The following is a 61,896-nucleotide window of genomic DNA, read 5'->3' as shown; positions in this document are numbered from 1 at the left end:
TGGCTGTCCCACGACGTGGAAGGGCCAACGTTCCGGCGTGTCAAATCCTTTTCATCGATTCAGATCCCCTCCGAGGGCAGTGAAGAGCAATTATTGACTTTTGTATACTTATGGCGGTGCCATTTCCTTGGCCGTTATTAATGCCGTGCTTCTTGGCTCACATCTGAAAGCTCGTATTCGGGTTTAATCTATCAACTGTATCGGTCGGTTATTGGGCTTTGGAAGCACGAGCGGCGATCATCATCCTGCGCTTGCTTTCTTTCCGGCTCGAGCTTATGTCCTGGGCTGGGGATTGATGATGCTACCTTTACGTCTATTCTGTGGCAAATACTCTGTCTCTGTACTATTGGGATGTCCAAGGCCCCTTCTTGCTCCGACCCACCTCCACAACCATGAACACTGTACTTGACGTCACCAGACAGATCCTTGCTTTTCCCTGCCGATCGCTGTAGGGCAACACGATTGGTTGTTATCAATGTTTGTAACCTCAACCAACTGTCGACTAGTATGCAGAACGCACTCGATTTCAATTCCGCGTAAGAGTCGCTTCAGCAAACGAAGACAATGACATGTCTGATCGTGGTCTTGCGATTCCTGGTTGGTTGACCTCGTGCACCCATTACGGGTGCTTTTCCGGATTCATTCCAGTACTTGCTTTCTTCGGCGGTGATCAGTGGCAGCTCACTCGCCCCGTGTAGCAAGAGTCAACCCGAATGCCGCACTCTCCGCAATCTGACCTTGATCCCTCGAAGATGGGCGCTTATTCGATGAAGGGCTGAAAAACGAGAGCAGGTAGGCGATCACCATCTCCAGCTTAGCAGTGGAGACGAGACAAAGGGTCTGTAACACCCCTGCTGCACCTAAGACAGACCAGTCCTGTTCATCTTTCCCGAGAACCCCGTGAATACTCGGAGGTCATCGACGTCCTCATGACTTCGACATCGAGACGGCACCCACGGTCCGCCAGAAGCTGTTGGGGAGAATGACCGCACCGGCAAGATACTTTCCCGATAATAATGGGTGCCCAAGCCTCTTCACCCTCAAGGCAAAATATGTTCCAGATGGAGGTTCATTCCCCAGATTTTCTGACAGAAGCCGCCTTGCTGGCAAGTAGGGGGCGGACGGCGCGGTCGCTAGCGTTGGAGAGAGAGACATCGGTCCCCCTTCAACGTGCAACACCTCTGCCGACGTCGCCTCCAACGTGTACAACTGGTACAGACAGCTTCTTGACTTCGGACCGACATTGTCCAGCTGATTTCCTCAAAATTTCCCGCTCCACCCACTGGCTGAAGGGAGAGTTGGCCTCAAGAGGTGATCGACGGGGGATACGGATCCGGTCGATCATTCACTCGATCATATTCGATCATAACCGATCATATTGCGATCACACCTCGCCCGAATGTACCGAGCCGCATGTCCGACCGCAGGTCAAATGAATGAGGTCGGTTGCTTCCGTGCGGACCGGCGCTGGTTCCCAATCGGACCGCGGGGTCAGCACAAGGCACCGACGGCAACATCAGGGTCCACCAATGTCCGGTATTAATACCTCCAGTTCAGCGATCGACCAGGCGGCACCCAGCAGCATTCTCTCAGTCTAGCACACACCCCAAACCCTCTTTCTCACTCCCAAAAACAACAATGGCCAGCACCAAGAAGATCGTACTTCTCCCCGGTGACGGTATCGGCATTGAGGTCGTCGCCGAGGCGAAGCGCGTGCTCGACGTCATCATTCAGTACCTCCCTCAGTACAAGTTTGAGGTCTCCGAGCACCCGCTGGGCGGCGCTGGGATCGAGTTCAATGGCCAGCCCCTTCCTGACTCCACAGTCGCAGCCTGCAAGCAGGCCCACTGCGTGCTGATGGGCGCCGTCGGCCACCCCAAGTATGGTCTCGCTGCCATCCGCCCCGACGTCGCCATGCTGGCGATCCGCAAGGCCGTCGATGCGTACGCCAACATCCGCCCCGTCCTCTTCCCCTCCCCTTCCCTTATCGCCAAGTCCCCCCTCAAGACCGAGATTGCTGAAGGCACCGAGATAATCCTGCTCCGTGAGCTCGTAGGCGGTATCTACTTCGGCGACCACGTGGAGGCCAACATGTCCGATGCCGACCCCGCCGCATGGGACGTGAACAAGTACACCAAGTCCCAGGTTGAGCGTATTGCCCGCTTCGCCGGCGAGCTCGCCATCAAGACCAACCCCCCTACCCCCGTCCACTCCCTTGACAAGGCCAACGTGCTGGCCTCCTCCCGCCTCTGGCGCACCGTTGTCACCGATGTGTTCGCGAAGGAATACCCGCAGGTGCCTCTAGACCACACCTACGTCGATGCCGCCGCGATGATCCTCGCCGCTCGTCCGAAGAAGCTCAACGGTATCGTTGTCTGCGACAACCAGATCGGTGACATCCTCTCCGATGAGCTTGCCGTCGTCCCTGGCTCCATCGGTGTCCTTCCCTCCGCTGCCCTGTCCGGCCTGCCCGATGCCAAGGGCGAGACCTTCGGTCTTTACGAGCCCATCCACGGCTCTGCTCCCGATATCATGGGCCAGGGCATTGCCAACCCCATTGGCACCATCCTCTCCCTCGCGATGATGTTCCGTTACTCGCTCGCGCTCGAGCCAGTCGCCGTGGTCATCGAGAAGGCCGTTAGCAAGGCGCTCGACCTCAAGTCCGCCGGCGGTCTGGAGGCATTCACTGCTGATCTCGGTGGGTCGTTCAAGACCAAGGATGTCGGTGATGCCGTTATCGAGTGCATCACTCCCCTGCTCAAGGAGCTCAAGCTGTAATTTAGTAGATAGACTGGGACCAGTGCTTCCTGAGTGGGGCTGGACGTGACGCGTTTGTAGTTTGTACCGTGGAACACAATGATATCAAATATCGAACACATCAAACAGGCGATTGATCTCATTTTGATTGTCTGGGCACGCATATCGACCCGAATGGGTGACGCTGAGGGGTGTCATTACTATAGGGAACATGTTGGGGTATACTACGAATTTTAACGAGCGCGATCTACTGATGACAAGACATACGATATTATGAAGTCCCTGTGTCTGGGCGCTGTACCAGCCCAGCCAATTGTTCTTTTGCCGTTGTGATCCACCAGTGTGCGTGGCGTATTTATAGCTCACACCTTGAGCACAGTACCGAAGACGTAGTCCCATATCTTGCTGGTGACGCCAAATCCGAGCTCGAAGTTCTTATAATGATGCGCCAGATGGTATTTCTTCATCTCCAACACGTATGTAGGCAGGCGCGAGTGGTGCAGCGCATAGTGCATCGTGTCGTACAGGACGTAAAAGGTGAACGCGCCTGCGATAACACCGTTCGCGACGGCGGAGGGGAATAAGAAGTAGGCGAGGCGCGTGAAGGGGAAGGAAAGGGCGGTGAACAGCGCTGGTGGCATGACGAGGCGCAAGCTGAATGAGTTAAGTATATTTAGCAGAGATGGATGACGAAGGCACATACCGGTCCATCGGCAAATAGTGATGCACCCCGTGCATGGTGAAGTGGACAGTAAGCGCCATCGGGTGATCGGGCAGAAAGCTGTCGAGGTGGAAGATGAAACGATGGAAGAAGTATTCAAGCAGCGTCCACACAAAGTTGCCCCCGAAAAAGCACAGCAAAGCCTTGATCGGCGGGGGAAGCCAGGTGAGCTTAGGTTCGCTCGCCGCTAGCACAGCTTGTGACGGCCAGTTGTACGCTGTCGGGTCGGTGAATTGCATGATCGATAGGCGTAGCAGGTACGCGGCAATGGGGAGCCAGACCATAGGAACGACATACCACGGTGTAAGGGTAAACATTTCGAGGATATCCCATTTGAACATGCGTGCCGAGTAGGGAAGGTGCCTCGGTTGATGGACTTGTTGAAGATAGAAGGATTTGCTAGATCGTAGGTCAGCATACGCATTTACTTGAGGGTATTACTTGAAACGCACCTAAAGTTGCTGAACCACACCTGTGCCAAGAGGGGCTTGTTCAGGTCCAAGAACTGCGTCTTCTCGTAATCGTCCATCGTATCTGTATCCTCCGGATGGAAGTCCTCCTCAGGCTCCCAATCTTCGCTCACGATGAGCTCGTCCGTCCCAAGTTTGCCGATGCAGAATTCGTCCAACATTGTAAAGGCCGAATCCGAGTGGACGTGCTCCTCCGCATCATCCATCGCATCCCCCAAGTCCTTCCCCGCATAACGCAGGATAAAGTCCTCTCCTCCAGGATGGTCGGGAACGAATGAAGTCACGTCGTATACCCTCCCTTTGCGAGAGACCCAACAGTTGACAGGAGACGTGTGTAGGGAGACGTCGTGGGCGGTGTAGATGCGCGCCCGAGAGCGGGATTTGAGTGAGTTTGCCATCGCGTCCTTTCCTCTTCAGGTCTTGTTGTACTTTGCTGAAAAGAGTGGTCGAAGAGGGCAGGGCAGAGAAGGAAGAGGAAGAGGTAAGGAGGGTTGCTCAACCAAACTGCGCGACGACTGCGTTTTGCACAAGGATCCAAAGATGAGATGGATGCCTTACCTGATCGAGCGCCCCACGGCTCTTTTGTGCTTCCCTCGCTCAGCGCGGCCTTTTTCTCCGGCTGATTCCGTCCCGCCCAAACCCACGCGTTGTACATGCCGCATCCCCATCCACAAAACGAAAAGCAAATCAAGGTTCTCAATGGAAGCCGGGAATGTAACCTGCTTTATCTCCCCGTTTTTCTCGGTCGACAGCTGGCCCTTGATGAGAATCTTCCCACAATCTGGCGGGATGTCATTCCCTGGATGATCGATCAGTAACCAGCGACAGTTGCAAGATTCAATGTTATCCCCTTCTAGTGTAACTGAACACCTGCTGAAACGGACTCGGTTCCTGATATTCGCGATGGAAGATGCTGATGCAAAGTCCATGGATCTTGCTCTTGCTCGCTGCAACGGCTTCTGCTTCCCCCGTGTTCCTCTGCACGTCATCCCTGCCGTGCCAGCCAGGCGGATGTTCGACAATCACCTGGTGTTTCTGTCCAATCGGCCCGTCTCTATCTCCTCGTTGTTATGTGACAAATCCAGGACTGGCTACCGCTGGGGTCATGTTCGAGACTTCGTCCCCTGCCGCCCGTCCAACACGAACCATCTCTGGCGACCAGCCGAGATGTATCGTCCGACTATTGACAATGAACTGAATTCTTCCTGATAAAATCTCGCGTGCGTTGTTGTTCCCGGTCCACACCGGCCCGCACTTCATACAACGGCATTCGGCAATTGCATACCAATCACCACGAATCTCCGTCCATCTCTCTTACCAAGCCGACTTTATGGGGTTCGCTGCTCTTCACTCCGTCTTGGCATTGCGCCGAACAGGGTGCAAACCCGCGCCCATCTAGCGTCTCGGGCACTATAAGAGTCCCTTTTTCTGGTCTTTCCCTATCCATCAGCAATCGCCGTTCTACCATCTTCCCCCTCCCGGGACTTTGTCCCGAAAGGGATTGTCCTCCTTGTTGAAGCTAGCCCCTTCAAAGGGGACTGCATTTCTCACCCCCCTCCTCATATTAGAAGGGGTGGCCTGCAGAAATGGAATGATTGGGCAGTGCTGATGCACTGCCCAGTCGCTCAATCTTTGGAACCTTTCTCCTTGCCTCCATTCCAGGAGATTCTGTTGGTCAGAACTGCAATCAGCCTCTGCCCACATTCCCCATTGAGGCACTCCTCAACAGCTTGGTGGGCAACCTTGATGATAATCATTCAACAATTCTTAGACCATCACTGGCAATTTGATGATCAAACCCTTTTGATGACCATTGAGAAGTTCAGAAGCACGGTGCCACCTGCCGAGCCAAACCCTTGCCAACCTTCCTAGTCTTTATCTTTATGCTCCGGAAATCACATGTTCTTGCCGCACAAGGAAGGTGGGCAGCATGCAGCTAGCAAATTCTGCATGCTTCACTGGCCTTATTCTGTTCCCTTGAGAAATTACACACTAGCCGTTTGATTACACAGGAAATCACCCCTTGTCCCCAAATCTTCCCATCTGCACTCGAATGCCCTTCGTGTTTGAGGTTTCCCCGAGCTTCGTGCTGGTCGCGCATTCCGGGAATTCTCAGCCCTTCCGCCTTCCCTCCATATGGCTCATGTATCGTACAACAGTCCGACAAAGCAACGGTAGATCCCGAGACGTATTCAGTTGTGGTTTTCCGTTTCTGCCATCCGCCAATTCCCGACAGGGTTCTGCAGTGCATGGTTGCGAAATCAAAGTTTGAGTCTTCCAGCATACCGTGGCGCTCCTGGGCCCCATTCAGGCGCCCCAATCGTCCGGTCCCAGCGCGAAATGAGACTCCCATCATAGTCACCCCGCCAACCATCCAGCGACAGAGAGACGGGAGGTAATATACGCTCTGCCGGGCAGGGGCTGGGCGCCAAAGCTAGTTCCAGGATGCTCCGCCCTGGTGTCTGCTTGGTACGTGATCCATATGGGGGTGTGGGAGGTGCGGAACCGCGAGAGCAACAATAGTAGTAGTCTGGACTGACGCGTGGCAACGCATGACACGGCACATGGAGCCGCCGAGTAGCAGTCGAGACGGTGTGACACGAGAACGGTCCCGGAGGGCCGTCCGTTCCTGGCATCGGAGGCACCATTGGGGGCAAAGTCACCGGTGGGGATGGACCCCCCCGTGGAACAGGGGGCTGTTCCCGTACCGACGAGATGGCATGCATGGGCCGAGCTGCACCCACGGGCGGCCAGGACGTGATCATCGATGATGCAGGGGTGCAGGACGGGCCAAGGGGGTAGCGCGAATTCGTTTCCTCCACATGTGGACTGGTATCTCCCTCCCAGCCCTTGCTTTGATATACAGCGCTGCCCGGGCTAGGCGGGCTTGCTGTGGAGCTCGAGCTGGTCGAGGATTCGCTTGTTGCGGGGGCTGTCCCTCCCGTGGCATTCGGGCGCCAATGTGGCGGTCGCTCCGTAATCGGGATGTCTTCGAGTTCATCTCGCCTCGTGCGGTGGTGGGGGAACGTCCGTTGGTGCTGATCATGATATCGGAACCGCGCGTCGGTTACACTAGGCCCCTGTGGAACGTGGTCCAGGGGTGCCCATGCTCCGCGCCCCGCGTACTGTTCCGGAACATCTTCTGGCCGTGTACCAGGTCCCACAGGCAGAGGTGAGCGGTTTCCGGAGGCGTAGTACTGTACCTTGCGCCAGCGCAAGGCGTCGAGGTCCGCCGGCCGGCGCAGGACAGCATCGTATGCTGTACCCGCTGCAGGGAGCCCTTGCTGCTTGTTCTTCCCCGCCCGGGACGAAAAGAACATGCCCCTGGGGATGTCCTGGTCGAGGAGAATCTCCAATTCATACGCTTTCGGCAGAGTCTTGACGTGCGGCTTCTGCCAATAGCAGACGAGTAACCACTTGCGCTTTTGGTCCGCCTGATCGTTCGGAAGCTTCACCCACGAGGAGAAAGTCATCTTGGTAAGACGGCCAGGGGCATCGGACGATGTCATGTAATCGATCAAGGCGACACTAAAAGGCGAGGATGGCAGCCACACAATATTAAGTATTTGCTCATTGAGATAAGGAGGACGTACTTCGGATCATCGGAACCAGGTGAAGCCGTGGGCTCAGGCCCATCGGGATCCTCGCTCCCCGTGCTGTTCTCTTCATAAAACAAGAAGTTCTATTTGGACAAACAGATCAGAAGGGGGAGCATTGAAGCTGACCCCAAATGGTGACGTACTTCCTTTGACCGACTTGCGGACTAGAGGGGTTATTGTTGTCAAGCGGTGATAATGAAACAAGGGACCGAATAGGGACCTACCCATCGCTTCCCGTCTGTCCATCGCTCGATACCCTGCCGGGACTTAGAGCCATGGCTCTCTTCATAGACATAAACACAACCAGATTGAATCTCTTCACGTTCTTCTGGATCTAAGCGGCGCTCCACAGGCTAGTCAGGTGCATGATACAAACAAAAAATCCTCCTGTTAGCTTTATGTTCGGGCAAGTGTGGGAAGCAGGAGGGCGCACCTGCAACAGACCGAGCCGAACGCCATTCAGAACAGACAGTGCATCATATGTGCTGGAGATGTGCACTCCTGTTAGTGTTGGCCTCTGACGAGATACCTTCGTTCTATCCCGGCGGGGGCGGCGCAAAGAACAGGGGGTGACGGTTGCCGAGTGCATGGGGTTTAGCTTTATTTCAGACCCAGGAAACAATAGGGAGACAAGGGGACCGGTCAACAGAAGGGTTCCGGAGTGGGAAGGAAAGGGGGGAGCTGTGCGGGGGCAGCAAGCATCGTGTGGGGAAGGAGAATGGGAAGTATAAGTAGCCTGTCGGGTGGAGTACAAAAAAGGGCAAATGGACGTCAAGAGCTGTGTGATGGACGCCTTACAAGCATCAAAGCCAGAAACGGACCATTTAGGGACCTGCCGAACCGGAAACGCACTTCGGGGGGTGGGCATGCTTTGCCCTGAGGGGGGAAGGAGGCCTCGCGTGTCCACAGGAACGCGCGAGCGGCCATGGGAAGAGCCTCCGTGCGGTTCTTGCCGGTTGGCGAGGAGAGGCCATCCATCGTAATCCTCATCGAAGGCATGTGTTGTATGTCATAAGATCATGGAATGAAGGGGGGCTGATGGAGTAGTGCAGCTTCTTGCACACGGTGCTTGCTGATTAGCCTCGCGAGTCGTGCGTAATCATACACTGGGCGATGACCATCCGAACGGTCGTCAGTTACAGATTATTGCCGTTCCCAGGACCCAAGAGAGTCTATCGTACCATTGTGCACGTAAGCAGAGGCCAGACACACGGCAAAGAGCCTGCAATGTAAATCCCAGGGTAGGACCCCAAGAGGTACAGAGCGAAAAAAAAAGGATCCGGGATGTTTCTGCGCGGATGCTCTTTGGCTTTGACCACCTACCCCTGACCGCCCACGGTGACAACGACCTCTCTTCCGTTCGTAATGCGATATAGACTGGACGATCTGGAGCGCTCCGTGACACAAGGTTCAAAGCACCGGCACTCACCGCCTCACCGGTACATCTTCCGGTCTTCCGATATCCATTATCTGATGACGTAGGATTCTTTCGTTTCCATCTGACGAACGAAACAAGCTTTCCCCCGCATTATGTTTCCGCAATTGACCTCTGGACAGTAACCACCAACCTTATCTGTAGTCTGTTCGGACAAAGGCGACCCCTCGCTTGCAGGCGGCCCAGAACGTCGACATCGGGCCGAGCCCTGAGGAGGAAGCTCTTGGGGATCTTCTTTGGGTGCGCCAATCGAGTTCATATTCTTGTGCGCTGTTATGTAGAACGCCACTTGACAACGATGACGAAAAACAACATGCCAGAGACAATGGACCTGTTTTGGTCTCGGACCCCTGCGCCATGTGGCGTGCGGTATAGGGGCGCCTGTAACTCTGCTCTGGAGACTTCAGACTGTGATACCTGCCGCCGAAACAGCTCAGCCGCCTATTGGCTTGCCTGCTCTCTCCCGATCTCAGCCGGATCGCATGGTCAGCGCAACATGTACGTTTCTTGGTGGCGCCCCTTCTCCACGCTCCCTATTCCACAGAGAGATATGGCCATGCTGCGGTACACACGCTCTACATCGTCTTGTGGAGGACGTCTGTGGCGTCTGGGTTATTCAAGGCCTCGCCTTCGGCATGCTCCGTTAGACTTGCACCTCAACAGCTGTGGGTTTACGCGGCGACCTTCACACGAGCTTGTCTACTCTCAATGGTAGCTTCCGGGCACAGGAATTCGCGTTGAGATCGGAAGTCGAGCGTGGCACCGAGGAGATTGTCTCTGATGTATGTATAAGGAAATCCAACTGTCCCAGTGGAATGTCGGAAAAGAAGACCCGTTTGTTCGGAAGCAAGTAGTCATGCCACCCCGCGTTTATGCTGTCCTACCTAGTATTTCCTAGAGTTCGACCATTCACACGCGGCCGAGTGCGCGCATCCAGCGGCCTGGCATTCCCCGGTTTTACGGGTATCACGCTGAGATAGGAAAATTGCTATCTATATTTGAAGAAGTGGGGTACACCCCGGTAAGCGATCGAATGCAGAAGGCCGGAAGCCAGAAGACCGGCCATGTTGCCTTGTGGGCGAGACAGACATGAGCATCAACGAGAATATCTGCATATTGCACGACAAACCCTGTGCATATCAATGTTGCCTTGGTCTATCGATGCTGGTTCTGGTATTCCGAAGGAAAGATGGCGCATAATCTTATCAAGACCTGTTTACTTTTATGGTAGCCATCATCGTTGCACAGGTGAAAGTTGTTGCCTGATATACCCTGTTTACGGAGCAGATGGGCTTGATCGTGGAGATCGGGGCGCATCAGGAGAGTGTATAATACCAGGGATCACTCAAGATCGAATGTTTGCTCCACAGACTTGTACACAGCCGCAAGCTTACAGCATATCCTGTCTGGCAGTCAGTTGAACGGCTGTGCCAGACGACGACCGCGAGAAGCATGCTGCACTGGGAAGGGCAGCAGTCTCCTTGAGCCCAGCAGCTGGAGAAAGTAACAGGGCTGTGATCGAGGATTATATGGGGATCACGGATTCGACGTGATACAGTCTCTGCCAATCAGTGGACGTCGGTATCAACCAGGCACGCATACAAGTTAACTGAATGGACTATTTGCAGCCAACAGATCCCTTTGTACATTCACAAGGTCCGGGACATAGCTTTCATGCGCTCGACGCAGGACCTCGGCAGATTCGGTAAATGCCGTCGTCGAAATACCGGGTGAACTCGTGAGAGGAATTGCCTGGAGGAAGACAGCGTGATGGACCGCCTGGATAGTTGATACGGGTTGCGCCGTCGGAAGACGAGATGGGCATAGAGACAGATTATGCAGAACCACGAGAATCAGCAAGGGGCAACTAACACGAACACCGCGCTGATTGTTCACCCTTCTTCCCACGTTTGCCATTCCCCTTTTCTCTAATGTCCCCGCTTCTAATGATATCCGCGCAGTTCGCGGTCCCGCAGAACTTCTTGGGACATACTTAATTCCACAAGGTCCGAAGCGGGGTCTGAACTGTTTGCACTCCGCCTGAGCTGGCGGTCCTGCTATTCGAAGTGTCCGGGGAGACGAAGCGGTCACGCATTCAGATACCCACACAACGACCCATTGCAAGGGAGAGGTGGGGAGCGGAAAGGAGGTCACCCGAAACTCCGAAGCATTCTTGCAACCAACTTGGCAAGCGCCGACGCACGGCCTCGAGGCAGAACACCCAGTGTACTGTATTATCGCAAAAAGCCCTAATCGATACTTGCGATTCGCCATCTCTGCGTTAGATCACCCAGCAAGGGTGGAATGTGAGGATTCCTCATTCTTTGACTCCGCAGGACTAACCCTCGGCATGAAGCGGCAGCCGTGTCCTTACATTCGCGCTATCCAATAACCATGTACCACGTTCCTCAAATCTCTGAGTTTGTATGCTTCCGCTCAGGATTGCTGATGGAAAACAGAGTTTTGGATACGACCCGCAGACTTGGTCTGTTTACATATCGGCCGAATCGGATCCGCATCTCAATGACAAACAACATGTTGTCAAAGCATGCCGTTCCAATAGGAATACACCATTTAAATCAGATAGAAAAGACGGCGAATCTGGTGGATCGTAAAGATAAGGTCTCTTCTTGGCACAGCACCCATAGCCACTTCGTTGCCGCATATTCACGGGATCCAGCTTGATCACAGCAGATACCCGGTCTGAATCAAAAGGTTTGACTAATATATTCCTGTATGGGGATTGAGTGCGGACTGTACGAAGGGTCTGGGTGTACTCTGTCCTGGTTTTAAAACCTGCACGAGGCGTGTCATTCATCACGATTTGCCGTCTCACGGAGGCATAGAACCTGCATTTTCCGGGAATATCCAGGGCTGGGTAATGCAACAATGCTGATTTATATATTCCTTGGATTACATTATTCTGTCGTCAAAGTTGTTGATGAGCGGTGAAATTCAAACACTGTTACACCGAGTTCTTCTCTGGGTATGATTGTGGACAAAGAGGCAAGAAAGACAACCGCTACTCTGGTATGAGATGTGCTATTCAGGTGAGCGTAAGCACACGTCACAGACTGCAAGCGAAACGCGCTTGCCTTCTGACGGAGCTGAAACTTCTTCAAGATCACCAACGGTAACCTCATGTTTTTTACCTTCATATTGATATGTTATCCGAAGAGCTTTCTTTAAATCTGGGAAAGCATCATAAAACCCTAGAAGGCCCGACTAACGGAGCCAACCGGATTTTTTTTTGAATAGACCACAATTTACAATGCGCAACTCTTACCTTTGATCTCCCGCCAGCAATGTGCAGGTGCCCTTCACTCATGAGTGCTTGTATCGGGAGAGTTACGTCGATAGGAGAAGGCACGGCAGATTCTGTGGCCGGGTCAAAAGCTCCTGCTGGGCCATAAGACGCCGCAAGCACCGCCAATCCTAGATGATGCTGATTAGCCACCAGCATAATTGTGAACTAGCTCGATATTCACCATCCGTTGTTTGTTTTGATGCCAGAGAGCGCTCCACCAATTCTTTCAGCATTTGATGCACCCCTTCCGCTTCTTGCCTTTTCTTCGCAAGTTGGCCGGCACGGGCTTCCCGAAGTGCTTTCAAACGTCTGGAAGGGTGTGAGCATGATGAACAGGCGGACAAAGAATTGAAAAGGCGACGAATGTCTCAGCGCGAAAAAGGTTCGGAAGGAGATTAGGCCGATTGGGGAAGTGTCGCCAACTCTGCTTCCATCTAAGCGACTGGAGTGTACCTGACCGCGGCATGCCGAGGCGTGATAGAGACAAGGCTAGGTGTGAGAAAGCAACTCCAAAAGTACAATGGTTTGCGCCACGAGGGAGATACTGGCTCAGAAGACCAGTCCAGCAGAGGACGGGCCGATTCTTCGGCAAGCTCCACCAAGCGACGATGTAGGTAGATTGGAAGATTGTGAAGTTAACAGAGCAACGCAATTCCCTCTAGACGCTTCGACAGCGATGGCTGCCTTAATCCCTTGACAATCCGATGGGAACTGGTGGCATGCGAGTGGCATGTCCCGAGAACACTGTTGACGAGTTGACCCCGAAGGGAAAGTTGGGTACCCAAGTGGAGTAGCGCCGGCTTGGTCCGCCGAGATGAAGCAGCTATAGTATCCTTTGGCGATCACAGACGATAAGGATGTGCGTCCCGGCCGAAAGCCTAGCGATGATCACCAGCTCCAGAACAATACAGCAAACTAGAAAACGCAAATAAACATCAGAACCGAAGCTTACCGACGCTTATCGAGCAGATGCCAGAGTTCACTGGCGGTGAAACAGCTCAGGACCGTCGTCGCGACAACGCCCACAGTGGAAAGCCCAAAGAGTAGGTCTGGTTCGTCGATAAGCCAGATGGGGACGGTGATTTTCTGGCCACGTACGCCAACCCTAAATAAAGGATGACATATCAGAGTAAGCAGTGAAGAGTAGTGTTTTAGATACGAACTTGATCCGGAGCCAGACGCCTGATTCTCCAAGGTCGACGCTGACCCCCCAACTCGCAGGGCCGGTTTGACCACTGACAGTGGTAACGGTCATAATGCCGGTCAGTAATCCGAGGTCGACCATAAAATTCCACGCAATCTTATTCGGTGCTAATGTGTTCGCATGCTTGGACTCGTCTGACACTTTCGCCTCGGTCTCGCCCGGGAGCAGCTTCGCGAGTCCGGTGTAAATGAGTCGTCGGGCAGGGATTGTTCCACCCCAGGATGCTTGCAGATGGGGATTGGATTCCTCAAGGAGCACAGCATACAAGGTGCTCGCCTGATCAACGGAGCCCGTCTCCTTGTTTATCTTGGTAAATGTGAGAGATAATGTTCGAGGTCTTTGCTTGACCCCGAACTTGAGGGCGAGAGATGCCGCGCGGGAGAGGAGCATACGCTTCCAACCCGGCTCTAACTCTGGATCGTCCTCCATATTCACGATTCGTACATTTTCTTTGCTCTCGTCGAGGTCCAGAGCATACTTTGTTTGGTCGGGCGGCCAGAAGGGAAGAACCCACGTGCCAGTTGAGAGAGCGAGTGAACTTTCCCAACGACTGCTTAGTCTTCGAGAGAAGGACAGACTGATTGGCGGCGGAAAAAGCAACGTAGGACATGTCGCGCGAACTGTCATCCTTGTTTGTTTCAGATAGGGCAGTTCAAAGGCGGCATGGGCGAACGGCACACGATTTCGTATTAAGTTCGACCCCACCTGGATGAAGGTCAGAAACACATATTCAAAGAATCAGACAGGAACTGGCCTCTGCTGTGAGACCGTTTGGGAACTGGTACTTTGCCGTGCCCATGAAATTCGCGGTTCCCCGATCATCCCGAGTACCAGCAGTAGCAAGCAGTCGTATACTGAGTCTTTTGGCGAGTGGAAACTGTCAACAGGAGGAGTAAGTCACTTGGACAGCGGCGTTGAAGGGAATCTATACTGTAGTCGAATGGGAGAGCTGGAGCCTTGAGAGAGAGAGAAGAGGTGGTTCAATCACTTCGAGCTCTATCTCCTGCTCCTTAGTCTCTTTGGGCTTCTCTGTAACGTCCAGTTTGATCTTTGCAGGCTTTACTTCTTCATCGCTCTTTGGCGTTTCCTCCGGTGCGCTGTCCTCCGGAGTTTCCTCTGGTTCGACCGCCTCTTCATGTTCGTCTTCACCATGGTCTGCATCTTCTGATTCGTGCACCGCGGGGAACGCAGATACCACAACGTACTGCTGGAATATTCCTCTGGCATCCAGTGCGACCTGGGTAGATGTGCCTCAGATGACATCTCTAGGACAAAACAGCGTGCGCACAAGATTGGTGATCGAAGCTTGTGCCTGCTGCCACCTCATCCCATTATTGAAATGCTCGAAGTCTTGTCTCAGCTGGTTGTAAAATCAACGTAATACGCATGCATGAGACGTTGCACGCACCTCCTCTGCTGGCCGGCGTGGTTGAGTGACAGCCCAGTTGAACTTGAGCCCCCGAACACCGAGCGTATCGTACACATGACGTTTGTTCTCGTCAGTCAACACTGTTGTGCATGTAAGCATAACGGGAGTATTCGTTTATCAATCCACATGCCTGTATATGCCGTCGTAAGATCTTGAAATCTCTTCTCAGCCATCTCCCGGTGTTTAGGGGGGTGTTTGTCGGGATGCAGCAGAGCTATGTACGGATAAATATCCAAGCTACTTCTATGGATTACTGTAACGCACATGCTAAATGTCGATATGACTGATGTATCTCCCTCGTACTTGCGGTTTTCTCCACGTTCAAGAGCGCACTAGAGAGGCGTGAGCGGGGTAGACCAAGGTGGTTGATGATCCGTACTAGTAATCCACTTCTTCCTCTACCTCCCCTGTTTCCTGCCCATAGACGTGCTCTTCGACGTTGTCGTAGTCTTCATCTTCTCTCTCATCCCAGTCCATGATGAATAAAGGTCTTGAAGGCGTGTACAGGCAGCTAACCAAGTCAAGTAACAAGTCCAAGAAAGGTGAATATAATTTGCTCCCGCACGAGCGCCCACTTTTGCCGATCGGTGACGTATGATCGGTAGACTGATCGGCACCTTTTTCTGTTGAATTCCTCTTGGAATAAGCGCTGGCCTCAGCCTCGATTATTGCTTATCATATAACGGATGCGACAAAAACAGTATCAGTTCTAATGTTTACCTCGCCCATCAATGATTGTACCTGAGAGCTCGAGCTTTGCAACACCGCCTATCACGAACGGCCCTTGTCATCGCATTTGCTGGCCGTACATATCTACAAGTCAACCACTTCATGCACAGTATCCTTTTACCTGCGTCATGATATCTGCAAGTCGATTATCACAACTTAAGCAAGAACAGCGTCGTCTTCAACATCTCTGTGTCATCCGTACTGTAGCTCTTCGATCCATCAGCCGCTGCCTACGAACTGGCGACCCTAACTTGCAAAGTTTGGGTTGGACAACGAACGAAGCACAGCAGCATATCGTTTATCAGAAGTCAAGAAGGACCAGACACTTGCACCGCTTGGAACTCCTTGCAGCATCTTTGGTGCCAATTGACGACCTGCCGATCGAACTCCTTCAGCTCGTCTTCGAGTATGCGACGGAGGGGCCCTGGTCGGCGGTTCCAGGAACACGCGGAGTTCTAATGCAAGTATCCAAACGTTGGCATCAGGCCGTTATTGCAACTCCAGCACTCTGGTCTAGAATTCAAGTGTACTGCACACCTCGCAAGCATGGAAGCATACACCGTAATCACACTGAATTCCCGTCCATGGGTGACAATGTTTCTGCAACCGAAGGACACTCACATCCGACCAATGGCCCTGGTGGAAATGGCTCGTCTACTATGATACGCTCGAAGGTCGACCACAACGCAACGTGTTCGAGCCTCATCGTACGAGACATCGAACGCTCATACCACATGCCGGAGTCGCTCAAAACCCTACTCGGCGCCGGCCTACCGAGGGTCCGCTTTCTGACTCTGGAATACTTCGGGGCCAGACAACGCGTTTCATGGATAGACAAAGTGTGCGACTCCCTCCCATTGGTTACGGAACTGAACATCAACGATTTGTTCTGCCTTCCCTCCCGCCCGCCGCCCCTCTTACGTACCCTTACTATCTCGCGCACGAGTTCAGACGCTCGTATCAGTCTGACCGACCTGTCCTACATTTCTTCGCTATCTAGCTTGCGCCGTCTGTCCATCAGGGCCGAAGGCCTTGCATTGTTGACAGCGCCCACACACCTTCCTTTGTTGCATACCCTTACTCTCATCCTCCCTACCGAAACCGACTCGCTCCAAGCGCTGTTCGACGCTCTCGTCTGCCCTCAACTGCGCAATCTTTACTTCGGAGCTAACATACCTCCTCGCCTCCCATGGAACCGTCCCCTCTCTGCTTGGAATGCTCTTTCTCTCAAATCCTGGAATCTACACACCCTGCGCTTAGGAATGGGAGGCGACGCAGAGGAGTTGGCAGCGCAGGTCGGGGTTCTTCGAGCATTTACTCCAGGGCTCAGGATACTAGTACTCAGCCTTGGCTCGTTAGAGCGGCTCATTTCAGCCCTCCGTGGAGAGCTTCCTGTATTCCCATCCCTGGAAGGACTGGTAGTGATGGACGAAGCCATGCAACGCCCTGCCTCGCTCTGTGCCGTCCCGCACATATTTCGAACGCTGAAGTCATCTGCCCCCAATCTCAAGAGGCTCTACTTTCGCTCCCGAGTGAGAGAACCGCATAACGAACGTCGACGATACGCCTCGCAAGAACTCAAAGCGTGGCGGAGCCTACTTGCGCTTGGTGAGGTATATACAACTTGGAACGAGAATCCGTTTGCGCCGTTCCCAGACGAGGGGGAATGGTGGGAGGGACCCTCACACACCTTCCATATATGAGATTTTTCTTATGGGATGGGCAGGGATATGGTTGTCTATCGGCGGAATCCTGCGGCCACCGCCGTGTAAAGATCCGCAACTACGAGATATCGTAGAGGAGAATGGTGTGTCTGTCATTAGTACAGTAATACTTCATTCCGTGACTAAGGTTTCTATTTCTGTTCTCATCACGTGATTGTATCGTTTCACATTGCGGTCCTCAACCCCTCGACGTCTTGAGCGTTGGTTGCATTGAGAGTTCTTCTTTCCTCCTTGATCCTTCTTTATACGATGCCCCATCACAATCCACACCGCCAAGAGAGTGGCTTCGACGAGGAGCAGTTGGAGCAAGCGTCTCGCGAATCCGTGCAGGATGCGTATGCACCACCGTTGAACGTGTCGTCCTACGATGAGCAAGCTCAGATTCGCCGGGCCGAGCAGGAAAGCCTCCAGGATGCGTACACGACTGGATACAGCCGTCCTCAAGAGTTTGTTTCGGTTGGGAGGGAGGGATATCAACGGCCTCCTGAGGAATATGCCGGTTATGGACGCGATGAGTACCAAGGGCCCCCCCAAGGGTACGGGCGGGGGGAAGGATACGGGAGACCCAGCGAGGAGTGAGCATCGCCTTCTGATCGCTACTGTACTTCATTGATCAGCTCGCAGACGTGAATACGGCCGACGCCCTCCTCAATCGGATAACCAGATGCATTACCATGCCCCGCCTGGTCGACCTCCCCAGGAGACACAGTTTGACAATGCCCGCTATTCCGCGCCTCCCAGACCTGACGACGAGTACGGACGCTCGCAAATGCCTCAACAGCAAGAGCAAGAACACCATCACCGTCATCATCACCAGCAGCAGCAGCAGATGGGTGAATACGCCGGTGACGGAGAATCGTATGGCGGCGGGGAATACCGTCCTCCGGTAAATGCGCCTCATGTGGAGGAATACGAGCGACCTCGACCTCCGGCGGGTGAAGGGTATGGCAACGGGCCCGAGCGGCCGCACAATGTGCAACATGCGCCGACGGGTCCGATCTCTCAGCATCATGGAACTGCTGCGGAATATTACAACAACGAACCACCTCAGCCGCGCCCTCAACAGGAAACATACCACGACGCGCAAGACGGTCAATTTTCTGCTGACGTCGCCTCCGTCCATCCGCCAAAGCCACATGATGGTGAGCCTCGCTTGCGTTCCATTTCTTCAGTTTCCTTATATTCTTTCCAGGTCCTTCGCCACCGAACCTTCAGAACGCGGCGAACTTTGCGTCCCAGCACTGGCAGGATGGTGTCCAGGATCAAGAGTTGTTCAACGCCGCTGCCGCTCAAGTGGCTGCCCAGCAGGGTCATTCGCAGCCGAGCGACGATGATCCCCCAACACCGACGATCCATCCTCACGCCGTGTACGTGTACTTACCTACATCACCTATGACATGCATCTCATATCGATGTCAGCAACTCATCTTCGACCCCAACACAGATGGGCCAAGCCGCTGCAATGGGTGCTCTCCAGCACGTCATGTCAGGTGCAGGAGGTGGCGCCGGTGGGTCGCTCACGTCCCTGCTGGGTGGCCTTACGGGCGGAGGAGGAGTGGGGGCTGCTATTAGCAGCCTACTAGGTGCAAGTGGTGGTGGGGCGCCTTCCGCGCCGCAGGCTGGTGCTCCTCATCCTCAAGGAGCGTCGACTGGTCCTGCCCAAGGCGGAGCGCCTCCTGCCGGAAGTCCTGCCGCGCCCGCAAGCCCTTACGAGAAGCTGATTGCTGTCGCGATGATGAAGGCGAGCGAGCTGTTTGATAAACACGGAAGCGGTGATCCCGCTGCCAAGCAGCAAGGCGAGCGTCTGGTTTGGTTGGAACAATGCACAATTGCTGACCACACGTTTAGCTATCCAAGCTGCCGCCTCGACCGTCATGAAACTCATGACCCGGTACCAGTCCGGCGGTTCGGGTACCGGCGGACAATTCCAACCCGGCGAGATTCAAGGGCTCTTCGGCTCGTTTATGAAGGCTTTCTTCTGAGGCTGTAAGAGATTCACATAGATGAATGCGTTAACTCGAATGTAAGCGACTGAAAGAAATTGAATTCGATATGTACTACTGTTCTACATCGAGCACAGTCCAGTGCCTTCCTCCACATTCTACGAGTTGCCCTGCCTGCCAGCTAGTTTGATGCGATGTGTCCAAGGTTGGAAGGGAAACCGTCTCGTCGCCAACACGGTACACTTCTTTCCAAATCCCCTCGTCAAGGACCCGCCTCACAGCAGATATTCGCCCATCACACAAGCAAATGCCTTGGAACCATTTCCCAACTCTCCCAATATATGCTTTAACGGGTTCGTCTGTTGCAGACACCAGACATACAGCGCCCCGCTGTGTGGACTGTGGCAGCTTCCGCCAAATCTCCTCGTAAAGCATGACCCTTCCGACGGTAGGGTTGACCATGCTGCCGGTTTCGCGCTCGTCACCGTTCGACAAGAGCTCAAATTCTCCAGAATCGTGTATTGACTGAGGGTCATGTGGATTACCAGAGTCAAGCAAGTGAATGAAGGTAGCTTGAAGGTGGTTGGCTAAGGTACGACGTTCAAGCTTAGGGAGACGCACTCCAGTGGTCCTCTGTCTCCATTATCCCTGCAAAACCCCAATCTAGAGAAGGAGTGGTCTCATCCTTCATGAAACGGAGATCGATGAAATGCTTTGATGGAAAGGACAGCACCAGCGTGTCTGTCTTCTCTTCTGGTGGGAAGTCTGGTGGCCAGGCGATCGAAAGACGCGTCGAGGCGGACATTACAAAAGAGCAGAGAGACAGGTAAGGATCAATCAGCGAGAATGACGGTGCAGTTGACGACGCGGTCTTAAGAGGTAATGACACAAACCCCTTCAGACGGTACGATACATCATGTGGAAGCTTGACAGAGCAGACGGCGAACACAGGGAGAACACAAGCACGCGACGCGGCCGCGCCCTCAATGTTGCTATGCACTGTACCACACTTCGCCTTCCAATATCCCACTTGCATTTGTACAAATAGAGCGGCTCGCCCTTTTATCTATTGGATGACCTTGATCAAATGCCCGTGGTGAAGTCGACGAGAGTTCAACTATTTGAAGCTTGGATTACGGTAGACCACGATCGACTCCCCGAGTACGCTCCTGAATACGACCCAGATACCAACACTTGGACTTGTTGGGTGTCATCGGAAGTGGACAAGGTACGTTTTGTTATGAATATTGATTCCAGACGCATGTACTTATTTTCCGCAAGCATTTCGTTGTACACTGGCGGAACTTCGGTAGACCGTTTACCTCTGGCGCTTTTGTATATGTGGACGGCGAATTCGCGGACGGTAAACTTCTTATGAGACATAACCCGTCACAAACGACATTTGTGAATGGCAAGCGTACTACAAGTGCAACAGTTGCAAGGTTCTATTTCCAACCTATTGTGTTAACAGGTGCGCATGTTGTCTCCATTCTTTCTATGTCGCTAATGTGGCCTGTAGACGAAGAGAACCCTTTCGTACTCGAAGATAACACCACCGTAAATGCTCTTGGGGAGATCAAGTTAGTCATTCAGAAGGGAAAGAATACCGGGGCTATATCATACGAGCATGGAGCTGTAAGAGAGGCGAAGGCGGTGAATGAACGCACGAAGAAAGCAGGCGGACATCGTGTCCAGTGAGTGGCTCTTTCATATTCAACGTCATATTGCCAATCATGCTTTCTCAGATACGCAGACGAAGTGGCCGACATGGACGCTATAGGTGCAAGTTTCGAACCCGATTCTACTGTGATGCCCCTCACTTTCATCTTCAAGTATCGATCCAAAGGTAAGCTTTCCGCAGACGGAGGCACTGCTGAACTAATCACATTGTAGAGATGCTTCAAGCGATGTGAATAATTGGTACCACTTGCGCACGCGATACATGTCACAGAGCTGACGCATAATCAGAACGAGGAGAAGCTGTTGGCGGCGTAGATTTGAACGCCCGGTCATTAAGATCACGACATGCAATGAAAGAGGAGTCTAATGTCAAAGAAGAGCTGGGCCTGAAAGAAGAGCCTGGAGAGACCTCTCTAGACGCTTCCGCCAGCACTTCCCGTCCACGAACACGTTCGAGGACGAGACTGCAGAACGAAGAAGAAGAACTTGCATGAGTACGTGGAGCCTACTTTCTTCTAGAATGTATGACTGACTGACCCCCGCTACCGCAGCTCCATGTACTATGTATCGTAAGGGATTTGTAGAATCCTATACATTAGGAGCTGCTGTACGGAACACTATGTACCCGATGGAATGAAGCGAACTTCGGAATGATCAATTTCCCCGCAATCTCTCACAACTGTATTGGTAGGCGGGTAATTGATTTTTTGTTTTACGTAACCTGCTTCGTTTCCACCCTGGTTGGCAGCTTTCCCCAGCTGCTATCTAAGAACCTATACGCCTATCTCACTCCTTTACGCTCTTTCGGAGCTTGCTGGAAGGATGATTAAGATGTGGACAGTAGTGGGTTGCTATTTACAGCCTGGATTTCTCACGGTGTTTCCTCAGTCTTACTGCAACGCCGGTTAGCTAACGCCCGCGAACTCATATGTCAGCCTGCCCTATCTCTGCTTTATTGGAGAGCCCTGATCATATTCGGTAGATTCACACCACTATTTATGCCTTTGCCCATGAACTGAGGCTTCCCCAATGATGCCTTTGTCATGAGTCAGAGAAGGCCAAGGCCAGAATTTTTTGGAGTCGCGAAGTTCGCCTCCGACTTCCGTTTAGCCGGCGATGGATTCGTGTGGTAACAATACCGCGGTCATCCGAATCCAGCACAAGTGATCTGCCAACGTTTAGGATCTAATCTTGGTAGTAGCCAGGCAAGCTTGGCAGAGCGGGTGAGGAGAGCCGAGCTGGCGGAAATCAAGCCCTGGCCTCAAATACCGCAACGCTGTCTCGCTTTGCAAGTTCTTTCACTATTGACCTTGTACTACCCTCGGTTGCTCCTCTAATCATGTCTGAAATCAAGGCTCTGCGGTCCATCCTCAACAATGCGCTGGACATTCTGGAGGATGAGCTTGACGCTGCTGGTCTGCCGCCGCTCTGGGTCGCCAAGCCTCAGATGCACCCTCTAGACAAGCCCGACTATCTTCAGGCTCCTAGGCTCTTTGAAGCTAGGCGTGTTATTCTTGGTGCTTGCCGCATGATCGCCGCGGCGGTCCAGCCACCTACGGAGAAGGTGTGTAGTCGTGTTGTTATGTTGATCCATATTTGTTAACTGGCTCCCTAGATTATCGAAGAGGGATGGGCACACCAGCGTTCTCAGGCACTTAAGATGGCGACCCAGTACAATGTCGCTGGTGTCCTTGCAGAGCCTTCAGCTGATTCTGAAGAATGCATTGACTCTGCAGTGCTCGCCAAGCGATTTGGGCTGAGTCCAGACCCGTTCAGTGAGCTGCAGTCATCTGTATTGTACAAGCAATTCACCTGACGATCTTTCAGAACGCGAAATGCGCATGCTCGCTTCGCATCACTTTGTAAGTCATTGAAGAGAAATAAAAGTCCTTCAGTTGTTGACTATTTCTATCTAGTTCAGGGAGGTGTCCGAGGGCCGCTTTGCCAATAATCGAGTTTCGATGTCCTTGATCTCTCCTTACGCCGCTCCTTACGCTATCCGCTACGTGTCAGTGTCGCAGTTAGGTCTATCGTATTGCTATGCTGATTGGCTTGCAGGGCAGACTGGGGTCTGACTGTGGCACACCGAGTGGTCGATTCTCTACGCGTGGAGCAGTCTAAGACTGCCGCCCAGCTGGCGTTCGGGTTCGACACGGACCAGTTTGCTTTCTTGGAGAAGAACCCGAAATGGCTTGATGTGTTCACCAGCGCTATGACGGGTTGCTACGAGATCGCGGCTGTGGGCATCGTCACCGGTCAGTCAAATCCCACTTCATCAAAAGCCTCCCTGCTGACCTGTATTAGACTATCCCTGGAAGGATCTTCCGAAGGGCACAACTGTTGTAGATATCGGCGGTGGTGAGGGTGGTCTCGTGATGTCGATTGCCAAGGCACACCCGCATCTGCAGTTTGTCGACCAGGATCGCCCCGAAGTCGAAGAGGCCGCGCACAGGGTAGGAAAAATCTTCCCCCCCAGCTGTTTGGCTAATTGATTTGCCTAGATGTGGAAGACAAAGGTGCCCGAAATCTACAACGAGCAACGTGTCAAATTCCAGAGCCACAACTTCTTCACTCCTCAACCCTTGAAGGGCGAGGGATACGTGTATGTCATGCGCTGCATCATGTGAGTCTCTTCCTCCCACGTGTGGTGACAAATCTAACTTCGTTAGTCACGACTGGCCGCATGAGGAGTGCGTTGCTATTCTCAACGCTCTCAAGAACGCGATGCTTCCTTCCTCCCGCCTGCTCATTATCGAGCACGTGATCTACCCACCGCTTATGCCCAAGGAGAAGACGCCTCTCGTGCTCGGTTTCATGGACAACAGCAAGCCATATACCGAGCTAGCCACGCCCTGGCCCTTGCCTAACGGTCCTCAGGTCATCGAGCTCGTACGTCCATAGATGAAAGTTGCTGGAGTCGTACTGATATGTGATTGACGCAGACGCACGATATTGAGATGTTCTGCAATTTCAAGGCCAAGGAGCGTACGCCCGCAGAGTGGGACTCCCTACTCGCAGAAGTCGGGATGAAAGTAGTCAAGATCTGGCCGACGCGCTCCGAGTTCTCGGTCGTGGAGATCAGCCTCGCCTGAGCTCGAAAGAGCGAAACGGAAGGAAGGAGATGGACGAGAATGATAAGTTAAGAGGAGCAACAGTTCAACCTGATCTCGATAGATCGGGCAGACTCTCTCAACCGGGTCCCTACAGGTAGTCAATGTACAGTAATTACTTCCCCTTCCAAGTGCCCCTCCTTGGTACACTCCACACACAATGTCAACAATGACCACACACGCGTTCATCTTCAACGAATCCCATTTCATGTGGCTCGTTACATCTAAGATCTAAGAAAAGAGCTAGCTGAAAGCCTCAAAGGGCAGAAGATCAGACAGCATCAGACAGGTTTGGCATGAATAGGAAGAAGGGGTATGAGGTATGAGATGCAGACGCAGGAAGGGGAATGCAAGGATTTTGGATTGCGCATACTGTCCGAGGCGCGTGGTGGGATAGCAGGCAAACTAATGAACAACTCAGCAAGATAGAGGATGCGAACAGTGGATGACATGATACTGAATGAATGAATGAATGCAACAGAACGGATCAAGGCAAGGAAGAGACCCTATGAGGCCCGTTTCTCCTCCGCAGCAGGAGCAGGGATCGGCTGCAAAGGCATCAAGCTCAAAGGACTGCTCGGGAACTGCCTACGTTCCGCCAAATGGGGCAAGACGGAAAAAGGTGCCGGCGTACTCGGGCGAGTGGCAAGCGGCGTCGGTGGCTGAGAGCGATTATGTTTCATATGCGCCTTGATCAGGTGTCCAGCCGCAAGAGCCGATAGCAGGCTCAACTCGCCAGCCATCACTGAGGCGCAGATGATGCGCGCGAGCTGGCGGGCGTTGTGCCCCGGGGAAGTGGGATGTGCGCCTTGGATCCCAAGCATCTCAAGCATCGATTGCTGAGGAGGGAGGACAGTCCCCCCGCCCACAGTGCCAACCTCGACAGAGGGCATCGTACACGTCATAAGCAGGTCCTGGCCATCGTTTATCGCTTCCATCAGAGTCATACAATTCGAGCTCTCGACGTTCTGTGCGGGATCTTGGCCAGTAGCAATAAATATCGCCGTGAGGATGTTGGCGGCATGGGCGTTAAACCCGCCTATACTGCCGGCCATGGCACTCCCAATCAGGTTCTTCTTGATATTCAGGTTGACCAGATCCTGCACGCTGGTCTTGAGGACGCTCTTGACCGTCTTACCAGGAATAACAGCCTCAGCGACGACACTCTTCCCGCGCCCCTCGATCCAGTTAATCGCCGCCGGTTTCTTATCCGTACAATAGTTGCCCGAAAGTGTGAGGATCGTCATTTCGGGGAAATGCTCGCTCATCACTTCCAGCGCCTTTTCCGTTCCTTTGGAAATCATATTCATGCCCATTGCGTCCCCCGTACTAGTCGCAAACCGGACATACATCGTCCTCCCCGCCAGGGCACACTTGAGGCTCTGAAGACGCGCGAAACGGGAAGTGCTGTCAAACGCGTCCCGGATGATGGCGCTGCCCTTAGGACTGTCAACCCAGTGTTTAGCCTGAGCAGCCATCGCCAGTGTTGGGAAATCGATCGCCGGGCCGCGGGTCATCGCATCCTGGGTAAGGACGGTAGTGACCCCTCCGCCAGCGTTGAGAGCCTTACACCCGCGGGAACAGGAAGCGACCAGCGTGCCCTCTGTAGTGGCCATAGGGATAGGGACGGAGACACCGTCGATCGTTAGCGGGCCTGCGATCCCAAGCGGGACAGGCATGTACCCGACGACGTTCTCGCAGCACGCGCCCTGAACACGGGAATAGTCATAGTTCGCATAAGGGAGGAGAGAGTGCTCCAGGGTCTTGGTAGCGCTCGAGCGGGAGATAAGAGCTCTGCGAATGCGCACTGCGCGATCTAGGTCTTCGAGCACTTTTTCCAGCGCGTAGGGCTGGATACGCCCACGTTGGGAGAGGAGGATGAGCTCTTCGTCACTCACTGCCGAAGCGCCTTCAGCGTCGAACACTGCCGAGGACTCGTCGTACGACCTCCGGCCGAGGGAGGGCTTGTCGCCTAGGGGAGTGCCGAGAGGGGTATTGCGGACGAGTTCTTCGCGTTCTGGGAGGGGGAGGGAGGGGACGGACACGGAAAGAGGAGGGACGTGCGCGTGCCTCGGGGGAGGGACGAGCAGCCTATCGACTTCAGCTACGTTCAGCGGGTGAAGGGGTGATGTCGGTCTTGCGAATTCCAGGTCCAGAGCGCGGGCAACGACTGCCGGTCGGTGTTTTCGTTCCTGTTCCTGAGCGGGGTGAGGGTATGAGGGGGGTTCCTCTCGCTCCCTCTCCCTCTCCCTCTCCCTTTCACGCTCTCGGTCCACCTCCCTCTCCCTCTCCCTCTCCCCACCCATATCCTCCTTCCCCTCCAAAGGCGGCAACACACCCGCCCCCCCCGCAACCTGTACGACCCCACCCAGACCTGTCCCAAGCCCTTTAAGCAAATACCCGTTCAAAAATACCGATACTGCCAGTGCAAGGACGATCCATTTGCTCAGGACAGGATCGCCGACGAGGTGCGACCACTCGGACATGAACTCGTCTATGAAGGCTAGGGATCCCGAGGCTTCCCCTTGCTGGTCAGAGGCGAGCTGGGATAAGGGAGTGAGGGCGACGCGGAGGGGAGGAGAGAGGTGGACGAGGATGGAGGATGTGGGAGGGTGGAGAGCGATTAGGTGGGAGAGGACGGGAGCGAGAGAGGGAGAGAGAGGGGAGATGGGCACTCGCTGGCTCGTGCTTGGCAGGACTGGGTGGGGCTTGTGTGCCGTGTGCGTGTGCTCTGTGAGTGTCGTACAGAGGTTCAGGACGTGAAGGACGAGGAAGGAGACGATCTGCGCAGAGGGGTTAGGACTGTATCTGCATGCGTGCGAGGTGGGACCTACAAGGAGCAGCTTGAGCCTCGCTACGGGATTCTCGGCCTTATCGTCCACGGGCTCGCCGAACACTGCACGTGAGATCTTGTGCCCCAGCACAGGAGTGACCGGGGTCTGCTGGGCCGACTTGCCAGTCCCAGGGGTATGAGTCTCCAGCGGGCGGAGCTTGCCCCTCATTGCCTTTATCCGCTGCACTTCGACCATCACGTTCAGTACCGCGACGTAGAACGTGAATAGGAGACAGCAGTCCGCGGCGAGGATGAGCGCAGCGAGGTGGCAGAACTCTTTTAGCCCTCCGACGCCGGAGGCTGCTCCTAGTGCCAGGACGGCGATCTCGAGCGCGTAGTCGCGGACGATCCCTGCGCCTACTTGGTTGACGGCGGTGACGACGACGGTGGAGGCTGGGACTTTGGGGTTGGAGGGGTGGAGAGCGGCGGGATGGGCGAAGACTGCGCGTGTGAGGGTGAGGGGCTTGTCGAACCCTACTGTGATGACTAGGAAGGGGAGGGCTTCGAATAGCTGGATAAGGTCGACTCGGAGTGCCAGGAGGTGGGAGACGAAGAGCGCTGCGAGGAAGGCGAAGCAGCCTGTGACGAGGACGCCTACTCCTAGCCATAGTTTTGAACCTAGGCGGCGGAGGGAGGAGAAGAGGTGGAGGAAGGTGAGGTGCATGAGGACATAGCCGAGGAGGAGAACGAATATGTCTGCGCTGTCTGCCTTCTGAGCGAGGGAGGTGATGCGTGCGCTGAGCAGGTGGAGTGTGGCACGGAGTGAGTAGGCTGGTGGTGTGCTGGTGAGGAGAGAAAAGGCGATTGGGTGAGGAGAGGAAGGGTCTGACGGGGGAAGAGAAGGTGAGAGGAGACGAGAGAAGTAAGAACGATGCAATGTTGACAAGTCTGATGATGTAAGCCTTGGTGAAGCCGTTCGAGGGAGCGTTGAAGGCTGAGCAGAGAATAAGAGTGAAAGCGTGTTGCCACCTCCTATAGCAGGGTTGACGCATTCCGACAGAGCAGACTCGTCTTCCTTCAAAGGAGGAACATAGCAAAGATCCCTAGCATAAGACAGCCCATTCACCCCAACAGAAAGATCATGCGTCACATAATCGGACAACTCGTCGATCGCCCCTTGTGCCCAAGTATCGTTCATCCCTAGCACAGAACCAGAAGGTGAAACAGCCTCGACCTGTCGTAACCAGAGCATGTTCAGTTCCCCCAACTCCCCTCGTCGTCCTTTCTCCCACATATCGTCCCCGACGACCTGCCACGCCTGCCCAGGATGATGGAGTACGACGACGGAGGAGAGCTCTGCTGGTTGGGCGAGGGAGGCGGAGAGGGAAGGGAAGACGTCCCATGAGCTGAAGGCGTGTAGCAGCTGGAAGTAGGCAAGGGTGGCCCCGATGAATGTTAGGACGATACATTCTATTGGGGATGCGGAGGCGTGATGAGCGAGGAAGTGAGTGAGCTTGCGGGTGGGTGACATGGGAGTGGCCATCGGGGGAGGGGTGAAGGAGGGAAGAGGGTGCTCTCGGGGGGATATATGCAGTCAAGTTCGGGAGCGAGCCTTTACCTGCCTGCGACTGTCACTCTTTGCGGGAGCGACGAGTTCCACAGAACAGATCAATAAAGAGAACCGAACACACCACCCACCATCTCCCCATGTAACGGATCCTTTTCATTCTCGTAAAACGGATTCAGATTCCCTTTGGGGGTGAAGAAGAGCCGGGATGCCGAAGCGCCCGCTGCACCTACGGAGTGCGCTTGGCGAGTACTAGTACTGACGGCGAGCTCTTGCGGACTAACAGTACTGCAGCGCTCACTTATTCCTATCCACTGATTCATCAATCACCGGCATAGCACTCGCTTGCCATTACACGCCAGTACTGCATACCATCTCTTTACCGCGAGATCACCGCTATCAGTCCGTCACCTATCCCAAACCAGATCTCCCCCTTCCCTCCTATGCCTGCAGTCCAACGAACCTCCCTAGTGCCTAACAATCGCAAGCCAGGCCAGCAAGCCAGCACGGCACCTCGGACCCCCCTTTCCCCCAAACCCCGAAAAAAAGGCACACTCCCAAGGTCTCGGCACCGAAGTCCAACCCCGGTCCCTTGCTGCTTATCCGCGTCTGAGCGTGCCTTGATGCCCCTTCGCGCAAGCAGGTGCCGCGAGTACAGTTCTAGTTCTAGTTCTGGTACGGGTGATAGAGCTCTCGGGAGGTTTTGATAAGAACTTGCTGGACTATGGTTCCCTCTGTTTCCGGATGACGATGTTGTCACTGCACTGATGTGGATGACGCAAACGCTGATAAGCACCGACAACCATGGTCGTCCTTTCACCAGATCGTTCAAACCTCGAAAGCTGACGGACCACGTAAGTTCTTCTAGACTCCCCTCCCTCCCAAGCCCAATCTCGAACCGCCCGCGTCACTTGCTTGTGCGATAGCAAAGTCGAAAGTCCCAACCTGTTTAAACCTGTTAGCGCAGCTTATCTAACGCTAGGCAGCGTACATACCCCGACAGCAAAGAGACGGACGGTGGGTCCTCATCCGGAAAGGACATGGATATGGATGGTGGATACGGATACGGAACAGAGAACTCATCAGTCTCTGTTTACGGTATGTCTTGCAAGAACCTGACTTTGCAACAGGGGGAACCATTCCCTTCATCTACACGAGCATCGTACATCCCGGACATCGGCCAGCTCGGGCAAAGTCCGAGACGTGCTATATAACCCTCGGTGTGCAACTTCCTGGATCAAGAGTGGTGCGAGACGCTTGTTTGACCTTCCCCTAGCCTGTCAAGCGCGAAGAATGACCAATGTCCTGGAGAGCCGAGGCGACCTTTGAGGGCTGCAAGAACAGAGAGCGGCGGGAGCGGGGACCCATGTGCTATTTTCCATTTGTCATTTGCTAGGAGATCACGAGGTCCTCTGTCGTCGTTTGTACAGTTCTCCGAGGGTACGAGAGAGGTGCGTTGGAGCTAATCACCTGCGGAATAATCAAAGATCTGCAAAGGCCTGGGAAACAGAAACTCTATCAAAGATGATGGCGGGGTGGTCTCTGATCACGGGATCAATGACCTTCGGAGTTGCGGAGATTATGACTGATATTCTTACTTCAGTGTTCTCACGAATACATTGACCATACATTTGTATTCGAAGTATCTTCACTAAATATCAACATATTCGAATCGTTATCTGAGAATACATGTTTTAGGCGCCTGCGGTTCTCACAACTCTTAACCGAATCGGGCAGTCGAACGAGGTGTATCCCAATTGCCAACTTCGACTCAACCTCAACAAGCAACGCCAATGCCACCCCTGCGAGCCCGAACAGTCCTCCTCCTCGTCCTCCTATGCTTACCCCTCTTCCTCCTATACGGACCCCTCCCCTCCTCAAACCTCCCCTTCCCCGCCCCTCCATCTCCCGTAGCCCTCCTCCTAACCGCACATCCGGACGACGAGTCCATGTTCTTCGCTCCTACGCTGCTTTCGCTCATCACAGCCGGATGGGAAGTGTGGATCTTGTGTTTGAGTGTGGGGGATGCGCAGGGGCTGGGAGAGGTGCGCAGAGCTGAGATAGGAGATGCAGCGGAGGAGTTGGGAATAGGGCGAGGGAGAGTAAACGTGCTGCATGACACGTACGTCCCGACTTCAGTCGTTGACCCAGGCTCACGCTGTCACAGTCGTTTGCCAGACTCGATGTCCGTCTCCTGGTCCTCCGATGTCATCCTAGAGCACCTGAACGCCTTCCTCCACGAGCACGACAACGTCACCCTCCTGCTGACGTTCGACACACTCGGCGTATCGGGACACGTCAACCACGCATCCCTTCCTCTCGCACTGCACTCCGCCCTCCCACCAGCATATACGCTACTCTCCTCCCCCCTGTGGAACAAATACACCTCCCTTATCTCCTACTTCCTCCCCCTCCACCCCACCCCTTCCGCCCGGTACTCGCTCTTCCCCTCCGAGTACGTGAAGGCCCTGCGGGTAATGAGGAAGCACAAGTCGCAGATGGTGTGGTTCAGATGGTTATGGATTACTTTCTCAAGATACATGTGGGTGAACGAGTTCCTTCCCCTTTCTCCCCTCTCCACACCAGACCCCACACTCCCAGCTCAGCACCTGAAGCCCGACCTCTAACTTTTCCCACATCCCACATCCTACTCCTCAAGCACTCAAGCACTCAAGCACTGGCAGGCAATAGTGACCCGAACAACTTCCTCAGCCAGGGCGTGCCGCTCGCTCTGTCCGCAGGAGCGGGGGAGCCATTGCTGAAGATCGCTTTCCTCACGCGGGGAAAGAGAGGGAACAGAAGCGATTGGGCAGCACCACTATATACCATAATTAGCATCTTGGATACCCAGTACTCTCAGTCCCATAATCTAAGACTTGACTTCGAGCAAAGAGAGCACCAGAACTCGAAGGAGAACTCACAGTACCGCCCCCTGAAGAAAAGGACTCAACAGCTGATCCCTCAGCGTCACCCAGCCCACCCCAACCCACTTGGTCCCCCCCTCAGCTCCGAGGAGGGAAGGGACATACTTGGAGATAGCCTTGAGGTAGCCTTGCTCGAACCGAAGATCGGGGATCCGCATGCCTAGAGGGAGGGTTGGTGTTGTGGGTTCGGTGGGATGTGGGTGGGCGTGGGTGTGGGCGTGGTGCGTGTGGTACGGGGGGTGGACATGATGAGAGGGTAGAGGAACTTGCGAAGGGTCGACGGACATCTTACACGAAGAGGTGCGGAGGTGAGTTGCGAGAGTAAGGACATAGCAAGGGAGAGTGGAAAAGGGCATGCGGAGAACTCGGCTCCGAGCTGGACACAAGCTCTTTCGCCTTCCATCATCTGCAGCTATACCGAGACGTGACAACCAAAGTCCATTCCAGAGTCGCAAAAAAAGGTCTGCATGAATCAGAGCCAGATTTAACTGACCGACTGGAGAGCGTTATTGAGGGATGCAAGACCGATAACTCTTGTCAGTTCCACCAAAGCATTTATCCAACTCGATTGCAGCCTTTCCCAAACATCAAGTGTTGTCCGCCAAAGTCGGCTAACTACCACCCTAACTCCCCTAGTTTCGATCAGAATATTGGACTGACAAAATCGATTGCAGTCTTCGGTTCCTAACTCCCAGTTTCCGCCAAAGTATTTAGACGCCACGTCCGCCAATGTCAAGTGCCGCCTTTCATAAGTTCTGCCGTGGCGAATCGCCGTCTTTTGCGAAACTCCGCCTCCACGTTGACGCCTCACCAATTTTTTTTCCGATTCACCGGAGTTTCGCTATCCACTTCGCCCAAGTCTGATTAGTCTACCATCGAAGTTGAATTATCTCGCTAATGTCCATTTATCCGCCCCGCTTAAGCGGAGTTTGCAGCCACACAAAAATTGACTTAGGCGCCACAACAAGGTTGATTTTTCTGCCTCATCAGAACTGATCTATCCACCTGATCCGTTCTGGGTGAATTCAAGTTTAAATAAGCTCCCGGCCGAAGCCATGGAACGTGCTCCAACAAACAACATTATTCCTTTAGCCTTATGTAACAAGTAATGGTGAGGACTGAGTGCCCGAAGAGTTAGAGAGTTAGCGCTGGGATCACAGGAGAGTGGATGGAAAAGGCGAATAGGTAAACTTAATGGGCAAAGGCTTACACCGATAAACTTGACATTGGTAAACTGTTTCGCAAAAACGAGTCGGGATTCTTGCGCTTGACAGTTGTCCGAGGGAAGAGCACTACCCCCATTTGTCCAACACACCATTCATGAAAGGAATATGTAGGCAAAGTGCTGATCCCATACTCATCAGACATTGCTGGCGCTCGTAGGTTACTATTACCTTTCGAAGAATTGTGAGGATATTGAGCTCGGCTCCGAAAATGTGAAGTTGGTAATGGCTCGGTGAGGAATCGGTAACGAATCGGTCATTGAATTAGAAGATTCGAGATCAATGTACTTACAAGATAGTCAGGGCAAGGTATTCGGACAAAAAAGAACACGTAAGTGGCATGATCAAGGATATACAATGATGAAAGCTGAACCAGCCTGGTATCTTCGCTCATCATACCTTCCTTGCCGCTCTTCCTACAGCTCGGGCTCCGTCATATACAGCTCCCTTTGGAGGCCTGCATCCATCCTCGGCAGGGGATAATCGGGATTCCCACTTGCCTCCCTGGCCTTCCAGAACTCTTCCTGCCCAGCATGCCTCGTCACCCTCCCATTCGTCTGATGTGCCCCTAGCCCCACACTCGTGTTCGGGCAATCGATGAGCCATATCTGCAGCCTCTCCCGCTGCTGGCAGATCCGGAGCACGTTGCTGTCTCCTATCGAGCTGGCGCGAATCGAAAGATGGGTGAGGTTGAGGGCGAAGTACCTCGCGTGCAGCGAGGGACTGGTGAGAAAGTCGACGAATGCTGCCCCGACGGGGCAGCAGTCGAGCACGAGGCCTTCGACGTTCCAGTGGTTTCGGACGAAGGTCTCTAGGTGTTCGTCGGAGTATGCACCTGCGAGCTTTGCGATCCTGATGCTTCGAGCGAAGGAAAAGATCATGTGCTCGGCGGGCGAGGACGAGTCGTCCAACACCACTGGGAGATGCACAAGTGCCGGCATTTGGAAGCGCATCTCCTCGATACATCGAGCGAAGGAAAGCGTGAGGTCCGCGTGAACCAGCTTTTTCAAATTGATAGGATTGATACTGGATGCGTTCGGTGGCATATTGAGCCTTCGTGTGCTTCTGGGGGTGGTATTCGACCAGATCGTCATGAATCGCAGGTTAGTGCAATTCCTGAAGAAGTTGTTGATTCGACCTGTGTGTGCAAAAGTGCCGAACATGATGACGAGGTTTTCGAGAGTGCCGAGAGGAAGGCCAGTGACAGGGCAGTAGAATTGGCCAAGTACATATGGATCGTCGGGCGGATTGTCACCCCAGACCACGTTAGTCAGCTTGGGCTCTGGTGCTCGCGGGTCAGAGAGGAAGACCAGCTCATGCGTTCGACGTAGATGGAACTGCTCGAACAAAAAGCTGGTAATGTCCGTCATCCTCGTCCCAGTGAGTGGAACAGGGGGAGTATCGGCCCATCGATTGAGGTCGATAATGATCTGCAGAGGATCATCTTTGTAAGCGTGCTCGAGAAGCATACGAAAGTCATCGAGGGTCGTGGCCTCCGGACCATCCTTGAAGCAGGCCACCTTCCATGGAGAGACAAGCTGGGGTGGTGAGTCCATGTTGAGTTGTCTGTCGGACAGTGACTGCCCGAGACGTTCTACATAGTGTTGATCGTCATAGGGCCCAGGTTAAGAACTTCTTGTCACAGGACAGAGGTGGGGAAGAAGCCGCCTCAGGGCAGGGATGGGAGGCATGACAAGGCGGCTCCGTTAGCTTCTCCCGCGTCGATCCCGTCATGCAATCCGTAACCTTCGCGAAGAGAATCTCCTCCACGTATGGGAACCCTGTAAAAAAGGCCCGCGGTCTCCCGCCGGTTTTCCGTTTCTGGCAGGTCTTCGACGTGTACTAAGCATTATCGTCATCAGCGGCCGCAGCCTCTCACACCAGCCTCACTACGTAAGAAGAAAGCCTTTCCGATTTGCCAGGTGCTGTTCCGAAGCTGGTATTTCACACGGGTGGGGAAGAATCAATTGAGAGGGCGGTCCTTGAAGTTGAGTTGTTGTGGTCGCCGTTGTGCATGGAAACTCCGCATACAGTACTCCATGCAGTGCGTGCGCTTATCGCCGATGAGGCTCGTCGTTACAGACAATTCGCGTGGCGGTGCATACCCTGATCCCCCCTGATGATGATCGTCTGCCCACTCTCCCACTCCTTAGTCTCGTTCATATTGCATGGCACCCCTCAACCTCCAAGCCGACCAAGCAGCCCGTAAGCGCTCTGGATCAACCCACTATTTCGTACTGACAACATTTCACAGTCCTCAAAGCCTACCGAATCCACACCCTCGAGCCCCAAGCATGGGAAGATATAGAACATGATCTGGACGAGAACGGGATCGTAGCTGGTGTTGCGAACCCTATAGCTAGGGAGGCGGAGGAGGACGCTTTGGGCATAGGGAGAGGGAGGGGAGTCGAGTGAGTTTTCTACCTCTTCTTCTGTAAATCTGTCTAATTGATGCCTAGTCTCGGCAAGCTGGACTTGGAGACCCGTACGTTGTTGAGCGTGCACTGAGTACTCCTCTCATAACCTACAACATAGGCGCCTCCATCCTCCTTACCTCCAAGTCCTTCGACCCTAAATCCTATCTCATGCACGTCTACCCTTCAGCATCTTACTCCGACCTCGCATCCGCCATACCCCGTCTTCAAGCCTCCATCGATAGTCGGAGCGAGGCCATCCGCATCCTAGTAGAAGAGAACTTTGACCGCTTTGTTGCTGTTAAGAGCAGTACGAGCTCTATTGGGGAGAGCATTACGAGCTCTTTCTCGCAGGAGACAGACTATAAGACCAAGGACCTTACTGCTGCGCTGAAACGTATGCCCTTCCCGTGCTAGGTGAACGAGGCTAATAAGTAACAGAGGCATCATCCAAGGCTAACCAGGTGTTCATCCCCATATTAGAGGCATCATCAAGTGCCACAAAGTTACGCTCCACTCTGGCAGTCTTCTCACGTTCCAAGTACCTGTTCAACCTACCAAGCGTGCTGAATGAAGCGATAGACGCGGTGAGTCTCTCCTCACTCGTCCATCTTATCCTAATGTTCTGCAGGGGAAATACGACCTCGCGATCCGCTCTTATAAAAAAGGGCGGGCGGTCCGCGAGCGGCCACCACCAAACATAGGCATCACCGAATCACGCATCCTTGACAAAGTATGGACTTCCGTAGAGCGGATCATCGCCGACCTGCGTGACAACCTTCTTTCGCGCCTGCGAGAGCCCGGAGTCCCCGTAGACGAAGTAGAGAAGACGATCGAGATGCTCCTGGAACTCGACGGGCCTGAAGACCCTGTGTGGACGTACTTTGACGCGCAGCATCAGAGGATGGCAGATAGGCTTAGGGCGGTGTATGAACGCATGGCGGAGAGGGTGAAATTAGCACGGGAGAGGGCGGCGTCTGAGGTCATGGGAGAAGAGGAGAGGGCGCAGGTACTCAAGGCTTGTGTATTAGCATTGGATGAGAGAAATGGGGAAGCTGTTATTGGTTTGTCCCGCTTTCAAAGAAGGTGCGATGAACTTCCTGACGCACGAACTTGCACAGCGAAAGGCACCGGCTGGGAAGTCTGGGAATCCAATCTCAGCCTTGTCAAGCAGCTCTCAGAAGTCCTCGTCTCCTCCCTCCCCGCATTCTGGAAGATCGCCAGAGGCTGGACCGAAGGCCGATTCAAGCGCACCTCTCCCACCGCCTCGGGCACGCGTCGTGCCCCAGCCCAGATACGCACTATGTCCCTTGAGCTGACAAGGTTGTACGTCTCCCTCGTTTCGCAGCATTTCTCCCTCTCGGACCCGAATTCTTCTCCTCTCGCCAGCAGCACGTTCCATTTCCTCCCTCCAGCGACGAACTCCCTCACCAGCGCACAGTACCTAGAGAAGCTACTGGGAGAACTGAATGATTGTGTGGGTGATGTGGTGGGGCTAGAGATGGGAGGAGGTGGAGAGGCTGGAGAGGGGTTAAAGGGACTTGTGGAAACCGCCAGATGGAGATATGTTGACGTTCTGTGCGATGCGTGGCATAATGGTATGCAATTACTCCCTCGCTCTGTTCTGCACACTGAATCCAGCCTATCAGACTCGAAGCTCTTCCATCACCTAGAGTCGTTCACCTTCGTCCCACCCACGTCTGGTCCAACTTCCATAACCGCCTCCCCAGCATACCTCGACCGCGTCCGCCAGTTCCAGCAACACAACGCCTCCCTGTGCTTCAAGCTCGCTTCCCCCTCTCTCGGCGAGAAGAACAAGCTCCCGCCCGCACCGTACGTTAATAGGATCAAGACTGCTTTCTTGGATAGTTTGTATAGTATTTTGGATGGGCTCGTGAGGTTCGCCAGTGAGGATGGAGAACCAGTTGGATCCGCGAATGACACGGAATCGGACGTAGTAAGCCCTTGTTCTCCCCCTTTGATCTGTCTCGGAGCTAACGGATATTACGTAAGGACAACCGTATCCTGGTTACTGTTTCGAACCTCTACCACCTCGACAAAGAGCTAATCCCGCGAATGATGTCCGATCTCGAAAAGGCGTCCCATTCCAAGCTTTCCGAGGATCGTGGTACTCTTTCCGATGTCGTGCAAGAACTGGACAAGACGCTATTTGACGACTTTGCAAAGAGCAAGGCTGCGGTCCTTACAGGTATCATCAGGCGTGGAGTGTTGGGGAGCGGGATGGACTGGGCAACAATTGGACGGCCTCAAGGTGCGTATTTGTTTAGAGATCCATCAGTGTACTCATGTATTGCAGAGGTCCGATCATACATGTATGATGCCCTTATTTACCTCGTTCAAATCCATTCGCAGGTGTCGTTGATGGCTCGGCCGCTGCTGGAGCGCACGCTTAGTTCTCTGGTCATGTCTATCGCTGTCGAAGCCCTGGCATGTTTCAAGCAAGTCACGCGATTCGGCATGGGCGGCATGTTAGCTGTGCGTAAATTTGTGTATTTTGTAGGCCCTTATTGATAAATTCTTTCAGGCTACCTTGGAGATCGAGTTCTTCCATCAAACTATGCTACAGTACGTTTCGCCCGAAGCGGCTGCTACGTTGGGTGAGATCTACACCACCATCTCCCAAGTGTACCAGAAGGCGCCTCCGGCTGGTGGAGTGGGCGCGGCAAACTTGCAGACTGAGCTTGACGCTGTTAAGAAGACCCTGCATGACGGGAGGAAAGGGACGAGCGTGGAGTTTTTGTGCTTCAAGCAGAAGAAGGAGAAGGAGAAAGAGAAAGAGAGATGGAAGGAAAAAGATAAGGAGCGCCCGGATAAGGGTAAGGAGGGAGACCGAGCAACACCAACCAAGAGACGGGAAGCTTAAGGTATGGACTAATCGGTTGGCATGTGGTATGTAGGATTACGAGGTGGACGATCTAAGGTCTCTGCATCTCCGCGTTTACCCCCCCCTCTCTCTCATGAACGTTAAGATGGTTGTACGATAGGTAGACTGTGGAGAACGCAGAACGAATCGAGCAGATGAAACGGTAATACCAAAATACCGAAGGCGACCCTAATGGCAAAAGGCAGAGCCTCGTGGCCCGATCGACCGTGCCACGAGTTGATGTTAACCACCTCCCTGGCAAAAAGCGCCCTCATTTCGGGTGTTGCCATCCGCAGCCATCTGAAGGAAGAAGGAAGCCAGGATGAACAATGGAGGCAAATATCCACCGCCATGTACTGCGCGCTTAATGGAACCCCGCCCGCATTCGACACGCGACCATCAGAGCCACCGTGCCTTTGAACACCTCCGACCGCCTGGTCTATCCACGGGCCAGGCTGCCTGCATCTATACCACTGTCTTCCAAGCGTATCAAAAGGCTCTCCCACTTGCCCGGGCAGTTAGTAGTCCGGCAACCTTGCTCAACATTGTTAAGAAGGCCCAATATGATGCGAGGAAAGAGACCATCGTGGAGTCTTTGTGCTTTAAGGAGAAGAAGACAGACCGATAGAAGGAGGAAAATAAGGAGAAGGAGCGCCCGGAGGAGAGGAAGGACCCGAGCTGGTCACACCGACCAAAAACGCGGAGTTTGAAGTTTAGACTGCGGTATGACAATCATGTAGATAGCACAAGGACACATATCCTCATGGATGTTAAGATGGTTATACAAGAAGTAGACGATGGAGGACGGAGAAAAAATCATGATCATTGGCGCGAGTAGCTCGAATCATTGATTGTACCGTCAGAACACCAAAAAATATGAGGTAACTCAGGTGGTCACATCCTAACTTTGACCCAATAGACTTTGGAAATCAGCAAAACAGGGAATACTGACCACCACCCCTGGCATCGACAAGCGGTGTGGACAACACTTGGTATAGACTCCGCTTTAGTCTCCGATGGACCTCGCAGCGTCACGCTCGGAAAGGTCGCCGCTGGTCTGCCAAATCACCTGTTTTCTGCCTCGTTTCCCTGTCGAATTATCTTCAAAGCTGAGAGGTCACGGGCCACCCAGGCTGTGGCCACCAGCTGGGAAAATGAAATATAACAGCTCGTTCGTCAGTATGGCTCACCCCAGAATCTCTCTCATCCTCCCCTGTGGCCTACGCACCCAAGGTCAGATATAGTGCACATTCAGATGGAATCAATCATTGACGGGGCATGATGCAGATGGATTCCTCATTCGATGTTGATGCCTACCAGCTCCAGCTCCAGATCGAGATCGACAACATTCCTCCCACGCTAAACGAAGGGATCGACTTCACCCTGCCTACCCATGCATTCGCTCAGGCGTCTGCTCAAAACACTTCGTCTTTCCTGGGCGAGCCGTCGCAGCATGCGCTTAGCATCGGAAGCTCGGGATGGCCCATGTTGATCGGGTCTCAGAATGCGCTCGTGAATGATATGGCGGGTCACATGGCAGACTTGGACACAGCCTCCAAGTAGGTGGAAGAAATTTTGCTGAGGACCAAGTGCTAACAAAGGTCTCTGGAAGCATCAATATCCCCGCTCACTTGCGAATCAACCCGTTGAACACCCTCGGTTTGGTCAATTATGACGTGAATGAATTGCAATTTGGTTGGCATTGTAACCCGTCTAACTCTGCCATCACCACTTCAGTTGCCGCAACTGCCATGAACTCTGTCCAGGTTCCTGCTCGGTATGTTGAGTGCAATCCCGTGACTGAACTGAACGACACGCACAACGAGGCCCCCATCTCTTCTGTACCCGAGTCAAACCTCCCTGGTGCTCCCAGTACTGCATCCCCAACGACAGAGCTCCAGACGTCTCAAAAGAATATCAGCGGCTCCGTCATTCGCGGTTTCGCATGTCCCTATGCCTCTGCTAGGGGTTCTGCGCAGTATTGCAGCGCCATATTTAGCAGGGAGTATGAAGTTTCACGCCACCTACACCGACATCTGATCGAGGAGGAAGACCGACTGAGTGAAGATCCCGCGATCGACTTGTCCTCGTTGGTGTTTGGCGGCGCTGCTGCCCGGCGGCCAGTGTGCGAGTTGTGTCGAACCGAATTTTCAAGACCTGACGCGGTGAAGAAACATGAGAAGCACTGCAAAAAGGTGGGCAAACAGTGCTCCGGCGTATTGCAATCGGTTGACACTGATGAAAAGACCCCTGGCACTCGTAAGAAGACCTCGGCGTTTCGCACAACGGAGACGAATGGCGCTGCCGAAGTGGAGGCACGCATCACAGTTGCCGAAGAAAAATCCTTCACCGAGGTGGTCGCGGTTTACTCCCAATGGTCAAATCAGTACAGTTTCAGGGAGGTTGACGAAGGAAAATACGGGCAGCCCGAGCGGTACCTGGAAAACCGCGTCCCAAACAGAGGAGATATCCGCACTGCATACTCCGTTGTTTTGGACTGAGCTGAATTGATCAGCTCGTAGTTTAGCGACGTCGACACATAGAGGGCAGGACCCGACGAAGAAGACTCCAAAACACACAGCATATGACATGTGATACGCACGTTGGATTATGATACATAGAATACATTGCTTCCATTCCACCGTATTCACGTAAACCTGGATAGACATTAATTTGGATGTATGATAGGTAGAGGATGGAAAGTGGAACATCAATGTCACAGTAATCCAAAGCAGTCGCCCGATTACGCGAAGAGGTCGATGAAAATAGTAGCCAGGCCCAGAACTATGAAAATGTAATTAGGTGATCCAAATGACAGCAAGCAGCGTCTGACGTACCAATCTCGATTCCTATGAGCACAATGACGATTTGCTCCAGGCGCTCAGCGTGTCGATTTGAGACGGTCTCTTTGAGCAGCTGAAGCATATCTTGGAGCACTTCAACCCGCTGATTTAGCAAATCGATGCGCTGAGGTATCTCGAGATATTGTCGGAATGCTGCATATAACGGCTCGAGGTCTGGATATGTCCAGAAGAGCTCCTGTAAAGTTTCGTTAGTATGTGGAGGAGATCACGTGTCAAAACAACATACTGGCGAGTCCAAGACAGATCCGACAAGGTTGATGTTGATCCGGAGAATAAATAACTGGCCAATCTGCTGCATGATGTCGGCATGCTTCATCCCAATCTTCCCAGATTCAGAAATTATTTCAGGAATATCTTTGGTATCATCGATTGTTGACGTGATAAGCTCCTCGAACTGTGATGTCCGTTAATCCATGCAACCCCAACACATAATTGCACCACTCACCAATGATATCTTCACGGATTGTGCAAGTGCGTGCGAGAGAGACAATTTTGTCCTGATAACTATGTCAGTATCGGGCGTGTACATGCTTGACATACACTCACATGTAACTTGAGCCGCGACGGAGTGCGATGACGTCGTTGTAGATGCGTGAATATTGAGCGTAGTAATAATTTAGCTCTTCTTTCTCGATGTCTTCAGCGGCAAGGCGCTCTTCTTCGAACCGTTTTCTGAGAAAACATAAGGCGTGGTAACAGGAGGTGACTGAGGAAACTCACAATGAAGACAAGAACCGCCTCTCGTGTACTTCGCTCATTCCCCAAATGACAACTGCACCATATTCAAAGCAGAATATTTCCCCCGTCTCTGTTTCCTCTCCTTTATCAAACCTGCTTCGCTTCTTCTTCTTCTTTGCTACTTCATCTCCTGAGACCACGTCCCCACCATTCCCAGTTCCCTCGATGCCCAGCAAGTCGGCAACCGGGGGCTCAGCAGCTGGTGTAGTAGGCTCGGGCGGTGCGTAGGTATAAGGTGTATATATCACTTCGTCAAACTTGCGTGGATTGGTGCGGTTTGTGGCATGCCGGGCGTGGAAGAACTTCATCAGATCGTCTAATCGATATGTTCTGCTTGAAAGTCAGCTCAGATGATAGATATGTTGGTTATATGTGCTTACGTAGCAGTGCAGTAAGCAGTTACGCGGGGAAGTTTCGCTTTCTCTTTCTTCGTAAGACGTGCTGCATCTTTTCTAGCTGTACCGGCAGGTATTTGCGCGATTTGATTGTATACCTACGCGTCGTGAGTGTTTGTCTCGCCTTGAAGCGGGAACAGGTACCTCTACGCCTCGCTCCTCTTCGTCGCCGCCCTCATCGTCGGTGGGTGTTGAGTCTTCATCCTCCTCCTCGATGTCATCAACAAGATTTATCTGTGATTGTGTCTTGATCTCGGGCTGCTCGGGCAAGACCTTCAGTTTCTGGCTGGTCTTCGACGTCCTACCGTGTGTTAGTCGCGTGCCACACTCACCAGGGACCAGACCCACCTAAGAGGAGCGCCCTTTTGCTTTCCCAGCTGCGGCTCCGCAGCTCTCGTTTCATATGGTTGGGGTAGAACACTTTTAGAGGACGTCCTGGACGTTGAGGCCATCGTCGTTGCGGTCACCGTTGTCGGCGGAAACACGGGGCATGCTTATTGCCGATTTCGGCTGCCTGATTGATCCCGGGGGATGACGTAACTAGTCACGTGCGCAGTACGCTTCTCTTGGCCTATTTTGTGTCATGTCCTCTTCTGACAAGACCCAAGATTTCTTTCAACTATTCCTTGATGGTTGCCCAAATGCGAAGAAGACAAAACGATATCTCATTGATTGCACATTTTCTATTCACTTTGTTTGATATCGCAGTACGGCCCGTGACAACCTGCCGCCCCAGCCATGACCGAAGACGCCTGGAAAGTGTTTTCAGAATCTTGCGCTTCCTCTGTTTTATCCGATCCGTCTTTTGCCTCATCATCCGATCCGTCTGTGACTGGTTTGGATACCCCATTACTGGAGGACTCTCGATATGGGGTGTATGCGAAATTTGCCGCCGTGATGGGAGGGACATCATCACGATTCGGGCCTTCAAGCGTGACGGGTTCCTTCGTCACAGGCTGAACTTGAGGGACTTCTCCTGATACTGGAGGATTGTCTGAACCCAAAGGCAAAGCATTCTCATCGTCGTTCTGAAGTTGGTTCATGTTGGTCCACAACGTTTTTGTCTCTTTTAAAGGTTGCAGTTCAGGCAGATCCTTCACTTGGCAGCTGATTCCGTCGCAATTCGGCCCCTGGCAGGTGGTCTGCACATGAAATGAGAGCAAAGTGCTGTGGTTGCTGGACAACTCTGTTGCTTCGGAATCGTCTTCTTCCTGTTCCTGAGGCCTATTCTTGGGTGAACTTCCATTTTCTCTGCTGGAGACCGCGCGTCCGAAGATCGGAGGTTTGACAGTCCTCCCCTCGATCGAACGCATGTTGTTGTACAGACAGGCGCCGTCGGGAAGAATATGGCTATAGAGCTCGCTATTTGGTTGCTCGTTGTGTGGAAGACTATACTCGAGCTCGCTCCTCGGGGACGACGCGGTCGAGTTCAGCCCCTCATCTTCTGTGAGTGCCGGTGTAGAGAGTGAAGACATGTGCGATCCCGGTGTGGGAAGGTCAAGCACATATCCGTGCTCCGAATCGTGGGTAGAATGAATGCTGGTCATCGCGGAAAGAGGTGAGCGGTACGACGGTTTCTTTCGATGCTGTAAAGACGGAGGACATGGCTTGGTTTATGTACCTGAACGACAATTAGGTGGAAAGACTTTCAACCTGTGTTGTCCCGATAGGTGTGGGTGCCGGGCACCGGTTTTGCATTTCTGACATATCCGTAGGAAGAACACGAGCCGTTGCACAATACGCCGTACCTCAAGAGGGTCGTATACCGGATAACCTGGGCTATCCGGTGTTCTGATGGGAAAGTCAACAGTACGTTGCTCGTGCAGACAGGCGCTGGAACAGGATAATAGAAATCTTTCCTTGTGCCGCATGATCATACACCCATGGCGGTGCTCTGACTGAATGCGTGAACACAAAAGTGGGCGCCTGCCCACTCGGCAACGCCCACAGCTTAGCTCGAAGAAGGCAACTGCATGAACAATCCGCAACATGCATCGTATCTCATTGGCTGTACGATCCGCCGTCAGCTTGGGGACATCAATATTTGTCAGACTGGAAAATCAAACTCTCACAGCATGAACCCTAGTTCATCGATGGGACATGCAGAAGCTGACGAGCTAACCGAGCTTGAACAGCCCCTTCGCAACCACTAAACTGATGTGGCGCTGCTTCAGATGTTCATTGTCTTGACCATCTTCTACGGCAAAACGAGCAGGTTACTAGTTCCTCACAACCAAAGAGAACACCGGTATTTTTTCTGTGTACAGCGTTGAATCTATAGCCGGTTATCGCACAGCCGCAGTGATTCTGCCGTATGCTGCCGCACCTGATTGTTGAATTGTTTGCTGAAGAATGTATGTAGAACATTACCCCAGACTGAGAACCCTTTTGCTTATCTGACCGTGGCTTGCACAGGGAGCTGAGCCCAATACCCCGTACCTTTCGCGCGAGAAGATCCTGTAGTGTTGACAACACAACAGACGTTGTATCCAGCTTCTAGCTCGAGCTAGTCAAGCACTTCACTGATAGAGGGAATCGCGAAGAGCAATCGTCCTCTATATCATTAGGAGCATTTTGTTATGACTAGGTGCTGGTTTTACCGCCTCTGCCGGCTTGCTTCTCTGCATTTCCCCTCTTGCCTCCTTGACCGTTCTCGCGTCGTCTGGGAATAGCGGTGGGCGCTGCTTCTCTTCCTTCTCCACCTGCGGCTCGATCGGCTCACCCGATGATACTGACGGTGTAACCGGGGGAATGAGAAGCATAGCTTTTGGTCCGCCCATCCTCTCTGCCAGCTCTTCCGCTGTCCGCTGATAAGATAAAGGCAGATGTTGCCAGAGGTGGGGAACAATACGCGTCTGGAATGCGCGATGGGCGACCAACCCCCCGTACTGGTGTAGGATCCCACCCATCACAGCTTCTACTGTAGCGCCGCGCACTTTGTACAGACCAGAAGAGACGAAGATGCGTTCTCGATCTGTTGAGTCGGGCTATGTCTGGTCAGCACGAGCGAGAATGGGTCTTCGAATAGAGCACGTACCATGATTGGGACCCATCGCATGACTCTTTCTAGCTCCCAAGCACTGCCAATATCCCGCCCTAGGATGTGCGTCTCCAACATCTTCTGGCTTGCCGCTTCGATCTCTTCGCTCCATGGGGGAACGACGAACTTGGACTCAGGTGCATGCACCTCGGCCGATTGGAGGAACATGAACATGTTCGCTCGGAGGAACCGTCGTCCTGGGAGATGTCAATCAGATGTCCTACACACCGAATAAATGGACAAACCAAGGAAGATAAACCGGCCGTTATGGCCCTCCATCCCGCCTCCCCAGCTCGTATGGGTAACCAACCTCGCCGCGAACTGTTCTGAAAATTCCAGGGGGTCCAACAGCTGCCGGAAGTACTCGACGACCTCGGCATTCGTGCACGGGGCAATAGGGTGCAGACTTCGTTTGTGGAAGGGGTCGGCATGCGCTACGGGCGGGCGGTCAGAACGCGTCCGATGGCGCCTGGCCGTTGCGCCTGGGTTGGCGTTCAGCGAGCGGGAGACGTAGTCGTCTAGCACGTAGTTTGTGGCTGGGGGAGGGGATTGCTCGTCATATGGAGAGGGGAAGGGGGATGAGGGAGCACGGTGGGAGGAGGCGTCTGTTGACTGAGATCGGACCACACGCGCCCGGGGTATTCGGGGTGGATGATGTCGTGCCAGTCGGGGGGAGTTGAGGTCATTCAAACTAGAAATTAACAATGACGAACTCGAGTAGTTGCATGCTAATTTATCTCGTCGTCAGCGCCGCACGAGCATGCGGAGAAAAGTAGCGTACCTGGTCGTGCGATACATCTTGGTACAATCTGCGCCTGACGTGGTGCGTTCAGCGTCCCCCTCACTCCCGCAGCCAGTCGTTGTCCGTTCATTCCTCGCACCCAGAATCCAAGAAATAAACAGTAACAACGATGAGCAGAACGTTCAGCGCGGTCAACCCCTGGTCAATGTCAGTGAAGGGAACTCGAAGCACGACCAGCACTTTTCCTCGGAGGCATTCCGTTTGTGGGAACGGAGGCTAAATTTCAAGTTGGATTTTGGGAGAGATGATGAACGACTCATTGCATTAGTGCTGACTTGCCCATTTCTATTGTGCTGTGTTACTTGGATAGCACTCCTAGACCATCATGGCCACCACAACAGAGATGTACGCACTTGTTGTTAAGACTGTGTAAAATTGCTGACGTAGGGACAGAATTGGAAAGTCCTGGGCAGACGACGTTGACGAGCCCAGTAAGCAACTCTCACCTCCAGAGGCGCTCAACCCTTACAGGAACACAGTCATCCAACATCCCAGAGTAGAAGAGACAGTAGACGAGAACGGTATCTACACCGTCGTCGAATACACCACCAACGAGGAAGGGAAGAAGATCAAAGTGCGTTCTCTCATTCCCTCCGATCATGCAAGCTCACGCAGCGCAGATCACACGCAAGATCCGCAAGATGCTCAAAACGTCCGTGGTGGATCACGCAGTTGCAGAGCGGAAGCACTGGACAAAATTCGGTATCGAGAAGGGGAACAAGGCCGGTCCGGATCGGGCGACGACGACCGTGAGCGAACCGATCGAGCTGAAGCTGCAGGCTGGAGGTGTCAAGGTTCGTCATATTTTCCTTGCTGTTAGTATTTGCAGGCGCTGATAGGGAGTAGCAAGCGGAGCCGGAGCAGGATGACGCGGCGGCGATGAAGGCCAAGCTGGGGAACAAGAAGGTTGTTTGTAGGATCTGTCAGGGTGACCATTTTACCGCTCGTTGTCCTTACAAGGAAACGCTCGAGCCTATGGGACTCGGTGCTCCCGGTGCAGGTGCGTGATGTTCCCTGAATGTGGGAATTTGCTGATAAGCTTGGGGCAGAGACGCCTATGGACGGAGCGGACACTCCACAGAACGAGCCTGCCGCTGCTGCTCCCACCACTGGGGGAAAGTACGTCCCTCCCTCTATGCGTGCGGGAGCGAGCCGCGGAGGGGAATCCATGTACAAAGCCGGTGGTTCAAGGGAAGACATGCCCACTCTGCGTGTGACGAACCTGTCTGAGGATGCGGAGGAAGACGACCTGCGCGACCTGTTCCAGCGCTTTGGACGCGTGGCGAGGGTGTTCATCGGCCGGGATCGCGAGACTGGCGTGGGGAAGGGATATGCGTTCGTTAGCTTTGAGGATAGGGATTCGGCCCAGCGTGCACTGGACAGAGTGCATGGGATGGGGTATGCGAACTTGATCCTGAGCGTGCAGTGGTCTGGTGCGTACTTGTTATCATTCAGTGCGTTCCTCCTGCTGACTTGTATTCAGTCCCGCGCGAACAAAGGGCAGGTGCATAGAGTCGGCTGGGTATGTACAGCGGGTTGTCGGCGTAATTGTATGACTATGATTCGGTCGCACGCTGTTATTATTTCGCTTCGAGATGTCTGTTTGGGTAAGCAGAAGACTTGGTGATCCAAATTCGGCGATTGCGGCTCCCCATTTCCCCGCGCATTCGAACGAAGCACCTCGAGGCGTAACGTGGTTTGACCAAGTGTGGCTCTCACTCAATGAGCGTTATTCCTAATCCCCTCTACATGGTGGTGCCTGGTGCCTGCGATCACCCCCTTGGAACGTTTGCCGCTCGATACCTCCAAGTCGTCTTGGCAGTCAATGAGTTATCAATGGTACAGTTCCCGTTGTCCCTCCACCCACAAAGAGAAGCGTAAGCACGATCAATAGATGCTATGCACTCCCTTTCGGCCGCGGGAGTGTGACCATCTCATATATCGTCAGGACAAACCTACTTCTGCGGCATTCTGCCGATTTACCGGAAAGGGTTGCGCCGAGAAGTGCTGGCAAGGGATATATGCTGGGTCCGCCGATGTATACTTATTCTCTCACGCAATATTAGCTTCTGCGGAAAGTGACCGCACAATTATCGAGTAGATGTACCGATAACAGCGCAACCCCCTGACTCGGAAAAAATGAAAATTTGAATGGTGCACCAAATTGGGGTCCTAATGTTCGCATGGGTGTTTGATGAGTCTGACAGTGACGTCATAGCGAGCTAGATTGGGGAACAGCGCGACCGCCGGCTCGGACGGATAACTCGATCTCAGGCAAGGGAAGTTGTCGGGACCCCAAATGGGTTGATAGTGGGAGAGAAGGATGAGAAGAAGAGGGGAGAAGAGGGTGGGAATGATGAGCGATGATGATTGGTGGAAGTCTGGATGCGTGTGACGTGCATACCAGCCCCATCGTCACCCTCTTCTCCCTCGATCTTCTTCCTGAGGATAGAAGGTAAATACTGCGAGACATGGGTGGACACGTGGTGTGCTGCAGACCTACTTTAGCTCACAATCTTGCCACCTCTCCTTGCTACCATCATCTTCATCCCCCTCGTCCCTTCCCCACACTTACCCAGGTACGATCTCCCCCTTCTATCTCCTACCCCGCTAACGTCCCCAGACCAGCAAAGAATGGGTGATATGCCGACTTCAAGCAAGACCTATACCATCCCCCAGGAGATGCAGGCTCTGTACTACTCCAAGCCACAGGTGTTTGATGTTCGCACCGTCAGCGTCCCCCAGTGCGGCGACGACGAGGTCATGATCAAGGGTGAACTGTCCCTTTCCAGTTGTAGCGCCGAGACGCGACTAACGCGGTGTAGTGGGCGCGTGCGGTGTATGCGGCACGGACCAGCATATACACAATGGAGAGTTCATCTCCAAGTTCCCTGTGAGCCCTACATCGCGTAGAGACGCGTATATGCTAACATCCGTGCAGCTCATCCCGGGACACGAAGTCGTAGGCGAGATCGTCCAGGTGGGGAAGAACGTCCACGACTTTAAGCCAGGAATGCGTGCGGTTGCAGACGTCGGTGTCACGGTATGTTGTCCTTATGCTGAACGTGTGGGCGATGGGCTGATGAGCGCAGTGCGGGAAATGTTTCTATTGCCGTAGGGGGCAGGAACTGCTCTGCGAGAACTTTGCCAGCAAGGGCGTTACGACCGATGGCGGGTTCGCCGAGTATGTATGCTAGTACGTCGCTTCCTTTAGCAAAGGACGACCGCTAAGAGGTGTACAGTGACCAAAGCAAGGTGTACCAGATCCACAACCTGACGGATATCGAGGCTACTCTCCTCGAGCCAGCGGCATGTGCCCTCCACGGACTGGATAAGATCCGCCCTCCCGTCGGGTCCGAAGTACTGCTGATGGGTGCCGGGCCTACAGGGCTCATCCTCTCCCAGCTGTTGAAGCAAAATGGCGCCGTCAAAGTCGTCCTCGCCGCTAACAAGGGGATGAAGATGGACATCGCGAAGCAAATCAACGCTGCAGACGTGTATATCGAGCTTGACCGGAAGGAACCGGAGGCGCAGTGGGAACAGCTGAAGAAAGACCATCCCTACGGGTTCGATATTGTTGTCGAAGCCACTGGTGTAGAGAAACTTGCAAACGACGCGATCAACTACGTCCGCCGAGGGGGGACGTTGATGATCTACGGCGTGTACGAGAACTCGGCGCTCGTCCACTGGCCCCCTGGCAAGATCTTCGGAGACGAGATAACCATCGTCGGCTCCTTTTCCCAGACGTACTGTTTCCCCCGGGCGTTGGCGTACCTTGACTCCGGGAAGGTGAACGTCAAGGGCATGGTAACGGACGTGTATACGATCGCGCAGTACCAGGATGCGCTGGATAAGATGGCCTCGCGTCAGTGTTTGAAGATTGCGATCAAGCCGACCCATTTGGCCTAGGGTTTGCAGCACGACGCCTTGGGTTGAAGCGGAATGGTGAAAGGTGGGATGAGACTTGCGACAATGGTTGTGACTTTGACATGTATCCTTAGAAGGCATGGTGTTTCATTACGTAACAATGCATGCGGTTTTGCGTACCGATGCGATGGCCCCATGTGTGAACAGCTGCCAGAGAATGAACCTAAACCAGCGAGTGACATCAAAGGACGCATGCAAAGGATTGGCATAGGTCGGCGCGTCTAAATACATGTCACCGATACCAAGGCGAGCAACGGTCAGGATCATCTCCTTTCCCATGCAAAGAAGGAACACGACGGAGCGCGCCAGACATTCGGTTTTCTTGTGACAAAGTGTTATATTTGCACATCATCGTCTTGAATAAACAGCAAGCCAAGCCATACGACTGTCGACCACACTCTCTGACTCCAAAGCTGATGACGTCGCTTGATCACCATTGATGTCGACAAGACCGTGGCGAACGCAGAGGTTGTGCGAACGCAGCTTCTTGCAGAGTGCTGGCATCTTCGCAGGCTGAGCTTGATATGATAAGATTACTGATGGTTGTAAGCTCGTGATTGATAACACCACACTGCTCGATGGGTCCCTTCGCGCAAGAACCTTCCCAGCCAGAGCCGAACGCCTTCCAAGACCATCGCAGCCGAAAGCAGACCTAACCGTCCGTATGCGGCAGATCCCCCCATTTCTTCCCTTGTGGGAGGTCGCTGCTGTCCCCTCGATGCATAAGCGAGCCGCGCACCAAAAAGAGAGGGAGGGACAGCACGCACGACGTGAAATCAGGCAGAGTTATATCCCCCGTCTTGGCGTCGTATTTTACGAAAGCGGTGAGTTCGATCGCCGGCCGGCCTTCGCATCTGTCCTCGCTGAAGTGTCAGTATTACGTTCTCTTCCCACAGAGCCGCACAGGAGCCAGCGAAGGCGTGAAGACGTGTTGCAGCGTAAACGCCCGTCGAGCGGATGGATAAAGTTCAAGTTAAAGGGGATGAGGATCACGTACAACCTGAAGATGCGTGGGACCTCACGACAGAGGACGCTGTTGGCCGCGTAGTCTGGCGTACATTCGTATTGTACGATCTCAGCTAGACGGCATCTTGGTTTGCCCTTTTGCTCAGAGTCTGCGTAAGTCTTTGGCATCAGCGCCTCGTTGTTTGGGTGTTGGTGAGAAAGTGTAAGACCGACAATGACCGCGGAGTGTCGGAGATATAGTCGCACGTGGTTGTCCATTTCATTGGGGGAACTTGTTAAATTCACGGGATCTAAAAGGGAGATATTTTGCCCTAAGCGCTTCCTTGTCCCCTTCTCTACAGCCCTTTAATACCGCTCAAGTGTGTTGTTGGGAACATCATCCTCTCCCTCTTCCCCCCTCCCTTACACGTCGCTGGCAGCACATCCCAACAAATATACAACGAACATGTCCTACAAGGTTGCTGGTCAGTACTCTTGCTGCCGTTGGGGAACGTTGTGCGCTGATCAGTGCATCCGTGTATGCGCCACGTTGCAGATATCTCCCTTGCTGCCTTTGGTCGCAAGGAGATTGAGATCGCCGAGCATGAGATGCCGGGGTTGATGTACATCCGTGAGAAGGTGGGTTTGGGTGCTTGACAATGAAGGGGGTGTGCTTATCATTGTCGTTGTAGCATAAAGCTGCCCAGCCCCTCAAGGGCGCACGGATCGCCGGCTGCCTCCACATGTACGTCTTATATGCGTGTGCGGAGGTAACCCTCTGATGTGGCGACACACAGGACCATCCAGACCGCAGTGCTGATCGAGACGCTCGTCGCGCTCGGTGCCCAGGTCACCTGGTCTTCCTGCAACATCTACTCTACTCAGGATCACGCCGCCGCCGCGATCGCCGCTACCGGTGTGCCCGTTTTCGCCTGGAAGGGCGAGACAGAGGAGGAGTATGTCTGGTGCATCGAGCAGTCCCTCAAGGCTTTTCCTGGCGGCCAGCCCCTGAACATGATCCTTGATGATGGTGGAGATCTGACCAACCTCGTCCACGAGAAGTACCCCGAGCTGCTCAAGAGTGAGCATATATCTAGTTTTCTGGTGACTGCGGTGCTAATGCTTGTTGCAGACATCCGTGGTGTGTCTGAGGAGACCACGACCGGTGTGCACCACCTGTACATGAACCTCCGTTCTGGCAAGCTGAAAATCCCCGCCATCAACGTCAACGACTCCGTCACCAAGTCCAAGTTCGACAACTACTACGGCTGCCGCGAGTCCCTCGTCGATGGTATTAAGCGTGCCACAGATGTCATGCTTGCTGGCAAGGTCGCTGTCGTCGCCGGCTTCGGTGATGTCGGCAAGGGCTGCGCCGAGTCCCTCCGCTCTTACGGTGCCCGCGTGCTCGTCACCGAGATTGACCCCATCAACGCCCTGCAGGCCGCTATGGCCGGCTACGAGGTCACGACGATGGAGGATGCTGCTCCCCGCTCCAACATCTTCGTCACCACCACCGGTAACCGTGACATCGTCGTTGGCAAGCACTTCGAGGTCATGCCCGAGGACGCCATCGTCTGCAACATCGGCCACTTCGATGTCGAGGTTGACGTCGCCTGGCTCAAGAGCCACGCCAAGTCTGTGGTCAACATCAAGCCCCAGGTTGACCGCTACACCATGCCCTCCGGCCGCCATATCATCCTGCTCGCTGAAGGCCGTCTCGTCAACCTCGGGTGCGCCACCGGCCACCCGTCGTTCGTCATGTCCTGCTCCTTCGCGAACCAGGTCCTGGCCCAGATCGCGCTCTGGACCACGCCCGAGAAGTTCCCTCTGGGCGTGCACATCCTCCCCAAGGAGCTCGACGAGGAGGTCGCCCGCGCCCATCTCGCCCAGCTCAACATCAAGCTCACCACGCTGACGGCCGAGCAGTCCAAGTACCTCGACATCCCCGTCAACGGGCCTTACAAGGCCGACCACTACCGCTACTAGGCGCCTCGCTCCCCTCCGGCCTCAACGTGCCGGTATGCTTATAAAAACGCGCGTGGGGCGCGGCTCGCCCGAGGAGGGCACCCCCCCCCTGGGAATCTCAACGCTTTCCCAGCTACAGGCAATGTATAGTATAAACCCATACATATTTTCTCTGCGATCTCCGTCATTTCTCTCTACTCAATCATCATTCCCTCCTTTCTAGCTAGACGTTTCTGCTCTCTTCTGTGCTGGATCTTTCCCCCTTCAAAGGGGGGAGGTGCGCCGGAATGAGGCATGGGACGTTTGGGCTGGCTCTGGATTGGAAGAGCGGAGACCGGATCGCTTTTTCGTAGCACGCACGTTTTCTTTGGGATTCTAGGGGAAGTAGAAATCAATTGCGCAATCAAACGTAGATCAGTCAATGTGGTTCAATAGTTGTAGTCGCTCAAGGATAGAATGTTGTTAGATTGAGGTTGTTAAACTGACTGCGTGGTGTATGTTCACTCTAGTAAGTATTGTAACCTGGGACGGTACCTCCTGCAACCATGAATGACGGCGATGAATATATGACATTGCGTGCAGTAAACGATATGATGACAGGAGAGAAAACAGATGCCACTACAAGTTATTCTCCCAGCTCTCCCTCATCTGGGGCATCATGGCCTCCTCGTCCTGCCATCCCATGCCTCCAGAATCCCTCTGGTGGAGTGCCTACATACCAGCTCAGTATCCCCTTCCACAATCTAGCAGTAAGACTCACCTTCTGGATATAATCCCTGCTCCTCCCGATCGTCCTATCCAGCTCAGCAAGTCTCTCCACCGCCTCCCTCGCACTCTCTAGCGCGCGCTCAACCTGCTGCTTCCCAGGCTGAGGGAGGAGCGCGCTCTCCTCTTCAAAGCTTACGGTCTCGTCCTCGGGGTGGATGATAGCGCTCAGCTCGCCCGCAGCGACCATCTCTACGATGAGCGCGCGTGCGCTGGAGCCGTCCTCCGAGATCGTACTTGCTATGGAGCGCCCGATCTCCTCCAGCGAAAGCTTCATGTATGTCTCTTTGAGCTTCTTGACTGCGAGCCAGGGGAGACGAGCAAGTACTTGGTTCACTAGGCCCAGGTTGTTGTCCTGCACGAAGGCGTCGGTCTCTTTTGCCAGACTGTGCGCGACGGTCGGGTCGGAGATCTCGACAGCGTTGATGAACTTGAGATAGGGCTGGGTGGTGGAGGAGTTGCGGTAGGCGCGGGAGACGGGGGGAGAGGTGTATTTTGGTGGTGGGGAAGTCTGCAGAGCGTGGTTAATGCGTTCCGCTTTGGAGGGGGGGAGACATACCTTGCCATACAGGATCAACTGGATGAGTGAATACTTCTTGTACGCTTCTATCTGAATCGCACTCGCCACCGTCGCGGGGCTGGACACGGCAATTTCGAAAAAGTCCGCGGCCTCCTTCCACCGCTTCAGCGCGCCGTATGCAACTCCGCCGCAGTAGTGATATATGAGGTTGTCGGTATAATGCAAGTCGGATATCTGCGCACAGTTAGTGAATGCAGATTCTGGGGAGGGGGGACGTACAGAGGCGTCTATCTCGGTGATGGGATTGGAGAGAATGGGAAGGGCGAGTGAGAAGTGCCGGGTTGTGCAGCATAACTGTTTGCACCTCAGCATAGTCTTGGTTGGACGGGGCATGACTCACTTGAACAAAGACAGGATGGATGTTAGTGAGATAAGCTGGAGAGGGTGGGTAGCGCGTAACGAGCAGTCTCAGCGGCTCTAGAGCATCTTCCGGCTGTCCGCAGCTCAGCGCTACGTTTCATCAGATCCAAAATGGACGCACCTGACCCTGTTGCTCCGCCCAGCGCACGATACCCTTCACGAGCTTGGTCATCCTTTCTGGTGCTAGACGCGCCTGATGAGGCTCGAACGTCCCGCACCACTCTACGATCGTCTGAAAGGATGTAGGGGGAGGGTTCTGTATGCTGAGTCTTGCAGACCTGTTCTCACGCAAGCCTGTCACTACCAAGCATATATTCCCACAGTAGGAACGCACAAGATGAACAGCGTTCCGAGAGAAAAAGCAGCCGCAGTCTTCCCCCCTCCCACTCCGAAGCCCACATTCACAAGCGGGTCCTGCCCATTAGCCAGTCCTCCGAGCAAGGACTCCGCCAGCGCTCCCTGGTGCTTGACGAGCATACGCAGAGTCTGGAGCAGCTGGCTCGAGATGGTATTGAATGACTGGCAGGAGTGGACCAGAGCGAGCACGTCGCTGAGCGTTGCTGGTGTTGTCGACATTTTCTACTGGACAGACGGAGAAGAAGTTGGCCGCCGCTGTGGAGGGAACAGCGCGTTGATAATGTACGCGTACAGGGTTCGGAGGCATTTGCAGCATAAATGTGGACAATGACTGGCGCTGCATGACTCGCCTTCCAATGCCCATTCTATCTTGAGATGTTCTCTGGTCAGTCTAAATCATGATACGCTTTGACGGTGTAAGCGGGATCGGGATCATGCGCCGTGGTGTAATACCTGTCGACAACAGGATGGGGCAAACGATACTCCGCTAGGCGCCTGACCTGCTCTGGATGGTATAAACATGAGGCATCGTTACTCTGGTGTGTGTGTCAGACTGGGAACAACGATGGCAGCGACCTTGGACATCAAGGGCGAAGATCTCGTCGGTGCGAAGGAAAAGGTGGTCATCATCACCGGTATGCCTTACCTGCGTGCTTCAGATGTGTCACACGACTGATTCCACCTGCAGGTGGGAGCTCTGGCATAGGCCTCGCTACCGTCGAACTCTTCTCCTCCCTCGGAGCGCACGTCTTCGTAGGGGATATCACCTCCCTTCCAAAATTCTTCCCCAAAACCACCTTCCAGAAGACGGACGTCTCCCTCTGGTCTGACCTGTTAGAGCTGTTCGACGTCGCCTTCCAAGCACACGGAAGAGTCGATATCGTACTAGCGAACGCGGGCATAGGTGAAATCGCCGACCTGTTCGACCCTGTGCTAGACGATTCGGGCAGGCCGAAAGAGCCGAACTACAAAACCCTGGATGTGAATCTAAAGGGTGTAGTGGGGTGTATCAAGCTCGCGGTGTTCTATATGCGTAAAGGCGGTGGGGGCGGCGTGGGGGTTACGGGGAGTGTGGCGAGCTATTTGGGAGAGGGGGTGCCGTTGTATACTGCTACGAAACATGGAGTGAGTACGGTTCACGTATGGGTTGGCGCTTTGCACGTTTTGTTCATCGTTGTATTCTGTGTGCGATCATGTTCACATCTTGTTTCGTACAAGGTCCTCGGTCTCGTCCGCAGTCTCGCCAGCACGCTCAAGAATGACAACATCACGATCAACCTCGTGGCTCCCTTCTTTACCGACTCGGCATTAATGTACCCATCCTTACGCACCTTCTGCACCTCCCGGAACATCCCCGTCTCCCGCGCATCAAGCGTCGCCAAAGCACTTGCGTACAACGCCCTCCGCGGTTCGGAGTGGACGGGGAAGGGTGTGTGGGTCGCGGCTGATAAATGGGGTGAAGTGGAGGTTGGACTTGAGGAATCGAGGGAGAAGTGCTTAGGCGACGAATTTGACGAGCTGAGGAAGAGGGCGTGGGGTAAGCAGGAAGAGGAGGGGAAGGAGTAGCCCGGATGAAGGGAAAGCGGTGGGTTCCGAGAATGAGTGGAGTGGTTATCTGCTTCTTCGGGAGAGGATTCTGATCGGCTTATCTCGCAGAAATGGGATGTTTAATTAACACTCCTGAATACTTTGCGGTACTTTCTACTTCCTATCGAAATGGGCGATCGTTTGGTGAATTGATTTGCCCTTTCCGTTCTGCTGGTTGTTGGATCAAATCAATACAGGGGTTGTACGCTTGGGATCATTCCCATGTCGCTAGATGGTCAAGACGTTGTCGTAGCAGGTGTGCCTATGTATCTGATCATTTCTAGACCCCGTGGGCGTGGAAAACTTGTTACTGGATTAGCCCGAAAATCTGATCTCTCCACCGATATCTCCGTAGCGACGTCATTAACGCTCAAGGGGATCATTCTCCAAGCCAATCACGCAAACTCGATACGTGGCTGATCTAAGATATCCCCCTGCAAATTATTACCCTTCCACATACCGTTGATCTGCACATCGTTCATCCCTCCAACCTACTAAAGAGTCGACGTCACTGGCGTATGGTGCACACCACGCCGAGCTCGGCGTGACTCGGGCGCCTGATAGGGCGAGCAAGCGGGCAATTGTTGGAAGTTGACAGTTTTCGAACGGCCGTCTACCATGGCCTTAGGCTGTGCGTACCGGATAGAATGCTGACAATTCGTAGTTAGGTACGGTGTGTATGAGTAGGAGGAGTAGCACAACCGGCCGCGACGCATGCGGGACCGCCGTTCAGGTAACTGGTGTGGACAACCAAGCCAACTCTTTAGCGGAACCTCCAAATCGAGAAGCCGTGCGGCCGACCGAAGAGTCCAGCCGGCATGAGTGGCTGTGTCTGCCGCCACATTTACTTGGAGGTATTTCCTCTGATGCCCCATTTTCGGAAACAAAATACCTGTTATGCCCCTCCAGACGCATTTCCCCAAATGCCCCCTCTTCTTCCAGGGATCATGGTGTTAGGAGCTAAGACAGCCTGTAGGTAAGCCAGGGAGAAGCTGCCCTAAAAATATGAAGTGTGAATTGAAGGTAGTATGTCAGGGGTCCGATTTATAAGCATGCTCATTTATCAGAGAATACACTTTGAGGAAAATTAAAAGAAGTCTGTCTGTATGTCTCATTATTTATATCTACTGATTTTTTTTTGATTTTCTTTCTTTTGTATTTTTTTCTAAGTGAATTAGAAAATTAACTCTTGTGAAGCAGAGGCTGGGACCCCTAAGTGACCAGTTTTCCCCTTTGGGGATTTTCAGCTCCACTTCTAGGCTATACTAATGCTGTGATCCAGGGCATTTGGGGAAAATGCATCTGGAGGGGCATAACAGGTATTTTGTTTCTGAAAACAGGGCATCAGAGGAAATACCTCCATTTACTTGGTGTCCACAAAGTACAATGATCACAAAGACATATGAAAATTATTTGAAAGATACACCAGCCATTGTGCATGGTGCACAGGTTGGGCTCATCTGTGCAGCACATTGCTGTCTTGTTCAAATCTCACTGCCTTGGTCAGTGCTCTCCAGGCTGCTTTGCCCTGCACTCCCAGCCAACTGTTTTTCGAGCACAAGAATTTTGGGCTTGTCTGGTTGGTTCAACTCTTTGAACTTGCAGTCAAACCAGGCTTGGGAACCAATTGCTGGCTCTCCAGTGTTGACTGTTGTCAAAGCCAGGGAGGGTGACTGAGGGTTTTCAAGGGCATCAGAGCCATCAGATGCAGAGGGTGGAAGAGGCGCCAAGCTGATCAGGCTGGTCTGTGGGCCAGTTGCAGCATCAGGCAATATGGTCGGCTCTGGGATAACAGAGTTAGAATGGGGGTAGAACCATGGGCAGGGCAAAGTGATGTCACCTGGTCCTTTAATTAGCTTGCTTTGTATAGTGCTCATGTCATAACAATGTGTGGGGTTATTGAATGCTGAGGCAAGGTTGAATATTCAATCTTGTTGGAGCCATAGAAGTGGAGAGAACGACACAAGGGAAAGGACATCAGCAGAACCACTTCAGGGTCCTTCTATCCAGAAGCCCTTAGAGTTAATTCCTCTGATGACCCCAATTTAGAGGCAAAATTGCCAGAATGGCCCTCAGGGCCCAATATCCCTCAATGACCCCTCTGGTGCAGTGTTAGGGACACATTTGTGCTTCTGATGCCAAAATAGGGCACCCATGCCAATTAAGCAAATTTGGGGTCCTGCAAGTAGTAGGTTAATAAAAAATGACAAAAACATCACAATAATAAGAAGAAAAAGAGAGAAAATAGCAATCTCATCTACTGTGTGCTCATTACTTTTTTCACCATTTATGTAGTTCCAAATTTGGTTGATATATGTGCATTTGGGTAAATGCCATTGTGCACTTTAGCAGGACCCCTAACATTTTTATTTCCCCAAAAACCCTTTTTACAGCTTCAGAAGGGCAAATGCCTTCCTAATGCCAGTCTGAGGGGGTCATTGAAGGAAAATTGAGCCCGGAGGGCCATTCTGGCGACTTTGCTTCCGAATTGGGGTCATCGGAGGAATTAACTCGCCCTGTGGGGAGTGAGGGTCCGCTGGGGGACCGAGATGCGCGATGGACGCGTCTTAAGGTGCCTGAGGTTTGGTGCTTTTTGACAGCTTGGGGCTGAGGATGATATTGAGGATGTTTGATTATGAATTATGTGAATTATACGGATGGTAGGACGGCCCCGAAGACGTAAGTGTGATAAGATGATGGGAACATGATGGGACAACAGTCCCTTCGGTGAAAGTTCTGGTGATATTCACCGTGTTCTCTTTGGGAACGGAGGCAAATTTGGGTGTCGTTGGGGGTACAGTGGAGGGAGATCCCCGAATGGGCGGGAAACCAGAGAACGCGCGACAAAAGTACAAAATCACCGCCTTGACCTAGGGCACAGGAAATCTAAATACCCCTTCATCTCTCTCCTCCCCCCCACCACTAGCCCTCTCCTGCTCTGTTCTGCGCACCGTTACTCTACGTAATAAACAAGGACAACACCGTCTGAGACAAAATGTCGTCCAAGGGTGCGCATACATCCATCTTTTCAGCGCATACATCTACCTACCTGATCATGCAGCTATCCGCGAGTTCGACGCGAAGCTCCTGCTTGCCTACTGGCTCGAGCGCTCTCCTATCATCTCCTCTTCCGTTCAGGTGTCGAAGAACTTCGTCTACCCCAGCCCACACGTCGCCCAGATCTCCTGGGACCCGGAGAGCAACACCATCACCCCAGACTCGCAGCTCCCCGCATGGGTCTTCACATCCAAGCTCGTGGCAAAGCCTGATCAGCTCATTAAGCGTCGAGGCAAGAGCGGCCTCCTTCTGCTGAACAAGGAGTGGCCGGAGGCGAAGGAGTGGATCGCTGCTCGTGCAGGGAAGGACGTTACTGTGCGTGCGATTTCTGCTTCCCGGCTTTGCTCTATTCTCCGGTCCCGCGCGCGTATTCTCTCCTCCGAGCGTGTGCCCACGGGCTCAATCACGTTACGGGCGCATATTGCGGTCCTCTGGAAGATCACGGTCCCACACTGTCCTGTGCTATTCCCGGTTCGGTGCCCGTAGTGCGCTGATACGGTGTTCCCATCAGGCACGGGAGGACGGACAGGACCCTGACGCGCTTTAGTCGTGTTTCCTCGCATTGCTTCTGTTGTCTTCAGCAGCCTTACTGACAGTGCTTCTATCTCTCGGACATAGGTTGCGAACACCACGGGCAAGCTAAACAACTTCATTGTCGAGCCTTTCCTGCCCCACCCGTCGCACACCGAGTACTACGTATGCATCAACTCAATCCGTGAGGGAGACAACATCCTCTTCACCCACGAGGGTGGTATCGAAGTCGGCGATGTCGATGCGAAGGCACTCAAGCTGCTCATCCCCGTGGGCAAGGAGTTCCCCTCTCGCGACCAGATCAAGAAATCGCTTCTGACTCATGTGCCCGAGGCCAAGAAGGACACCCTGGTCGATTTCCTCATCCGTCTGTACAGTGTCTATGTCGATCTGCACTTCACCTACCTCGAAATCAACCCCCTGATCTGCCTCGATGGCGTCAACGGCAAACCGCCCACAATCCATTACCTCGACATGGCTGCCAAGCTTGACCAGGTGAGTCGTCGTGCGCATGAGGCCTCGATCAGTGTTGACAGGACCCTTAGACCGCGGACTACCTCTGCGGACCCAAGTGGGCCATCGCGCGTGATCTTTCGGTCTATGATAGCCGGGCGCAGGCGAGCGGCGTAATGGCCGACCGTGGTCCTCCCATGGGTTCGTCCTTTCCCGTGATTCTGATACCGGTCAAGAGGCTGATAGGATGAATGAACATTCCAGTTTGGCCGGCACCCTTCGGCCGTGACCTGACCAAGGAAGAAGCATACATCCAGAAGCTCGACGGCAGTACCGGTGCTTCCCTGAAGCTTACCGTGCTCAATGCCAATGGCCGGATCTGGACCATGGTTGCCGGTGGTGGTGCCTCTGTCGTCTATTCTGATGCGATCGCCGCGGCTGGGTTCGCACATGAGCTTGCCAACTACGGCGAGTACTCCGGAGCCCCTACCGAGGGTCAGACGTACGAGTACGCAAAGACCATCATCGACCTCATCACTCGTGGTGCTCCTCGTCCCGATGGCAAGATCCTCATCATTGGTGGTGGTATCGCCAACTTCACCAATGTTGCTGCTACGTTCAAGGGCATCATCCGCGCTCTGAAGGAGTACAAGACCCCTTTGATCACCCACAAGGTGCAGATCTACGTACGTCGTGGTGGGCCCAACTACCAGGAGGGCCTCAAGGCCATGCGCCTGCTCGGCGAGTCCCTCGGGGTTCCCATCCACGTTTTCGGCCCCGAGACACACATCACCGCCATTGTCCCTCTCGCCCTCGGCCTCGTCAAGGAGGCCCAGCAGGTCAGCGCCACCGTTGGAAGCAAGATGCAGGAGGTTTCCAACCCCCAAAGCCCTATCCAGGGCGAGGTGCAGCCTGATGCTGAGGGTCCCGTTGGCCCGATTGGCCCCTCTGGCGAGCGTACCCAGCCTAACGACAGGATCGTCCACTTCGATGCGCAAGGGGCGACCAACCGCCCTTGGTACCGTCCTTTCGATGCTACGACACGTTCACTTGTGTACGGTCTCCAGCCACGCGCTATCCAGGGTATGCTCGACTTCGACTATTCTTGCGGACGCGAGACCCCGTCCGTCGCTGCTATGATCTATCCCTTCGGTGGACACCATATCCAGAAGTTCTACTGGGGCACCCGGGAGACCCTCCTCCCCGTGTACACCAGCACGGAAGAGGCAGTAAAGAAGCACCCAGACGCCGACGTTGTTGTCAACTTTGCGTCCTCCCGCTCTGTCTACCAGTCGACGATGGAGATGCTTGCCCTGCCCCAGATCAAGGCCATCGCCATCATCGCCGAGGGTGTACCGGAGCGTTACGCCCGCGAGATCCTCCACGACGCGCAGGAGAAGGGTGTTCTCATCATCGGCCCTGCTACTGTCGGTGGTATCAAGCCTGGTTGCTTCAGGATCGGAAACTCCGGAGGGATGATGGACAACATTATCGCCTCCAAGCTGTACCGACCCGGCTCGGTCGGCTACGTCTCCAAGTCCGGAGGCATGTCCAACGAGCTGAACAACATCCTCTCTCTTGTCACTAACGGCACCTATGAGGGTATCGCCATCGGCGGTGACCGTTACCCTGGCACC

General features: G+C 53.7%; 22 protein-coding genes across 22 annotated transcripts in view; 11 read left to right on the top strand and 11 right to left on the bottom strand.

The window, feature by feature from the left end:
• Positions 1-1,638: 1,638 nt before the first annotated feature.
• Positions 1,639-2,778, top strand: DACRYDRAFT_56270 (3-isopropylmalate dehydrogenase; the record flags this gene model as incomplete). Its single annotated transcript, XM_040775363.1, has 1 exon — positions 1,639-2,778. The coding sequence occupies one exon, from the start codon at positions 1,639-1,641 to the stop codon at positions 2,776-2,778; it is 1,140 nt and encodes a 379-aa protein (XP_040626154.1).
• Positions 2,779-2,935: 157 nt separating this feature from the next.
• Positions 2,936-4,448, bottom strand: DACRYDRAFT_23867 (oxidoreductase). The gene is made up of 3 exons (XM_040773426.1): positions 3,931-4,448; positions 3,461-3,877; positions 2,936-3,411 (listed from the first exon to the last, which is right to left on the bottom strand). Exons 1-3 carry the CDS (start codon positions 4,344-4,346, stop codon positions 3,120-3,122), a joined length of 1,125 nt encoding a protein of 374 aa, XP_040626153.1. The 5' UTR covers positions 4,347-4,448; the 3' UTR covers positions 2,936-3,119.
• Positions 4,449-6,209: 1,761 nt separating this feature from the next.
• Positions 6,210-8,167, bottom strand: DACRYDRAFT_118013 (uncharacterized protein; the record flags this gene model as incomplete). The annotated part of the gene is made up of 5 exons (XM_040770509.1): positions 7,981-8,167; positions 7,772-7,900; positions 7,691-7,711; positions 7,542-7,630; positions 6,210-7,476 (listed from the first exon to the last, which is right to left on the bottom strand). Exons 1-5 carry the CDS (start codon positions 8,134-8,136, stop codon positions 6,210-6,212), a joined length of 1,662 nt encoding a protein of 553 aa, XP_040626152.1. The 5' UTR covers positions 8,137-8,167.
• A 3,749-nt stretch (positions 8,168-11,916) lies between these two features.
• On the bottom strand, positions 11,917-15,422 carry DACRYDRAFT_23864 (uncharacterized protein). Its single transcript, XM_040773425.1, has 13 exons — positions 15,302-15,422; positions 15,187-15,254; positions 15,053-15,136; positions 14,902-15,002; positions 14,782-14,853; positions 14,425-14,730; positions 14,248-14,370; positions 13,453-14,198; positions 13,242-13,394; positions 12,471-12,598; positions 12,269-12,417; positions 12,078-12,207; positions 11,917-12,024 (listed from the first exon to the last, which is right to left on the bottom strand). The coding sequence occupies exons 1-13, from the start codon at positions 15,397-15,399 to the stop codon at positions 12,005-12,007; spliced, it is 2,178 nt and encodes a 725-aa protein (XP_040626151.1). The 5' UTR covers positions 15,400-15,422; the 3' UTR covers positions 11,917-12,004.
• A 1,151-nt stretch (positions 15,423-16,573) lies between these two features.
• On the bottom strand, positions 16,574-17,049 carry DACRYDRAFT_23863 (uncharacterized protein; the record flags this gene model as incomplete). Its single annotated transcript, XM_040773424.1, has 1 exon — positions 16,574-17,049. A coding segment is annotated over exon 1 (202 nt), but the record flags the coding sequence as incomplete, so codon positions are not given.
• Positions 17,050-17,624: 575 nt separating this feature from the next.
• On the top strand, positions 17,625-19,425 carry DACRYDRAFT_101389 (uncharacterized protein; the record flags this gene model as incomplete). The annotated part of the gene is made up of 5 exons (XM_040767552.1): positions 17,625-17,950; positions 18,000-18,517; positions 18,568-18,742; positions 18,795-19,177; positions 19,224-19,425. The coding sequence occupies 5 exons, from the start codon at positions 17,625-17,627 to the stop codon at positions 19,355-19,357; spliced, it is 1,536 nt and encodes a 511-aa protein (XP_040626149.1). The 3' UTR covers positions 19,358-19,425.
• A 980-nt stretch (positions 19,426-20,405) lies between these two features.
• Positions 20,406-21,492, top strand: DACRYDRAFT_17444 (uncharacterized protein; the record flags this gene model as incomplete). Its single annotated transcript, XM_040771285.1, has 5 exons — positions 20,406-20,546; positions 20,600-20,789; positions 20,838-21,012; positions 21,064-21,164; positions 21,287-21,492. 5 exons carry the CDS (start codon positions 20,406-20,408, stop codon positions 21,490-21,492), a joined length of 813 nt encoding a protein of 270 aa, XP_040626148.1.
• Positions 21,493-22,014: 522 nt separating this feature from the next.
• Positions 22,015-24,245, top strand: DACRYDRAFT_23861 (S-adenosyl-L-methionine-dependent methyltransferase). Its single transcript, XM_040773423.1, has 9 exons — positions 22,015-22,562; positions 22,614-22,773; positions 22,826-22,860; positions 22,915-23,006; positions 23,057-23,253; positions 23,303-23,451; positions 23,500-23,621; positions 23,668-23,887; positions 23,941-24,245. Exons 1-9 carry the CDS (start codon positions 22,338-22,340, stop codon positions 24,088-24,090), a joined length of 1,350 nt encoding a protein of 449 aa, XP_040626147.1. The 5' UTR covers positions 22,015-22,337; the 3' UTR covers positions 24,091-24,245.
• DACRYDRAFT_96079 (uncharacterized protein) lies at positions 24,210-28,590 on the bottom strand (the record flags this gene model as incomplete). Its single annotated transcript, XM_040777347.1, has 5 exons — positions 24,210-24,248; positions 24,624-24,656; positions 24,708-26,891; positions 26,943-28,394; positions 28,573-28,590. The coding sequence occupies 5 exons, from the start codon at positions 28,588-28,590 to the stop codon at positions 24,210-24,212; spliced, it is 3,726 nt and encodes a 1,241-aa protein (XP_040626146.1).
• Positions 28,591-30,361: 1,771 nt separating this feature from the next.
• On the top strand, positions 30,362-31,021 carry DACRYDRAFT_33219 (LmbE-like protein; the record flags this gene model as incomplete). Its single annotated transcript, XM_040774370.1, has 2 exons — positions 30,362-30,570; positions 30,616-31,021. Coding segments are annotated over 2 exons (615 nt in total), but the record flags the coding sequence as incomplete, so codon positions are not given.
• A 97-nt stretch (positions 31,022-31,118) lies between these two features.
• Positions 31,119-31,659, bottom strand: DACRYDRAFT_109967 (uncharacterized protein; the record flags this gene model as incomplete). Its single annotated transcript, XM_040768976.1, has 2 exons — positions 31,119-31,266; positions 31,370-31,659. 2 exons carry the CDS (start codon positions 31,657-31,659, stop codon positions 31,119-31,121), a joined length of 438 nt encoding a protein of 145 aa, XP_040626144.1.
• Positions 31,660-33,011: 1,352 nt separating this feature from the next.
• Positions 33,012-34,151, bottom strand: DACRYDRAFT_17440 (uncharacterized protein; the record flags this gene model as incomplete). The annotated part of the gene is made up of 1 exon (XM_040771284.1): positions 33,012-34,151. The coding sequence occupies one exon, from the start codon at positions 34,149-34,151 to the stop codon at positions 33,012-33,014; it is 1,140 nt and encodes a 379-aa protein (XP_040626143.1).
• A 596-nt stretch (positions 34,152-34,747) lies between these two features.
• On the top strand, positions 34,748-38,052 carry DACRYDRAFT_96078 (uncharacterized protein). Its single transcript, XM_040777346.1, has 11 exons — positions 34,748-34,800; positions 34,850-35,006; positions 35,055-35,080; positions 35,131-35,406; positions 35,451-35,596; positions 35,641-36,073; positions 36,131-36,607; positions 36,659-36,966; positions 37,023-37,281; positions 37,327-37,505; positions 37,555-38,052. Exons 1-11 carry the CDS (start codon positions 34,764-34,766, stop codon positions 37,891-37,893), a joined length of 2,637 nt encoding a protein of 878 aa, XP_040626142.1. The 5' UTR covers positions 34,748-34,763; the 3' UTR covers positions 37,894-38,052.
• A 2,127-nt stretch (positions 38,053-40,179) lies between these two features.
• Positions 40,180-42,342, bottom strand: DACRYDRAFT_96077 (DUF155-domain-containing protein; the record flags this gene model as incomplete). Its single annotated transcript, XM_040777345.1, has 11 exons — positions 40,180-40,254; positions 40,326-40,390; positions 40,496-40,677; positions 40,731-40,932; positions 40,984-41,151; positions 41,203-41,254; positions 41,304-41,429; positions 41,478-41,825; positions 41,876-41,988; positions 42,035-42,191; positions 42,239-42,342. 9 exons carry the CDS (start codon positions 42,340-42,342, stop codon positions 40,637-40,639), a joined length of 1,311 nt encoding a protein of 436 aa, XP_040626141.1. The 3' UTR covers positions 40,180-40,254; positions 40,326-40,390; positions 40,496-40,636.
• Positions 42,343-42,573: 231 nt separating this feature from the next.
• DACRYDRAFT_109962 (uncharacterized protein) lies at positions 42,574-43,437 on the bottom strand (the record flags this gene model as incomplete). The annotated part of the gene is made up of 1 exon (XM_040768975.1): positions 42,574-43,437. The coding sequence occupies one exon, from the start codon at positions 43,435-43,437 to the stop codon at positions 42,574-42,576; it is 864 nt and encodes a 287-aa protein (XP_040626140.1).
• Positions 43,438-44,445: 1,008 nt separating this feature from the next.
• Positions 44,446-45,862, bottom strand: DACRYDRAFT_82342 (uncharacterized protein; the record flags this gene model as incomplete). The annotated part of the gene is made up of 4 exons (XM_040776561.1): positions 45,712-45,862; positions 45,176-45,658; positions 44,928-45,127; positions 44,446-44,877 (listed from the first exon to the last, which is right to left on the bottom strand). The coding sequence occupies exons 1-4, from the start codon at positions 45,800-45,802 to the stop codon at positions 44,446-44,448; spliced, it is 1,206 nt and encodes a 401-aa protein (XP_040626139.1). The 5' UTR covers positions 45,803-45,862.
• Positions 45,863-46,013: 151 nt separating this feature from the next.
• DACRYDRAFT_23857 (eukaryotic translation initiation factor 3) lies at positions 46,014-47,323 on the top strand. Its single transcript, XM_040773422.1, has 7 exons — positions 46,014-46,077; positions 46,126-46,163; positions 46,212-46,306; positions 46,353-46,526; positions 46,579-46,732; positions 46,782-47,165; positions 47,216-47,323. The coding sequence occupies exons 1-7, from the start codon at positions 46,058-46,060 to the stop codon at positions 47,242-47,244; spliced, it is 894 nt and encodes a 297-aa protein (XP_040626138.1). The 5' UTR covers positions 46,014-46,057; the 3' UTR covers positions 47,245-47,323.
• Positions 47,324-48,206: 883 nt separating this feature from the next.
• On the top strand, positions 48,207-49,766 carry DACRYDRAFT_23856 (GroES-like protein). The gene is made up of 5 exons (XM_040773421.1): positions 48,207-48,505; positions 48,558-48,625; positions 48,674-48,775; positions 48,825-48,928; positions 48,975-49,766. Exons 1-5 carry the CDS (start codon positions 48,367-48,369, stop codon positions 49,639-49,641), a joined length of 1,080 nt encoding a protein of 359 aa, XP_040626137.1. The 5' UTR covers positions 48,207-48,366; the 3' UTR covers positions 49,642-49,766.
• Positions 49,767-50,994: 1,228 nt separating this feature from the next.
• On the top strand, positions 50,995-53,099 carry DACRYDRAFT_23854 (S-adenosyl-L-homocysteine hydrolase). Its single transcript, XM_040773420.1, has 5 exons — positions 50,995-51,089; positions 51,161-51,243; positions 51,297-51,349; positions 51,402-51,685; positions 51,737-53,099. Exons 1-5 carry the CDS (start codon positions 51,071-51,073, stop codon positions 52,588-52,590), a joined length of 1,293 nt encoding a protein of 430 aa, XP_040626136.1. The 5' UTR covers positions 50,995-51,070; the 3' UTR covers positions 52,591-53,099.
• Positions 53,100-53,124: 25 nt separating this feature from the next.
• DACRYDRAFT_69644 (uncharacterized protein) lies at positions 53,125-54,826 on the bottom strand. The gene is made up of 7 exons (XM_040775904.1): positions 54,609-54,826; positions 54,396-54,552; positions 54,255-54,347; positions 54,134-54,208; positions 53,894-54,088; positions 53,330-53,845; positions 53,125-53,280 (listed from the first exon to the last, which is right to left on the bottom strand). The coding sequence occupies exons 1-7, from the start codon at positions 54,749-54,751 to the stop codon at positions 53,188-53,190; spliced, it is 1,272 nt and encodes a 423-aa protein (XP_040626135.1). The 5' UTR covers positions 54,752-54,826; the 3' UTR covers positions 53,125-53,187.
• Positions 54,827-55,196: 370 nt separating this feature from the next.
• DACRYDRAFT_101380 (NADP-binding protein) lies at positions 55,197-56,354 on the top strand (the record flags this gene model as incomplete). Its single annotated transcript, XM_040767551.1, has 4 exons — positions 55,197-55,266; positions 55,320-55,756; positions 55,850-56,233; positions 56,288-56,354. The coding sequence occupies 3 exons, from the start codon at positions 55,197-55,199 to the stop codon at positions 56,195-56,197; spliced, it is 855 nt and encodes a 284-aa protein (XP_040626134.1). The 3' UTR covers positions 56,198-56,233; positions 56,288-56,354.
• A 2,796-nt stretch (positions 56,355-59,150) lies between these two features.
• DACRYDRAFT_23851 (uncharacterized protein) overlaps positions 59,151-61,896 on the top strand; it is a 3,253-nt gene continuing 507 nt past the window's right edge. Inside the window, exons 1-5 of the mRNA XM_040773419.1 lie at positions 59,151-59,226; positions 59,280-59,590; positions 59,894-60,301; positions 60,352-60,460; positions 60,524-61,896. The exon at positions 60,524-61,896 is cut by the window's right edge and continues 392 nt beyond it. Of these exons, the coding sequence (XP_040626133.1) occupies positions 59,214-59,226; positions 59,280-59,590; positions 59,894-60,301; positions 60,352-60,460; positions 60,524-61,896 (2,214 nt within the window). The 5' untranslated portion in view covers positions 59,151-59,213. The remainder of the gene's footprint in view (positions 59,227-59,279; positions 59,591-59,893; positions 60,302-60,351; positions 60,461-60,523) is intronic.

This window comes from Dacryopinax primogenitus, assembly GCF_000292625.1.
Source record: "Dacryopinax primogenitus strain DJM-731 SS1 chromosome Unknown DACRYscaffold_16, whole genome shotgun sequence".
NCBI classification, from domain to species: domain Eukaryota; kingdom Fungi; phylum Basidiomycota; class Dacrymycetes; order Dacrymycetales; family Dacrymycetaceae; genus Dacryopinax; species Dacryopinax primogenitus.
Note: the sequence above shows the minus strand (reverse complement) of the source record. Positions and strands in the feature narration are given on the sequence as shown.

What these genes read in the sequence shown, in the direction of transcription:
- DACRYDRAFT_23856 (XM_040773421.1), top strand. Translation starts at nt 48,367, where the DNA reads ATGGGTGATATGCCGACTTCAAGCAAGACCTATACCATCCCCCAGGAG. An exon ending in TTGCAGACGTCGGTGTCACG is followed by an intron (nt 48,776 to 48,824) that starts GTATGTTGTCCT and finishes TGATGAGCGCAG; the next exon opens with TGCGGGAAATGTTTCTATTG. An exon ending in TTCGCCGAGTATGTATGCTA is followed by an intron (nt 48,929 to 48,974) that starts GTACGTCGCTTC and finishes AGAGGTGTACAG; the next exon opens with TGACCAAAGCAAGGTGTACC.
- DACRYDRAFT_23857 (XM_040773422.1), top strand. Translation starts at nt 46,058, where the DNA reads ATGGCCACCACAACAGAGAT. An exon ending in ATGGCCACCACAACAGAGAT is followed by an intron (nt 46,078 to 46,125) that starts GTACGCACTTGT and finishes ACGTAGGGACAG; the next exon opens with AATTGGAAAGTCCTGGGCAG. An exon ending in AGACGACGTTGACGAGCCCA is followed by an intron (nt 46,164 to 46,211) that starts GTAAGCAACTCT and finishes ACAGGAACACAG; the next exon opens with TCATCCAACATCCCAGAGTA.
- DACRYDRAFT_69644 (XM_040775904.1), bottom strand. Translation starts at nt 54,751, where the DNA reads ATGCTCGTCAAGCACCAGGGAGCGCTGGCGGAGTCCTTGCTCGGAGGA. An exon ending in TCCATCCTGTCTTTGTTCAA is followed by an intron (nt 54,209 to 54,254) that starts GTGAGTCATGCC and finishes AGGTGCAAACAG; the next exon opens with TTATGCTGCACAACCCGGCA. An exon ending in AGTTGATCCTGTATGGCAAG is followed by an intron (nt 53,846 to 53,893) that starts GTATGTCTCCCC and finishes CACGCTCTGCAG; the next exon opens with ACTTCCCCACCACCAAAATA.
- DACRYDRAFT_23864 (XM_040773425.1), bottom strand. Translation starts at nt 15,399, where the DNA reads ATGGACTGGGATGAGAGAGAAGATGAAGACTACGACAACGTCGAAGAG. An exon ending in CAAACGGTCTCACAGCAGAG is followed by an intron (nt 14,199 to 14,247) that starts GCCAGTTCCTGT and finishes ACCTTCATCCAG; the next exon opens with GTGGGGTCGAACTTAATACG. An exon ending in GGCGTCTGGCTCCGGATCAA is followed by an intron (nt 13,395 to 13,452) that starts GTTCGTATCTAA and finishes TCCTTTATTTAG; the next exon opens with GGTTGGCGTACGTGGCCAGA.
- DACRYDRAFT_23861 (XM_040773423.1), top strand. Translation starts at nt 22,338, where the DNA reads ATGTCTGAAATCAAGGCTCTGCGGTCCATCCTCAACAATGCGCTGGAC. An exon ending in TGCTCGCTTCGCATCACTTT is followed by an intron (nt 22,861 to 22,914) that starts GTAAGTCATTGA and finishes ATTTCTATCTAG; the next exon opens with TTCAGGGAGGTGTCCGAGGG. An exon ending in GGCTGTGGGCATCGTCACCG is followed by an intron (nt 23,254 to 23,302) that starts GTCAGTCAAATC and finishes GACCTGTATTAG; the next exon opens with ACTATCCCTGGAAGGATCTT.
- DACRYDRAFT_96078 (XM_040777346.1), top strand. Translation starts at nt 34,764, where the DNA reads ATGGCACCCCTCAACCTCCAAGCCGACCAAGCAGCCC. An exon ending in GTGCGATGCGTGGCATAATG is followed by an intron (nt 36,608 to 36,658) that starts GTATGCAATTAC and finishes CCAGCCTATCAG; the next exon opens with ACTCGAAGCTCTTCCATCAC. An exon ending in AACAATTGGACGGCCTCAAG is followed by an intron (nt 37,282 to 37,326) that starts GTGCGTATTTGT and finishes CATGTATTGCAG; the next exon opens with AGGTCCGATCATACATGTAT.
- DACRYDRAFT_23854 (XM_040773420.1), top strand. An exon ending in ATCGCCGGCTGCCTCCACAT is followed by an intron (nt 51,350 to 51,401) that starts GTACGTCTTATA and finishes GGCGACACACAG; the next exon opens with GACCATCCAGACCGCAGTGC. An exon ending in GTACCCCGAGCTGCTCAAGA is followed by an intron (nt 51,686 to 51,736) that starts GTGAGCATATAT and finishes TGCTTGTTGCAG; the next exon opens with ACATCCGTGGTGTGTCTGAG.
- DACRYDRAFT_23867 (XM_040773426.1), bottom strand. Translation starts at nt 4,346, where the DNA reads ATGGCAAACTCACTCAAATCCCGCTCTCGGGCGCGCATCTACACCGCC. An exon ending in GTGTGGTTCAGCAACTTTAG is followed by an intron (nt 3,878 to 3,930) that starts GTGCGTTTCAAG and finishes CCTACGATCTAG; the next exon opens with CAAATCCTTCTATCTTCAAC. An exon ending in CACTATTTGCCGATGGACCG is followed by an intron (nt 3,412 to 3,460) that starts GTATGTGCCTTC and finishes TAACTCATTCAG; the next exon opens with CTTGCGCCTCGTCATGCCAC.